Below are 72,089 nucleotides of genomic sequence, written 5' to 3'. Positions count from 1 at the left end.
AGAGCCTCCTGGAATGGACTGGAACATTCAGCTCTTCTATGAGGATTGCTGGACAAGCTGACTTATGAGCCGGTGGAACAGGGAAGTATTAACATCTCTGTTTCCTTTTCTGGATGTTTCTCTTAGAGTATAAAAGGCAATAAAGTAATATATAGCAGCTTACATGGGGCTATCATAGAGACCTGCTATTTTAAATTGAGTTTGTTGCCTTTGTTAGAGCTGGGAAGCGTAGGAAGTTTAAAGATGGAAGGAAAGGCACGTCATTGGTACTTCATTCTATGTATCTTTAGGTAACAGCAGGCTCTTGAAATGGAAATATCTGATATAAAGGATATAAGGAACACTGATTAAGAGAGAGTATAGGCAAATCCTCCATGTGCACACAAGTTGTGCTGGAATGAGAGCTAACATTGCTGTGATGTGATGAACAAGAACCTGTTTCTAGAAAGCTCCTTCCTTTGTCTTATAATCTTGCCAAGAGTCACATTCTCTAAATGAGTGAAGTTTTTTTTCTATCAAATGGTTAAGTAAACCCTCAGAAGACAACCATATCAGAGCAGAAAATCTTCCTATTATGTAAAAAAAGAAATCAATAAAGCAAGTCCTTTGAATGTAGGGCTTAAGCTTGAAAATTCTGCTAAAGCACAGTGCTGTTTTCGTCTGAAAGCTTCTCTGACCTCAGCTTTAGAAATTACTTGTTCCTCATTAGAACTTTGTCTCTAATTAATTGTTTAATGTCTGGAGTCTTGTTTAAGGAGAGCAGGGTTCCTTGCCCATGGCTCAATCTATAGATATCAGGAGCTCATGCCACACCAAGCATAAGCAGCTCGGGGGTGGCCGTGCAGGCTGCAGGGGTATCCCTCTGGGCCCTGGGCTCAGCGAGGCTTTGGGAAAGCACTGGCCCAGTCTCAGGCCACTGTGTCCAGAGCTCACTGCAGCTGGGCCTGCAGCGGGTGGGCAGACACACCCAGATGAAGGCTCAGCACTCAGTTCCCTGCAGCCCAGCTCGGTGTCCAGCTGTGACCGGAGAAGTCTGGCGCTGGACCCTGACCCGGGGCAGGCTTTCAGCGGGGGTCCAGGGTGTGCTCAGCCTCCAGGGCCACAATCTGTAGAGGGCCCACAGGTGGTGCATTTAGGTTACGTTTCCTTGACTTATCTAATAAAGACCCAGTTTTATTTAACAGGGAAAAATGCCTCCCATAACTCCACCTGTGTCTTCTAGCTCATTTTAACCTCTCCAGGAACTCTTAAAAGGGGCTGTACATCCTGGGTGCTGGCACAGATCCAAGCACAGTAATTGCACAGGGGCTACAAGACCCCGGCTTTCTTTGATAAGCTGCCTCCTGGGAGAGGAGAGCCTGGGCCCTCAGGATGCCCCTCAGCTGGGCACCTGCACTCTCGATTCACCTGCTGCCTTGGTCAGAAACACTGACCACCCTGTTCACAGCAAAGTCTTAGGGGTATAAGGTGCTTGCTATGCTTGTAAAGACCTTCCTATTTTAAGAGAAAATAATTTTCTATCCTGGAGAAGGGGATTAGTTAAAAATATGTTCTATGTGTACAATGGAATCTATGTAAGCAATGAAATAGAGGAGGCAGCTGTACGTTCGATGACCATGGAATCACCTGCGAGAAATGTTAACCTGTAACAGGAGCACCTGCGAATCAGCACGGAAAGGACAAAAAGGCCCTTTTAGGCCCTCCTTACCGGCGCTAGCTACCTCTGTCTCTTCCCTTGAGTCTGTCAGGCATTATTAGCGGCTGTTTCTCTGAGCCCCTACTCTCAGGACTGGAGAGATGACCAGAAGCATCCCCCATGGAAGTGTTTTAAAACTTACACAAACGGGACATGCCAGACCTGAGCACCTGGACCCTGAACCCAAAGAAGACAGCAGAGCAAACTGAAGCTGGCACGGTCAGCCTGAAGCCTCGTGGTTTACAACTAATTACCACGACTGCCCAGCCGCACCCCGCACCCACTTATCACCCAGTAAAAACTCACAGCCCCACTTTCTGCTGCTGGTGTACCTCTCCACACCGGCCCCTTCCCCTGCTCAGGAAGTGAATAAAACTTTGCTCTCTGCACTTTCTTCTCTTTGTGACCTTTCACAGCCTTTGTCACCAGCCACCCTAACAAGCACTGCAGTCTCTTATACGTCCTGCACCATATGAGCAGATATACTCTGTGGACACAGAGTAGGCAGAAAGGAGAATGTTGAACGTTCCGGGCAGAGGGAAGAGCATCTTCAGGGTGAGATGTGTGATGAAGGCCTGGCATACTGGGAAGAGGAGGAAACTGGGTGCAGAAGGAGGTTAGGAAACAGACATTGAAGAGAGGTGTGGAGTGTCACTGTGAGGGCTGGCAGGAGCTGGGTTAAAGCATGTCTGTCCCTGTGGGAGCCTGACTATTGAAGAAGCTCTCTGCCACTCCCACTGAGGGGAGCAGTGGGCTCAGCTTCTGGAAGAGAGTCCAGGAAGTCACAGACTACAGGCAACTCAGATTCCAGGCATCTGGGCAAGGGCCATGTGTTTGCTTAAAGCTGAAATACAATTAAGAGGATCAGCCAATTGTGAGCTCTAACTCTGTCCAAGCCCTGAAGAACGCATTCATGGAGGAAGACGCTGCTCCAGCCCTCCCAGCCTCACAGGTCCACAGTACAGCTAACACTTATGTAGCGCCAACTATATGGCAGGACCTGCTTTAATGATGCTATTAATTTATTATATAAAAACTCCTTAAATCCTCACAATAACCTCATAAATAGGTATAAGTATTATTTTGCTGATGAAATAAATGAAACACAGAGAGGTTGAGTAATTTGCTCAAGGTCACACAGCTAGTAAGTGCCAGCCCAGGATTAAAATTCGGGCAGCCTGGCACCAGACCAGAGGCCAGAATCTGTTTCACTGCTATGCAATTCTGTCTTCAAACTAATAACTAGATTTTGAAGTGGAAGAGAGCCAATGTCAGGGGAAAATTAAGTACTATGAGATGTAAAGAAGGGGAGAGATTATATCCAATGAAATGAGGTAAGAAGAAGGAGAAGAAGGAGGAGGAGGAGGAGAAGGAAGAGAAGAAGAAGAGGCGGCATTTGAGATGGTCCCTAAAGGACAGAAAGCCTTCCCCCAGGCCAGGTGGTGGGAGGATATTACAGACAAAGAGAATAATGTAAAAAAATAAATCTTCATTGCTACCCTCAGATGTTACCAGGCACTTCTTGTTTGTCATGAGAGTACTGATTTTTTCTATTCCAATTTTACGACATCCATTCATTTACTCATTCATTGGTACAATATTTTTGAGCATTTACTGTGTGTCAAGCACTCTGCTGGACTAGATGTCAGCCACGTGAGCCTAGCCTTTACTTCCGTTTCTCCCAGTGAACAAACAGATACTCCAGTGACCCCTCCCAATGTGATGTGCATTAACGGTGCTTTCCTGAGCCCTCAGACTTAGCAAGGAGGACGTCAAAGTCAAGAAGGAGAAAGAAGAAGGTGAATTTAGGAGTGAAATAAGAAGGCCAAGCCCTGGCTGGTGTGGCTCAGTGGATTGAGTGCTGGCATGTGAACCAAAAGGTTGCCAGTTATTTCTAGTCAGGCACATGCCTGGGTTGTGGGCCAGGTTCTGAGCTAGGGGTGTGCGAGAGGCAAGCTATTGATGTATCTATCACACACTGATGTTTCTCTCCCTCTCTCCCTCCCTTCCCTTCTCTCTAAAAGTAAATAAATAAAATATTTTTTTTAAAAAAGAGGAAGGCCAAAAAGTAGCTCTAGCATGGCTGAGTCAGTTGGTTGTTAATTCTCTCCAGGCTTCAAGAGATGGAAGACCAGGTCTGAGTCCCCAGGGACCCTACCCTCATCACTGAGGAGCTGGGAGAGGATGTCCACGTTGTTTTTAATGCAATGATCTGAAATGACTGTGTGGCTCTGCCTTTCCTTATGGCAAGCACGACGCCCCTGCATGCCTCAGTTGCCTCTTCTGTGAAATGGGATAAAAAACACGCCTGTCCATAGCACTGTTTGGAGAGCCAGATAAGATGATCCAGGGAAGGGCTCTGCAGGGTGCCTGGCACGAATGCCGCGAGCCCTTAATGTGTGTGATCTGACAGAAAGGCAAGAGGAGGGGTTTTATTAAAGGGAGAGAGGGAGGGAACCGAGTTCAACCTTCTCTTAATCATGTGCTTTGCCTCACCCGCGCCCTGCCTTGCCTGTGCCTGCCTCATACGTGCCCTGCGCTGAAGCAAGGAGAAGCTGTGAGAGAGCACCGGCCACTGGGCCCCTGAAGCCCTGCCTGATTTTCTGCTCCCCAGCTCCCTCTCATGCAGAAACAGGAAAATGATGCTCCTGCGACAGAATTATTGTAAGAATTAAATGAAGCAACATGGTTAGAGGCTTTAGCGCTGGGCCAGGCATAAATACGGAATTCAGTGCAAGCCAGTACTCTCCCTTCCTTGTCCTAGGTCATGGGCATGAAGAGGCTGGAAGCAGTTGCTGGCTCAGTCTTCTTTAGTGATCACAGCAGTCTGGACTTGAGATATGTGAGTCCTAATGTATGATTGTGCATTTGTTCAATGTCAGTCCACTTTTTTTTTTTTTTTTTTTTTTTTTGAGAGAGAGAGAGAGGGGAAGGGAGCAAGGAGGGGAGAGATAGAAACATCAATGTGATAGGGAAACATCGATTGGTTGCCCTGAACAAGGATTGTACACACCAGACCAGGGATTGAACCCACAGCCTAGGTATGTGCTCTGACCAGAAATCTAATTCACAACCCTTCTGTTAAGGGACGACACTCCATCCAACTGAGCCACACCTGCCAGGGCAAAGTTAGTGCACTTTCTGACCACCTGCTATGCCCCCAGAACTACATTTAGGTGCTTTGACAAAGTGACCTTTTTAAATTCAACAACCTACAAGGAAGAATCTTTACCCCTCTGTTATAGATGAAGACATCTGGGTTCAGAGAGGTTGCATACAGCTTACAAATGGCAGAGGGGAGATTGGATGTTGGGTCTTCTAATTTCCAACCCAGTATATTCTATCTTACACAAGAGCTGACTTTTCTATTATAAGATTCTGCTGCGAGTAAGGGAGGGACTCAAAAAATGGGATATAATCATTTTGAGAATCAGAAAAGGGTATCAGGAACTCAATGTCTGTACTACGCAGGGAGAGGCCAATATTTCCACTATAGAATCTGAGAAAGAAGATGGGTTCAAAAGACATTTTAAATAAAATACAAACAACTTGGAAGTTGGGTGAGAAAAGACCTTTTGGTTCAGAGTACCCATGAAAATATGGCCTGAAACAAACATTTCAGAAAGAATTAGAAATTCCCCTGGGGGAACTCATTGGAGCTAGATGTTAAAGAAAAATAAAGGACAGATAAAGAATAAATCTAAAATGTGTTTGAGTAATAGTATCATAAGAATGGGAGTTTAAATATTTTAAAGAAATTTAAAGAGCCACAGGAGAAAATGAGATGTTATAGAAAGCTGTGGGGAATAAAAGTGATACTAAACTTAAGGATATTATGACTGTATATTGACTAGTTCCCCCCCACCCCCAGAAAAACATGTAGACATAAATACTTATTTACCACTCCAAGCCTCCAGTTGTGGACTTTTTATAGGGTTTGAATCACCTTCCATGATATGAAGTATGAATAACCTTCAAATATTGTTTCTTCTGAATATAAATGTGCTCCACTAATTCCTATTTCAGGCTCAAAGCACTCAAAGGAGGAAGATTGATGCTGACAGAACAATTGAAATGTTGTCCAGTCTCTTCAGCGATAAAGGATTTTGTGTCAAATGAAGGTGATGAATACGGTCAGCCGAAGCTGAGAGCCGAGCTACTAATTTACAGGGTTCCCTAAGGTCAATAAAACCAGAATTTCCCAACATTTTTGGACTCACATAAAGATCCTCTACTTTATCCCTGAAATATAATTGACTGAACAAATAAATATTTATTGACTCTCTCGTCAATATGTTAGGTTTATATGGAACACATGAGGTTCCCATCAAGCTTCCAAGATTGGCAATTAGTGAGAAAGCCCCTAAGGCCAAGTAAATCTCAGGGGACAGGCACAGGGGTTCTGAAGGCTGGGCCCCACCTGCCCTCTGCATAGAGTTCCTCTGCATTTGCAATCTTGAAAAGTCAGGATTTGATTTTTATTAAGGAAGCTGGAGATTACCAAGGGTGCCTACACAATACCAACTAATATGATCAGCTAATATGATCATTGTGTTTGAAGAAATCAATACTGTATCCAACACTCTACCCATCCCCCCCAAAACCAATTAGTGTTCTAGTGTCTGCCACCTCTGGACTCCTCAGCTGTTAATGACTGATCCCCAGGCCCTTCCACAGTGTGTGCTTCCTGCCTCTACCTGAAAGGTACCAGTCCCACCAGCCCAGCCTGGGAAGGAAGATTCAGAGGACCAGCTTTGCAGCTCCTGTTTCTCCTGCAGCCCAGATTTGCTGTAATTCCTGACCTTATAAACTGAGCTAAGTTCCATTTCCATGGAACTTCCTTATCATGTGAATTATGAGATAATGTGAATGACTTAAAATCGAAGAAGCTAACTAGAATAGCCAGAAAGCTGAGGGAACCTTTATCCTGTGCTATCTCTTTTTTCTGAGGTGTGATAGGAGGCATGTTAAGTTCCTCTCCTGGAATTTAGGTGGCAGGGGAGAATGGGAGATGGGTTGACTCCCATTCAGTGGGTGTCTACCAGACACAGAGCATGTGCCAGGTGTTTATCATGTAACATCTGCTTTGATTGGGTCCTTATGGTATCCCTAGCTGATGAATTCAGAAAAGATAATACCCATCTCGGTCTTGTCTGCATTCCAACGTCGGCTGCTCAAAAAGGCTCTCAATAAATATTTGTTGAATGACAAGTGAGTAATAAATGCTGGAGAATGGTTTTCATCCCAGTACTTACAGACAATGAAACTGAGTTTCAGAGAATTTTGAGCAACTTACTAATAACAGCTTGCTAGCAGTGTGAGATCTAGGATTCAGCCCAGTTATCTGACTCCCAGGTCAGTGCACTAGCATCGCACCATGATATGTTTTTATGTCCCTTACCAGTGAAACGTCTGAGGCATATTTCCCATTGAATTAGCTTCTAAGAGTTGGGATAACCCCTCAGAGTACCAGAGCAGCAGTACTTCAGAGGAAAGTTGTAAGAGAAATGCAGTTATTATAAGGTAGGACCCCAGAAACCTAGATGAATTTAGAAAAAAAAAATCAGCATTTACTAAGAGCCCACTATACTTCAGATACTTAGAGGACTGTCTTACAGTGTAATTCTAACAACTACTGTATGAGATAGGAATTATCATTCCTATTTTGCCATGGAGAAAATGAAGGCAACTTGAAGTTAAGTAACTGGTCCAAGTTTTCCAAGCTGGTAAGTGACAAAGTTGAGATTTGAACTCTGGCTCTAAGAATTGTGCTGTTTCTAACCTAGCAAAGTGTCACAGCACTAAAACATCCTATCTAAACTTGGCCCATTCAACTCAGTCTAACAATTCATTACTAAGCACTCAATGACACTGGATTACATAGTGAAAATATGAAGATGAACTTGTCTGTGAGTGTTCAATAAATATTTGTTGGAATAAAGACTAAATGACATAGCTGACTATAATAGAAGTCCTATTAGAGAATTGCAGATTGAAATTTATGAGAAGAAATGCACTGTTGCTCTAAGCTAATGCATTCAGAATGGATATTAAAGACCACTTAGTCCCCAAGGTCACATAGTCAGTAAACAATCAAGGATGGGCTAAAGTTTTCTAACAAGTTCTTTGATTGTGATTTTTCACTTACCACCTTTCTTTTCACAAAGTCAAAATCTTATTTCTGTCTGCTCTCTGCATTTAACCATGAAAAAGGTATTCTAATGTCTTCCTCAGAGAGAAGCGCTTTATCTTCTCAGACCATGGGGACATGAATGCATTAGCTGACAGGAATTGACTACCTGTCAGTCGTGAAAAGAAGATTCTTTTGGAAGAAATGAGTCACTTCAGAGGATTAAATTTTAAATACATAAAGCTCATTGATTTGCTATTAAAATTCTCTTGCTAACTCTGAACACATGTGGTACACACACACACACACACACACACACACACACACTACCTAACATTGCATCTGTACTGAGCTCAGCAGTACTGATGATCAGAAGTATTGGAGATGCAGGATTATACACACCAATGAGAATGTTCAGGCAAACAGCTGACTCATTCAAGGAATCATTATAAGTCTACGGTCTTTCCTTCCTTTTTTCTCTCCTATCTTTCCTCCTCCTTTATTACCCTCTCCACTTCAGTCACTTCTCATCCCCCCTAATCAGGCTGCTGTTACTTGAGGTGATTAGGGGCAGCATTTCAGTAACATCACAATCTGCGCTACTCTTTGTTTCCACAATTGACAGCACTGAGACACTCAGTGTAATAATCTTATTTTTTACTAAGTATCCACACTAAATCTTTTATTCAGGGAAGCTATGGATATTTTAGTGACTTCCTCCCTTTTTATCATATGATCTATAAAACTGGCTGTTATGATGGAGAGCCTCAAGGCCAAGTGCAGTCAAACCATTTATTAAAGTCCTAGACCTTCTGGATGAGATAGCTGTAATGACCCAAGCAAAAGAGCCAGGAAAAAAAAAAGAAAGAAAGAAAGAAAGGAAGAAAGAAAGGAAGAAAGGAAGAAAGAAAGAAAGAAAGAAAGAAGAAAGAAAGAAAGAAAGAAAGAAAGAAAAGAAAAACCCTGCCAGACACAAAGCTATAAAATAATCACATTTTTATCCCAATTCTCTAGCAGTTAGTACTCTTCAAAAAAGTAGTTTCTAGATTATATCTATATACCATTTAGCATGTATTTACTGATAGATCCTTTTGTGGCTTCGTTCTTATGGATCTTATAGTCTAGTTAAGAGAAGACCTGTAAACACTTTTGGTACTGTGGGTTAGGTTATTGGATACCAACATACACAGCATGCTTATCCACTTAGTCAGAAGGCAGGAGTCTGCACAGCTATGATTCCTCCATGGAAAATGGCCCCTCCAGCAAATGCACAGAGAGAATGCTTCTGCTTGTCAAGTACGGGGAAGAGGGTTGTCCTTTCTACCCGTTAGGAGGGAGCCGGTGTTGCCCCATTTATTGACCAGGGGGCAGAAGACTCTGGCCCTGGTTCTGCTGTGTCACATTCTATGACTTGGATTCCTCATTCATAAAGCAGGACCAAAGTCCCTGTCTTATCTACCTCCATAAAAATAAAATGAGATATTCTCATGGCATTCAGGAAAGAGGTAACAAAAATTGCCTCTGTCAGGTGAGATCCTCTCAGCTTGGCCCTTCCTCTTAGCTCCTTATGTGATCACATTTACAGCATCCCATGCAGGTAACTTCAGTTTGTTTAAAAACCCCTAAGAAGGAAGACTCTGCAACCCTTCCACAGAGGGCGGGAGGCAGCTGTGTGTGGGGTTGCCCATCAGCCCCAGAGCGAGAGACCCAGTTCCCTGTTGTGTCCCTGGGCAAACATTTTAATATCTTTGCTCTGGTTTTTATTTCTGTAAAACAAAGGATCTACAATGGATGATCAGAAGGTTTCTTCCAACCCTTGACACCTACTGAATTTAAGATGTCATAGATCTAAAGGGAGAGAAATAGTAAGACCTAGGCTTCCATAGGGAAGTGATATAAGGATAAATCCAAGTGATTATGAAAGGAGAACTTAATTGGGAGTCAAGCAATGTGAGTTCTCAAAGGAGTTAAAAACCTATCTCCACACAAAAACTTGCACACAGGTGTTTATAGCAACTTTATTCATAATTGACAAAACTTGAAAGCAACCAAGATGCCCTTCAGCAGGTGAATGGAAAAATAAACTCTAGTACATCCAGACAGTTGAATCTTATTTAGTGCTAAATAGAAATGATCAATGGAGTCATGAAAAGACATGGAAGAAGTAATGCATATTGTTAAGTGAAAGAAGCCAATCTAACAAGGCTACATACTGTATGATTTCAATTATATTACATTCTGGAAAAGACAAAATTATGGAAACAGCAAAAGAACAGTGGTTGTCAGGAGGAGGGGGAGGAAAGGGTGACTAGGAAGAGCACAGAGGATACTCAGGGCATTGGAAACATTCTGTACAGTACTATAATGGTGGGTACATGTCATTATACATTTGTCCAAACCCATAGACTGTACAACGCTAAGAGTGAACCATAATGTAAAGTATGAACTTTGGGTGATAATCATGTGACTACATAGGTTCATCAAGTATAGCAAATATACGACTTTGGTGAGGGAAGGTATGCATGTGTGGGGCGGGTGGTATATGGGAAATCTCCACACTTCTCAATTTTGCTGCGAGTTCAAAATTGCTCTAAAAATAAAGCCTATTTAAAAAATATTGGTTCTAGCCCTTGACTGTGCCATTAGTCTTCGATTCACTGGTTGATCTAAAGCCAAACAACTGGGACTGTAAGATGCTGCTCCCTTACCTCTTCCCCTGTTCCATATCCTACCCTACCACCTTCTCTTTGGCTTATTAAGATTCTCCACTCTGATAAATGACTATATTACTATGATATTTCTCCTAAACCCTTTATACCCAAGGCTTCTAGGCAATGCAGAGTTACCTCATTATCTGAAAAGTGCTAGGAACTTCTGCCACTGCCTCCCGTGGATATTCCATCATGAGCACACTTTTTTTGGTTTGAGTGTTCCGCTAACTTCTACCTGCCATCCAGAAGCAGGCATTCAATGCATTAGGTGTAAAAAGCACAATGATATGAGTCGAGTTCACAGCATCAGGCACCATGGGAGTCCCCGATGTCCTCTTCTGGAAAGTCTTCAGAGCCACTGGTGAAGCAGGTGACTCAGCAGGAGAGGGCAGTGGGTGCTTCCCGCAGACCGAGCTTCCAGGAGAAGACCCCTACAAGTAAGTGGGTGAAGGCTGTGCTTTGGAATGCAGGGGTGAATCGATTTGTGCAAGGCCATCAGTCTGATTCTGCCTGAAGATATTGATGGCCTGAGAATGGCCTTCTCCCCTCTTCAGATTTTTAATTACCTTCACTGAACTTGGTCAGAAAGAGAAAAGAAAAATGTTAGTTCTACAGTAAGAAAACTCCTCTCTGGATCAGAGGCATTGTATACAGATGGTGGCCTGTGTTTAACTTGAACTAGCCTGAGCAAGAGAGGCAGCGGTTCATCTCATTAGGGGCTTTAATTTACAGTGTCCATAATAAAAAGTCTAGCGACTGCATAGAAAAAGCCAGCTTGATGGGTTTTTCCGGAAGGCTCCCTAACTTTATGGCCTCTAGGAGATGTCATGCCATAGTGTGTCTTCTGTTGGGGGGGTGCTGTACAAATCAAACTCTGTCTTCTTTCCTTTCTCCTCTACAAAGAAATAATTGAAGAGCCCATCTCCCATTAGGCCATTGTAACTGTTAATCAAATGTAGGGAGGTGACCAGTTGGCCTAGATGAACAAAATTACTCTTTAAATCATACATATTCAAAAGGCTCTCAGAAGCATCTGGCTATCTTTAAAAATTGTGAGATGATCAAATTAATACCAGCATAATAAATTAGCCTACAGCTGCCCATTTTTAAAGAGGGTTGTCTTCTTTAAAGACAATCTATATAAAAGATGGTACATAAATCCCATTAAACCTAAGGAAAAAACAAACAAACATTGTTTGGTGGAATTAATTGCCAAGAATGGAATATTTGCTGGAGAGTAGAGCCCCTTCCTGGGGTGGGACTTTCAGACTCAGCTGAGTGCAGAGGAAAACCATGTGCCTTTGTCAGTGGTAAATGTTTTAAAGGGCTTTTCTGCAGCATCACTGGAGGCAATGAATAAACCACAGGCAGACACGTCTGATCATTGAGTTTCCCAAGAAATTCAGTAGACTGTGTACTATGTATGTTTTTTAGGCGATTCATTGCTACTAATCAAATTGCCTAGATTCACTTGATTTCATGCTGTGTGCACCCAGGGTTATTGACACCCAAGGCTCTTTTTGTCAATTCTGCTTCCTAAGTATTGAAAATAAAAGGGAGTTGATTGATCACCAAGCTTAAGCTGGTCAGAATCCAAAGCAAAAGGCCAGATGCAGTCTGAGGCTGCACTCACTCCCAAGTGCTGTGAACTTGGTTCCTTTCATCTATCCTCATACCCGTACGCTTGAAACCAAGGGCAAGAAGAAATGGGTTCCTGACACTCACCCTTGTTTTAACTACTTCCTATCAGCTAAGAACCAGACACTGGGCACAGATGGTGACTTGTGCTTATGTGATTAGCTAATAGCTCCCGTGATTCATCATCTTCTCTAAGCCAAAGTCAATTCCTCTGAATAAATTGAAACTTCAACATGGCTACTGCTGCGTGTGGGACCCGGCCTGCAGGATATCGGACACTGGATGTTAATGACGTGCAGCAAAGCACTGCAGTGAGCAGGAGTTGTTGGGGGAGACAAGGAGAATCCTCTGCTTGGGACGGCGGCCTTTGTGCAGCACGTCATGCAGCGGAGCCCCACTCAGATGCGATCTCACTGAACACACAGGGGTTCATTTCTCATTAAATAGCACTTTCCTCAGGCTGCTATTTCCAGAGGATTCTTAAGTCTAGGAGAAACAGATAAATAAAGCACAGTCCCACTCATCCTTATATACATGATGGCTGTGTGTTTTAAGTATGTCACATATGGGTACTGAGTTCTAAGTGCCTTTTACCTGCCTGGAAAATGTCACTTTTAAGAGGATCAACCTTGAATATACGGATCTCAAACTGGAAGAGTGGACAGGGGAGAGAGAGACTGAGACAACCCATTTAAATTACAGAGAGGAGGGAACTGAGGCCAGATTGGTTAAGTGATTGACCTACAGTTACACAGCAGATTGTCCCTTGTGTCCCAGTCTCCCAGCACAGCAAGTCTCCCTGGCTTTAAGACTTAAACCAGCGTGTTGAGTAATATGTGCTCACACACACAGGGGTAAAAGAATTTACACCAAATGAGGTGTTGTCTCTAGGTGCAAGTGATTTTTAAATTTTCATGATGCTATTCTGTACCCAAGATTTTGATAACAAAGATATCATTTTGAGGAACTCTAAAGAAAACATAAAATCACATTAAAATCTCAGGCACCCTTCTTCTGGGCAGTCCTGCCTTGCCCCTTAGCTGGGTCTGCCCGGCAGCTGCCCTGATACCCTGTGTGTGGCCCGTGCACCCACCAGCATTTGAGAGCCCCCTCTCTAGTGTCTGTCTCACAGGTTGTGGGCTCACAGAGAACAGGGGCCATGTCTCCTTATGCTTCTTGGCGTCCTCACAGGAGAATGCATCTTCCTATAGGACAGGTGGCCAGGGAAGCAGGTTTGTTGAGTGAGCTAGTGAAAGGAGTCATGAGTAAATGTCACTGACAATACTGTGTGTCCTCACCTGCCACTGCTACTGCTGCTCTGGCAGCTCTTGCCCTGATTCTCAGAGCTCCTGTTGCAGCCAGGCCGCTTTGTGTCCATAGTGACCTCTACAGGGGATGAAGACCAGACTCCTTGAAGATGCTCCAAAGAGAAGAGTTTTTCTTTGAAAACCATTATCACTCATTCTTGCTTTCCTGGAAGGGACAAAAGTTCCTGGACTCCTATTAGGCTAAGGTGGCCCCTTTGCCTTGCCCTGCTTTTAGCTGGGAATAGTCCCCATGGCACGTGATCTTCCCTAAGAGGACCCTAAGTGAATCCAGCTTCAGGAGCTAAGGAAAACATTTGTTATTATAGGTTCTTATATGCAGATATTCGAAACCCCAGTCATCCATAATATGCTCTTTATTTTCCTGAAATCTGCTAGACATTTTTAGTCCCATTGTGCACTCTTAACTCTCATTTGGCCTGGTGGGTGACACACAGGTGAGGGGACTGGTTCCTAGAAACAGTAAGGATTAGCCTGGAAGGCAGAGCCTCTGTGAACAGCAGGAGGCTCCTTTCGGGGAGGAGCCCTACACAGGGCATTCCTTGCTCTGATGCCACTCAGAGCATCATTTTATTTCTTGCAGCGACAGAAGAGTTAAGCTGTCAGGTAGTTTGGACACCTATTCCTGGGCTGTGGTCTGGTCACTTTAAAAGGAAATACCAGAAGTCGGTAGGCCAATTTGTGGTTTTGAATTAAGTACCAGGGTAAAGAGACCTTTCTGTCTCGCCCTTCTCTGCTGACGCCTTTTATTATCTGCACTGTTTTGTAAAGAAAATTGCTAATTCATTCCATTCTCCTTCTCACTGTCTCCAGGTGGAGAGCTATACACATAATTTACAATAAAATACTGAGACAAACAGTTTTGAATCTGTTGCATTTCTGACCTGAATTGCTTTTATGACACTAAATTATAGTGAAAAGGCCACTGATGACTGGTGGAAGCTTTTAATAGCCAAAACTAGCCAATTTGCTGCAAAGTCCTAGCCTGAAGGTTAAATAAATATGTCCTAGTGCCTCTAGTTGGATGTGTGGAGCACAGACATTTTCAAGGACGAGACCGGAATTTAAGTGGAGATTCTGGACTGGCGTTGAATAAAAAGCCCAGGTCAGCCTAAGGGGCTGCACATATGGTTAAATTGATGGTTTATCTGTCACCTATGAAAATACCAGTTTTCAACACTTAAGATTGAAGCAGATTTTAGTCACTGACTAGAGGATTTCTCTTCTTCATTTCATCCTCTTGTGACTTTGATGTCATCTGAGACTTAGGGAGTTCTCACAGATCACTGGAAGATGGTCCAGCATGTCTTAAGGACCCCTGCTGCAAAGTCCAGACAGAGAACAGAAAAGGAGGAGAGAGGAGAAGGCTAGAGGAAGAAAAAAGTGGGAAGAGAACAGAGACCTGTCTTCCTGCTTCCCTTTCATTTCTGCCTTGTGTTGATCTGTCTGCCCCCTTCTCTCACTCCTGTGTCTTTCTCTCTGCCCTGCCCTCCCCTAGCTCCCTCTGCTCTCTGAGTTCCACTTATGGACTCTCTGTTACTCATTTACTGCTCTCTATCATGACACTGCTTTGCATTTCTAGCACAGGGTTTACCCTCACAACCCAACTTAATGTGTAGAAAAATAAAGAGAAAATTTAAAGTGTCGCAGTTTTCGTGAATCTGCTATTGTGAGAGAGAATCATTCAGTAGGAAAATAGAAGATGAGAAGCATCACATCCCTCTATACTGCCCAAGTCAAAAGGTGTTCATCAAATGGTACCCTTCCTGACAATCCTCAGGATCTTTCTTAACCCTGCACACTTAGCAGCCACAACCAATTTATCAGAGTGGGCACATGAGATGAAGCCAGTTTATTAACCTTAATTTAATAATTTCAGTGGAACAGCATGGGTTGGTTTCAAGTGTCAGCTTTTACACCCCTGAGAGCTTTAATCGGGGTAGTGGCAACACAAAACAATAAATTGCACTAGAGAAGCATGGGCTCATATTGTGACTTGCTAATTGTCCTGACTGCTTGCTCTTTCTACTAAACTTGTTTCACAGAGACGATCACAGTACTTATTTCCCAAATTCCTTAACTTACTTTGTAAACAGCTAAGCAGTACTTGTTCACTTTTTATCATTCGGGTTATTGTCCTTCAGCAGATACCTAACGCCAGGTGTCCAGCTTATGGTCCCAGATGGCCAAGGTGTTCTTATGTCTCTCTCCTATGCACTCTGAGTTCCTTCAGGTCAGGAACTGTGTCTGGCATCATTACCAATAATGTAGCACCCCCTTACACACACACACACTCACACACACACACATGCATACACACACATGCGTACACACACTACTAACAGCAACAGCACCACCACCAACTATTAACGACTGACTGAATGGATAGGACAGGTTGGTGGGGGCTGTTGGGGTGACAGTAATGGGAAGAAGGCAGAGTCTCAGAAGCAAACATGGGCGGATGTTTCCGGCTATGAGAGTGAGGGGATAACAAGGGCATCCGCTCCGTACCAGTGCCACAGAAGCCCTGGGCTGCTCCAGTTGAAAACAAACCCACGGGCTCTTTAGTTAGGGGCCCGATTGCCCGCCGCCAGAATTATAACTCTCAATACCAGAGTTTAGTGAAAAGAAAAAGAATTGTTTATTTAACAGTTATGTAGATTTAGATTATTTGCGGATTTCTGCCGTTAAGTCTTATGTTCCTTCAAACACCCACAAACACATATTTCTGCCTCCCCCCTACCAAACCAGGCTAGTTTTAGAAAAGTTAGAGAAACCGTTTCCCTACTTCCTAGACACAGTCCAGCTTTACCAGTAGCTGCCAATCATTCAATTCTGATTGGGGAGGTCTTTCTGCGTTGTGGTGTCCACCAGCTTTTAATCCAGAACCGCGTGGATTTCCTTCCTTTCCAAAACCACAAAGGTATTCCCCCTTCTTCAAGCCGCAAGGTGTGTGTGTAGTTAAAATGTCTGCTGCTTATTTTTAAATCCCTAACTGCATCCTGTGACACAGTGGGCATGGTACCCAGTTCTGACCATTCACAGAACCTCACGCAGGCTCTGTGTGCTCTTTCCATACCATCCACCAGTCCAAGATCCCTCCCATCTCCTTGGGGCCTTGGATGCATCAAAGCCATTTGCATAACAAAGGCACTAGGCACCAGACTCAGGCATGTGAAGGCATCCTGAAAGCTGCTTCCTCTTCCCCATCCCCCAGCCTGCAGGCTCTGGGGACCCCCGGACACCCCCAGACACCCCCTTCCTGTAACACCGGGAGCCATCTCTGCCATCGAGCCACCTCAGCATTATCACCTTTTTTCTGATTATAATTTGGTAGCCGTGTGGATTTGTTATTGGAGAAAAAGTACTCCTGTGCATGTTTTTGTGCAAATGAATCCATTAACAGTCTAGTTTTTATATACACATTTCTTGTGATTCTGATGATTATTATCTAGAACTGTGGCATTCCAGAGCCTCTGGCATACTGAACATCAAATTTGGCCAGCATAAGGAGCTGGGAACTTGATCCTGGGCTGGATGACTGAGCTCACCCTTCACGAGGCTCTCAGGGTGCCTGCCGGACAATTTCCTGGACTCTGCCTCTGCAATAGAAACCCCTCACGACTTAGAAATCCCTCATGACTTGGAAACCCCTCTGGTATTGAAGAGTAAGGTTCTCCATGCTTGTAGCAGTTTCCTTCTGTGACCAACCACTAGTTTAAATGGATGGCATTAATAAAGGGAGAAAGTTTGAAATCCATTTCTAGCATGACTACCAGCTAAGAAATCTTGGTGGGCTATCTCCACTTCATCTTGTGAAGAGGAACTGAAAAGGAATGTCACCTGGAATAAGAAACCCCATCCCCATCTGGACATCCACCCACTGGACAGGGTCAGGAGACTGGTCTCTTTCTGCTAAGACTTGAGTTGGTGACTGGCATTGGGGTGCATAATTCTGTGGCTGGTGAGGGCAGCAGACAGGTTTCTTGGGTTCAAGGCAGCAGACCTTCAACCTAAGTGAGAAGGTAGAGGGTAGGTAGAGAAACAAGCAAAAAGCCAAGTGAAAGTGGGCCCAACAGCAGTGCCGTTGAGAAGAAAGTTGCAACGAGGTGGGTATGAGCACTGACATGGAGCAGAGCGAAAGCCCCCTGCAGGCCACTGGGTGCAGCCTGTTAGTAAATGCCTGCCCTGGTCTCGGACACTCCAGGAACTATAAGATAGAAGTATATGCTCAAGTAAGGGCCCAAGCTCTAAAGGCTGAGGGAAGCTTAGGTGATGGCATTATAAGTCCAGGAAGTCAGAGAATTGTGTTCAGAAAGACCAACTGTAGCACCGAAGAGTAGGCAACTAATATAGGTCGAAGGTTCCAGATCCCAGGAAGTATAAAGTCAGCAAGTGTGTCACTGAGTGGCAGAAGCACCGATTTGGTGCTGATGTCAGCATCTTTATAGCCACCTAGTTGTGTCTCATGGACTAGCCAGGCTTTCCAGTACTGTCCAAGGATAACACACCTCTGGTTAATTTAACCAAGACATGTCTGGTCAGAGACTGGGGTTAGCCAGAAAGGACAAGACATAGTGTGCCTGAAGTAAAAGGTAACAGGAATGCACAAGCAGTTAGAGAAATTGCTCCATGTGGCCTCTTCTGGCTCTGATAATGATAACAAGAATGATAAAATTACGATAATCATAACAGTGACAGCTACCATTTATAATTTGCTTATGGGCCAAAGCATTGTACAAAGTGTTTCACAAATATGTTAATCCCTTAAACAAATAGGAATAGTAGGTAGTATTACACTGCTTTATAGATGAGGAAATTAAGGTATCTTGGTCAAGGTCATGTAACTAGTAACTGGCAGGTCATATGATATGTATTTGTAAATAGTTTTATTGGGACACAGTCGTAGCCATCTGTTTATGCGTCGTCCGTGGCTGCTTTCATTCTCCCTTGGCAGAGTTGAATAGCTGTGATAAAGACCATATGGTCCACATACTGAAATACTTCCAATTCTGTGCAGACAGAAAGTTTGCTGGTCTCTGATGTAGACCAACAAAAACATATGTGCTTAATGATGCTGGCTGTAGACTTCCAGGATCCCTGCACCCCAACATATGTGCCCAGCTCTGGACTATGTTCAATGGCTGTTCCGGCCAGGCTTTTCATGTCAGCTTCCACCCCAGAATGGGACCTCTCAGGACTCTAAATTATTTTTTTCTGGGGCTGGACCAAGGCTCAGACATCAGTGGATACTACAGCTGATGCTGATTCAAGGTGGGGTGGTATATAAAAAAGAAACTGATTCTTGGGGTGAGGTAGCATTGGGATGCTGAAGTCAACAGATATAAAGGTACAGGCTAATATGAGAGCTGGTATAAGTCTTGGAAAGGAACTGAGAGAGGTTCCCAGAAGAGCTTAACTGAAAAGAGCAGAAAATGGGAAATGTGTTCTGGGATGCAGTCAAGACCTTTTGCTTAGTTCAGTCAGATGTCAAGAATGCAAAGACCAGTTCCACGGCGACAGGTCTCAGGATCCAGAATTGATGGCTGCTCTGATGAAGTGAAGATTATTAGCTTTCTCCTCACCTCTACGCTCACCCCCAGAGGCAGAGGAACTTGGTCACAGTTGCAACAGGCAGCTCATCTTCCTTCCTCTCATGTGGATTCTTAGAGGAGGTCCCCCATGGTGGCACACAGACATGTGAGACCAGCAGCTCTCACACCCTTCATCCACTGGGCTAGCTCTGCCAGCTCAGGAGAACCTTGCATCCCAGCACACCTAACATTCCAGAATGGTCTTCCCTGATCACATCATACCCTTTGTACCTGTGTCAGGCCTATTTTCATTCTCCACAAATCACAATACTGTTCTAGGATTCTGCTTGACCTCTTTTCTTTTATTCATAATTGCATTGTAGCAAAACTTCTATGAATCAACTCTTCGCTTCCCCTTCCAATGTCCTCTTCAGTACATTATTTCCAATGGAAACAGAAATGTCAAGAGCACCTCATCAAGAAAACAGAACCCTGGAAGCCAACTCAATAAAAGTAAACATTTCTTACAGCCCACACTCAGCCCAGGACAAGGAGCTATGAGACATGTTTTTTATTTGTTTAGGCTGTATTGCATGTACAGTGATGGCAATATTAATACATAATGTATTTCATAGCAATAGCATCTGAGTCCATGATATACAATAATGGCCCTGGGTTGCAATCAGCTGTCCCATGTGGTTGTAATAGAGAACTTCTCTAATGCAAGCAGGAGGAAGGGCTCCAAGGTCTGCAGTTTGGCTTGAAAGAGAGATATGTCAAGCCTTTAATAATCTTATTGAAAACAAAGAAAATTCCCAGGAGTATGGCTTAGGTAGTGAGGGTCTGTATAGATCCACACCAATTATGAGTCATGATCGATGTCAGGATGCCATTCTAGGGGGCAAAAACTAGTACATCCTTGAGGCCTGCAAGTCATGGAGCTCACTCCCAGTGCTTCTGGGAGGTGCTGAATCAGCGGGTGACTCACTGCTCCCTGAACTCCATCATTCTCCAGGGGAAGCCAGCTCATGGGAAGGAGGACCCTGTGGAGTGAGAATCAATCAGGTCATGGCTTTATATATTGTAAAACAGACCTAAGTTTTAATCTCCCTTCCTTTTCATCCAAACCTTAACTGCACCCTGAAAAGAAATAGAAAATCTGAATTCTCCTAGATCTGTTAAAGAAAATAATATAATTAAAAACTTCACAGAGAAACTCTCAGCTTCACTGTCTTTACTGTAAATCTAAATGTACTGTCTCTATAGTAAATGTCTTTACAGATAAATTATTTTTAAAAATTTAATAATGAGATACCCTCAATCTTAAATTATTTCGGAAGATAGAGAAAGAGGAAATATTTCCAATCCATTTAACACGGCCAGTATAATTTTGATATTAAAATTTGACAAGGACATTATAGGAAAATTATAGACCAATATTCCTCATGGGTATAGATTAAAATTTATCAACCATTATTAGCAATTTAAATCCAACAATAATATAAAAAAGCAAATACATAATGGTCAGATGAGGTTTATCTCAGGAACATCAACTGGTTTAACATTTATAAATCAATCAATGTAATTGCCACATTAACAGAATAAAGGAAAAGACACATGATCTTAATACAGGCATTCGGTGAAATTCAACAGCTGGTCACTTTTTTAAATTCTTACCAAAATGTGAATAGAAGGGAGCTCCCTCAATCTGATAAAGAATATCTATGAAAAACCTTCAGTTAACATCTTAACGGTGAAATATTGAATGCTTTCCCTCTAAGACCTTGAAAAAAAGAAATGATCCCCATTGTCATGACTTCTAGTCAACACTGTGCTGGAAGACCTAGCCAGGGGAGAAGTCTGCTGAAAGAAGGGGCCGATGGGGAAAAGGAAGAAGTAAAATTACCATATTTTTCACACTATAAGACGCACCTGACCATAAGACACACCTCGGTTTAGAGGAGGAAAACAAACAAACAAAAATATTCTGAACCAAATGGTGTACTAAAATATTTAATAAAATATAACAGAATAACATTTCAACCATGTAAGGTGAACAGCAGTCAACAGCAGTATTAAGAACCAGCATCACTGTCATTAACAAATGAGGAGAGACTTTAAGGTTCAAGTACTCTTCTAGTTTTCTGGGAACCCCAAGAACTCATCATCGCTAGTGTCAGAATTTATGAAGCTCATTTGCTCACAATCACTGATATCACTTTCTTCACTATCTTCATACTGAAAAGACACCCTGAGATTCAGCAGTAAAGTGCAACATTTAAGGGCCCCCAGGGGTCTCACATGGGCCCACTGCTTCCTCTTCTAATAGCTGTCGCCATCACTGACAGGTCAGGTAATACACATCACGGTCTGTGACACAATATTTGCTCCATGAGACGCACAGACATCTTCCCCCGCACTTTTGGTGGAAAAAAAGGTACGTCTTATGGAGCGAAAAATATGATACCTCAAATAAGAGCTGACATGATTGCATGTTAGAAAATCGCCAGGAACCTATAAGCTACTATGAACTAATATGTATATTTAGCAAAGCTGGGGCTACACATCAATGTCTAAAAAATCTCTTATTATTTTTATATATTAGCAACAAAAATTGATATATGATTATTTAAAGAAACAATACCACTTATAATAGCATTAAAAAAACCCACCCTTCGCTAATATTGGGATAAATTTAACAAAAGACAGGCAAGACCTTTATACTAAAAAGTGCAAAACACTGTTGAGAGATACTAAAGAAGATGGAATAAGTGGAGAGATATATCATAATCATTGACTGAAAGACTCAATTTGTTAAGATGTCAATTCTTAGCAAAGTGATTTATAGATACATACTATTTAAATTAGAATTCCAGCAGACTTCTGTTTTTGTAGAAGTTGATGAGCTGAATTCAAGATGCAGATCGAAATGCAAAGGACATAGAATTTCCAGGACAATCTTGAAGAAAAACACAGTTGGAGGACTTATGTATCAGATTTCAAGGACTACTACTGTCAGTTAAATTTTGTCAGAGCGTAAGAAACTTAAAAGAGAAATAAAGGTATTCTCAATAAATGGCCCTGGAACTGCATAACCATCTGAATTACCTTGATCCATACCTCACTCCACACATAAAAATTAGTTTAACCTGCATCCTACACCTAGAAGAAAAATTTTAAATGATAACATTTTTAGAAGAGAACTTAGAAGAATATATTCATGATCTTTGGTTAGCAATTTAGAACACAAGAAAACACTAACCATGTAAGAATGAAAATGACCAACTGGACTTCATCAAACTAAGAAAACTTCTGCTTATTAAACAAAAATGTCAGGAAAGTAAAATGGCAAGCCACAGACTGGGGGAAAATTTAAATACATATATCTGACACAGGACTTATATTGAAAATACATAAAAAATTCTTACAAATCAAAAGATAATTAATTTGGTATAAAAATGGGAAAAGGACTTGAAAAAATGCTCAATGAATGATACCTGAAGGCTTCATGGATATACACATACATGTTCATTATTAAACATCAGGTCAATGTGAATAAAATCCATAAGGACATGCTTCTAATACTTTCAAAATGGCTAAAATTAAAAAGGTTGACAATAAAAAGTTGGTGAAGATGATGAGGAATTGCAATACTTATATTTTCCTGGTTGGAGTACATAATGGGACAGCCAGTTTGGAAAACTCTTTGATAGCATGTAATAAAGTTATATAGATATATACATACAAGCCTATGATCTAGCAATTCCAAACCAAAATACTTATTCAAGGGGTTTGGTGTGTATGTCCATAAAATGACTTGCACAAAAATACTCAAAGCGAAAACTGGCAACACCAAAATGTCCATCAGTAGGGAAATAAACAAATCATAAAATGGAATACTATGCAGCAGTAACAAAGAGCAAACTATTGGTACATACAACAATATGGGCAAATCACAAAAACATTATGCTGAGTGAGAGACACCAAAAACAAAAAAGAATACATACGATAAGATTCCATTTCAATAATATGAGTCTGTTTATATGAATTTAACAACAGCCAAAAATAAATTGATGGTGACTGAAATCAGAACTTGGTTGTCTTAGGTGGGGGAAGGATTACACTGGAGAGGGGCAGGAGGGAACTTATTAGGATGATACACATGTTCTTCGTTTTCATCAGAATAATGAGGATACCTTTGTTAACATATATTAAGTTATACACATAAAAGAAGAATGACTCAACAGGAAGGATGGATGAATAAACCTTCAAAGAGTAGGTGGAAAAGGAGCTGAACCTGTAGGATGGCTGGTACTCATAGGGGAAGGGATGAAATGATTGTAGTGGGTGGATCCACGTAGACCAGCCCACGCAAAACCCTCGTTGCTCACGTTGACACGGTGGCTCTTCATGAGTCAGAATCACTAGCGTATACTTCAAAGAAGTATCTCTATTTTGCAACTTACGTAAGAATGCAAGACTGGTAAAGCATACTAAAAACTTCAGGCTGACCAAGTAATTTTGGTATTTGCCACAGTCATATTCAACATTTTATGAAGTTCCGAGCTTATTTTGATATTATTTTTCTCTTTGGTTGAACCATACTTAAAGTAATGAGATGGGCACCTCAAAAGCTTTTTGGAAGTAAATGAAATATAAAATTCAGATTAATAAAAACCAAAATAAAACATTCATCAAGAGTTTTAATTTTCTCATTTTAGAATGTGATAGTCAACACCACTGGTAAGGCCTCTTCCACTGCCAATAATGTAACAGTAAAGCTATAATTAGAAGGTTCTTTATACCCTGCCTCCAAGGCTCCTTACCATTTATATCCTGTTTTTTCTCCAAATAACCATCTCCTCTCTGAAACCTCAGTTTATCTGAGCCCTCCCTGTACACCGTTTTCTCTGACTAAGAATTTGTTTCTATCTAGAATGCTTTAGCTACCTTCTCTGTTCCTTGAATCCTACCCAGCCCTCCAGGTCCCTTTACTCAATAAAGTTTCCCTTTTCTGGGCTGTCTCAGTCCCCTGTACTCCTGTAGCGTTTAAGATTACTATAATTTGTTTGGCAAGCATCACTGTTGCCTTGTGTTATCAGTCATTATTTAATGTATGCGTGTTTTCTCCTGCAGCTAGAATGTAAGCAGAATTAAAGCAAAACTTACAATGCATACCTCTCCCCCTAAATTTCCCAGAGCATTTAGATGTGTTATTTCTAATAGATGTCCCACAAATACTGGATAGTTAACTGATTGGTTCACCAAGGTTAGGAAGGATCCCTCAAGCACTACCCATATCTCAGAATTATATCATTTTGAAAAAAGAAGAATCAAATATGCACAAATGCAATTCCCCTAAGGATGGCATATTTGCTGGAAGGCACTGTTTCCATGTGAAGTCAGCGAAGCAGAAGCACGAATCTCGGACCCAGATTTCCACTGGTGTGGAGGGATTGGAACATGTTATCAGCAAAGGCAGGCCAGCTGAATCACAACCAGAGAGGCATAAGAAGCTCCAGCTTCTACAATGCTTGGCTAAATGAAAGTTTCAAAAGGAAGACATGAATAAGTAAAATAGCTAGTTGAAGTCCAGCCTATTAAATAAAAATAAATCTATGAAAGCTTCAGAACACACCAGAAGCCACTTTGGATACCACTTAATCAGGAAACTAAAACTATCCTCCAAGCTCTCAGCTCACTTGTGAGTTTATGGAGCATTCATTAGAAGATAAGGGAGAAAAGAACTAGTACCTGGTTGCAAAGAAAATTTGAAGCTCTTTAAAAATTCTAAATGGGTAACAGTTAATCAGTACTACGTAGGCAGAGGCTACATAATCTTGGGCATTTTGATGATGTCAATCCTCTGATTATAACATTTTAATGACTTTTCATAGTCCTTGATATAAAATTCAAAATTTTTTACACTCCTCAAAGCTCTGCAGCACAGTAGAGCTTAATGTACCTCATAACAAAATTCCACAGGCTGGGTGACTAATAAGTAGCAGAAATTTATAACTCACAGTTCTGGAAGCTGTGAGGTCAAGACCAAGGAGTCAATATGGTTGAATGAGAGCCTCATAGCTGTCAAGATGGCACCTTCTTGCTGGGTCCTTACACAGTGGAGGGGGCTTGGGTGCTCTCTGGAGCCCTTTTTATAAAAGCACAAATTCTATTTGTAAGAGGGACACCCTCATGGTCTAAGCACCTCCCAAAGGCCCCACTTGCTGATACCATCACTGTCGGCGGTTAGGATTTCCACACATGAATTTTGAAAGGATGCAAACATTCTGATCATAGCAAGCCTCTTCTAACCATTTTCCTCTTTCCCTATACTATTTGGTTCCCCAAACACTACATATTACTTCATGTCTCAGGGCTGTAGCACATGCATTTCCCTTCTGCCTGGAACACTCTCCTCCGTTTTGCCTAGAACCTTCATATTACTTCCTTTGGGAAGATTTGGGAAGTTTTCCTGTTTTACACTCCTATAGCACACTATGCTCCTGCTTCACAGAGGAAATCAAAATCAGAATAAATTAAATGCACATATAACCTTTTTTGTCTAATATCTTTCACACTAGATCACGTTCGGAGGCAATTCCATCCCTCGCTTCATGTTTTCACCCAGAGTTACTTCTGTGGGGTTATCGTCATGCTTCTTTCTCTTTCCCTCCTCAGATAGCGACTTGTCAGCTTGGAGAATCAGGAAGGAAGAACTGAGTGTGTGCAGCCTAGTCCTTTGTGACTTTCTCTTTTCTGTTGCTGGTGTGCTGGCAGAAACAGCGTCCTGGAACTGCTTTGTGCTCTGGGTGAGAGGCACGTCCCTGACGGAAGGCAGGCCTGCGCTTGTCCAGAGGGGCCAGTGACCAGCAGACAGAAGATCCAACAGGAGGAATCAATAACGTTGCTGACATTTTGATTTTTCTCTATGGTGAAAAAGATGTTAAAAATCCCATTAGATTCTAAACTGGTCTTATTCGTCACATGTAACCCTGGCACCCATCTCAGTTCCTGTAAACAGTGAATGTTCCATAAATAGTTATTAAACATATGAATTATTGAACTTCTCTGAGCCAGTTTTCTCAAGTGTAAAATGATGATAAAACTTACCAGTCTGGCAAGGTTATATGGGCATTCAAGATTCTATATTGAAACAATAAGCAGAGTACCTGGTGTGTGGTTAAATTGGTTAAACAGATAAATATACTGTAGCTATTATTATGTGCTGCACCAACTGAGAATAATTTCTGTTTACAGCTACTCATTCCAAGCAGGTGTCAGGATAATAACCACATGCCATTTCTGTCTACCTGAATGGTTCTATGGCCTTTTGAGAAAATAATATGAAGTGTTCAAAACCTGATACTATATAGAACAGAAAGAGAATCTGCATTATAAGTGAAATATAAATAATTTATCTGATGATATGTGTGTTCAATTATACTATGATTCTGTTTTTCCTTACTAATCTTTTGATACTAAATTATTGGGAAAGCACTTTCAGAAGCATAGTTAGAGTAAAACATCTTCTGCACCCAACTTGAACCCACCTCCTGTGTTATTCTGCGTGAGCCGCATTATCCACAGCACTCTGCCCCGGCCTTTGCCACGCCAGTCATTCCTGGACGCAGGACTGATGTGCTAGCTGCCTTCCACTGTTCCTCCTTCTGCCTGTAACTTCCTGCGCCCAGTGCCCGAGTGCAGACAGGCAGCTAATGAGGTACAGATCATACAGCATGAAAGATTCACTAACACTGAGGGGTGGTGAGATAAGGAAAAATACTTTTTAAATCTGGGTATCTGTTGGAAGTCTCGATTTAATACTTGTGGACTACCTCCAGTTTCTTCCATGACATAGTGATAATTTTATCTGAATAAAGATCAAAGCGAGGTTTGCTTTCAGTTATGATGAAGGAGGTTGTGAAATATCTTCACCTTCAAGGTAAGTATGTTAGTGAAGTGAAGGGTTTTGTTTGCCTGGATGCATCAAAGCCCAATGAAACATGAACAGGTTTGCTGCCAAGAAAGTAAAAGTTTATTTAAGGAACTGGCACCGAGCCCAGACACACAGGTGAGCTATTGCTCTAAAATTTGGCTCCTCGATGGCCCCTAAGGGTCAATTATGCAGGTGAAAAATCATTAGTCATGTGGATTAAGGGAGTTGGGGTCATGGGCTCTGCTGATTGGCTGGGGCTAATGTAGGGACAGTTAATCCTTGTATTAGGTTCTGATTCAGCCTTGGCCTCATTGTGTCTCATTACATGAGGGTGTGGTGCACTCTGCTTTCATGGACCTAAGCCTGAAACACAACTGAGGTCAAGGTACTATTTTTAGTTTTGCAGAACTCGGTTTCCTTGACCAACAGATCTGAGGCTTTATTCTTAAGGCAATTTGACTCTGACCAGAACCTGATGTCCTAAGGGCTTGATGATTAAGGGGATGGACATGCAGTAAGTCATGGTGCTATTAGACTTGACAAAGCTAGTTTGAATTAAGAAAATATCATATTAGATAAATGTAGTTCCTTTGTTGTTACAGGTACAGAAAGAAAAAAAGCAGACAAAAGAAAAAACATTGTTTTCTATGGAAATAGTAAAGAGGGTGGGTGCCAGGGTGCCTCAGTGAGCTGATGTGCAGAGGAAACCCACTCCCTTTTCAGCACAGAGAGACGAGGGCACTTGCAGGCTTGGTATAGATGCCTGGTCCGGTGAAGGTGAAAATAAGTCAGCCATGGATGGAGAGTCTTCACGTGGAGGAGGAGAAGGTACCCAAGCCTTGGTAATAGTGAGGGCTCACTGGATGAGCTGGACTTTGGATGAGCCCCAAACACAAAATCAAATTGCTTGATACAAAAATATCCCCTTGCCCCTCTCTTTCCTTCATACTTTCAACCTAAATTTTGCAGAAAAAGCAACAGTGGTGAAAGAATGAGAAGCGGGGAGATCACATTTTCAGAATTTTGTTTGTATTGTTAAAGAACAAAGTTCAACCAAGTAAATTTGAAGATATAATCGGCTTTATTAAGTAGTTCATGAATCAGTAAGCATCCCATCCAGCAACTAGAAAGACATTCCAGGGGATGTAAAAAATGAAAGGTTTCTACAGGCAGAACGATGTGGTGGGGGGACTTATTAGCAAAAGAAAATAAAGCATTATTTCTAGGCCAGATCATCTTCTTTTGGGGGGCAGGGAATGGCAGGGGTTTTACCATGAAGAGTGCCTCACTAGTAGTAATCAGGAAATACCAAACTGACTGGTTTAAAACTCTACTCCAAGGAGAGGCCAAAACTGCAATTAGGCTAATTATCAAGTTTTGGTTTGGTGACTCGATTAAGCAAAAGTGACTCCATTTTGACCTGTTGCTTTTTCACACACTATTCTAGCACCTTGTTGGAATTGAATTCAAAGAGCAACCCAAACTATCTGAAATTGAAGGCCAGTCCACTCCCGGTTCAAGTACTGAAGTAGTAAGATCCAAAGTGGTCAGCTTCTGGGCAGTGGTTGTGGCGCTGGAGGTTGGGATAATCTGAGATTGACTCAGTCTAGTTAAGAGGACACTCCAGCTTCATCGCAAGATGTCGATTCAACACGGGAGGAGACAGATACCGTGTCACTCCCGAGTCGGACTGCACAACCATTCTCGGCGGTGCAGATAGACTCTTGAGAAGCTACACCATCGTCTCTCGAGACGGACGGCTGCCGACGACGACGACGAGTTAAGACTATGGTCCAGCTCCAGGTCAGTTTGGGCCTAGGAGGAATCTGAATTATTAGTGTGCCCTCTTTCTTCCCTAACCTTAGCAGCAGACAAACAAAAAGATTCTAATACTAATATTAATACTAATATTATAGTACTATAACAAAATACTATAGTCTCTCTTTTTTGAAAAAACATACAACAGGAGTAGAAAATAAGTTGAGATACACAGAGAAGCAAGAAAATGTAAACTTTCACAAAGAGAAGAGAAGTCACTAGAAGCAAATCCAATCATCAGAATTAACAATGACTTTAAACATTCAAATATTTATTTAAAATGTTAAAGAATTTACAGGAAAAACAGATATAATAGGTAAAGAGATAGGTGAATTTCAGGAGAGAAATTTTTTAAGAGAACCAAATGGATACTGTAGAATTGAAAAATACAGAATCTGAAATTAAAATAAGTTTTGGATGTGTTGAAGAGCACACTATGTGCTGCAGCAAAACAAATCAGTAAATCTGAAGAAAAGTCCATAGGAATTATTCCAACTGAAGTAGTAATAGAAAAAAAGGATTGAAAAAATGAACAGAATGTTAGTTACTTGTAATATAATACCATGTGGTCCAAACACATGCAATTTGAATCTTGGAGAAAAAGAAATAATGGAACCAGAAAAATCATTTGAAAGCATGAGGACCAACATGTTTTCCAAATTTAATGAAAAATATCAACCTACAGGTTCATGAAGCTTGGCAAACCCCAAACAAAGTAAATAGGAAGATATCTACACCTGGGCATATTTAAATTATGGTCCAGTCCAGCTCTACTTAGCTCTAGAAGAAGCCTGAATAAATAGCAACCCTCAGCCCATCTTTACCAGTAGAGATAGAAAAGAACTTTCACTCCCTCAGAAATAAACAAAACAAAAATATCATATTCAGTTATAATCTTCATTTTTAAACTGCTGATAATCAATGAGAATATCTTAAAATAGCCCTATAGGGGGAAGAACTGGGAGAATTGTTATTCTGGACCTAAGTCCAACAAAAATAAAATTGTTTTATGAAGTAGTAGTGATGGGTAGTTTACATAATAATCCAATTGAACAACCAATGTTCATTAGGGAAAGAGAAACTGTTGTGTGTCCATTGTTTTTAGACAGTAGCATTGAAAATGGAAGGTAAGCATGATTCTCTGGCACTAAACTCCGAACATGAAGCTAACAGGAAATCTCACGTGTGTAATGCTGAATGTGGACTCAGGAGAAATTTCAGAGAGCAAAGCTGTATTTTTATGGGAGAACTGAAGTCCATGATAGATGAAAGAGCATCTAGTTAAAGTCCAAGTCTTTTTTGTTGTTGTTGCCAAAGCATTATTTCCTAGAGTACTGACATGACTTGCAAAAAAATGCATTCCTGCAAGAATATATGTGCACTTCCAGAGTTTTTATTAGTCCTGGAATCAGAGGAGATACCAGAATACTAGAGATGAACAAAATTTGTTCTGCTTTTCAAAAGGTAAAGAAGGTGTGTTGTTAAAATGCTAGGCTGGTAGTCTTGACATGGACCCCACGTGATCCGGCCTGTGGAATTACGTATACAACGATTTGTTCTTGTCGGGAGGCTGAGTGCTTACATAGAACCACAATGCTAGGTTCGCATTTCTTCTTCTGAATAGAGGGAAAGAACTGGGCAGTGGGAGCCAAGCTGTGGTGGGGCATCTGGAACTCAGCCAAGTGTTTAATAGTCTTTCACAAGGTCTTTGTGGGAAAGTGAGAGAAGTGGAGGATAAACGTGAGAACTAAAAGGTAGGCCAATCACTGGTCACAGCGCTGTTTTCCAAAAGGGCTGATATCTGAACAGGTGTCAATGAGCATATACATATGTCTCAGCCACTCCCCTTTCTCGGCTCTCAGCGCCTCCTTAGCCATCTGTGAGCCAGATTCTTCCCGCACTGTTCAAATGAAACAAAACCTGTCAAGGCCTCCAATGGCAGTAGTTTCTAAACCTAATGGACATTTATTTCCTTTGCTTTTTCTGGGGCATTGGGCACTCTCAAACTCACAGTTCTTGAACTCTTCCAAATTTGACTTCGAAGGCACTATGCTCACTTGGTTTTCTTCCTGTGTTTTGCCCACTTCCATTTTGTGAGGGTCTGACACCTGGAAACCCTTCAGTGCTGGTGTTCTCACTGCTTTGTGTCTTTTTTGTTCACATGGATTCAACCTGACGTGCTCACTGACTGTGCTCAGGTTTGGGTTGCCAGCCCTGAACTGTCTGTGAAGAGCCAGACATGTGCATGTAGCTGCCTTTGGACAGCCCCACCCGGAAGTCCCACAAATGGTTCACATTCAGTGTGTTCCAGACTGAACTTGTTGTTCCCATCGAAACCAGCCATTGTCTTTCTTCTTGTGTTCTCTGTATCAGTCAATAGCACCTGTCCGCCTAGGTACCCAGGCCAGAGAACTAGGAGCCATCCTTTATTCCTCCTTGTCATCTTCTATGGATTGAATTGGGTCCCTCCACCCCCAGTTTATATGTTAAAGTCCCAAACTCCAATGTGACTGTATTTGGACATAGGGCTTTTAGGAGGTAATTAAGGTTAAATGAAGTCAGAAGAATGAGGTCCTAATCTGAGAGGATTAATCACCTCCTTGAAGAGGACTAAAGAGAGAAAGTCCACATGAGGACACAGCCAGAAGGCTGCTGTCTATGAGCCAGTAGGAGCTCTCATCAGCTCCTCGCCACACTGGCACCCTCATCTGGGACTTCCAGACTCTGGAACTGTGAGAAAATAAACTTCTGTTGTTTGAGGTACCCAACCTCTTGTGTTTTGTTATGGGAGATTCAGCAGACCAAGGCACCATCAAAAAAGTAATAAAGTAATAAAGTCCTAGCTCTTCTGCCTCCCTCAAACACATAGAATACTTTTGTTTCCAATTTCACTTTAGGGTCTAATCATTTCTTGCCTTAATGACCTCTGTAATTTCTTGATGTCTTTATTCTCCACCCCAACTCCATTCCTTTCTCCCTTTAGTGTCAGAACCACCCTTCTAAAAATACGAGCATGACTATGTCATTTCCCCGTTTAAAAAGTGTCACTTGATCTCAATTATTTTCAGAATAAACTCCAAATTTCTTAGCAAGATATATAGGAGACTTCCTGTTTATTTCTTCATCTTTATCTCCTATTATTGCCTCCTTTATAACTTAGGTTTCTGTCATACAAAACTTTCCATTTTCCCCATACTTTAATTTCATAGAAACATTTAGTATATTTTGCCATGCTTTAATCTCTGTGGTGCCCCTGCTTCTTTGCTGAAATGGCAGGTTCCGATGGCAGCTTCACTGTGTGAGTTAGATAGGCTTCTTACCCTTCTTATAAGGGAGACGAGTAAACAATTACAACGATACGATAGGGTCATGTTCATAGTAGATCTTTGTTCAAAGAGTCATGGAGCACAAAGGAAGGAAATAAGCTGAACAAAATATTATATCCAGCCCTCTGTCTGAGGCCCTAAGAGGCATTCTTTAAAGAGCAGCTGTTCCTTCTGCAGGATGGAAAGTCACCAGGATCTTCAAGAATGAGTAGAATTGTCTTCTGCTTGTTCTGTGTTCCTCGCTGCACTTAAAACAGAGCTGGCACTGGCGGCTGCCTCCTCCGCACTCAGTGCTCGATATTCATAACAGTCTGTCCACTCTCATACAACAAGGCCCTGAAACACCCACAAGTTCAGAACATGCTTCCTCTTGGCGAATAAACCATTGCATTTTATGAAAAAATACTCTATGTGTGTCACTATATAATAGGAGTCATTATGGTTCCAGTCACTGAAACAGCAGAAACGGGAAGGATATCCATATTCATACAACGCAATTTAAAATGACTGATCCCTACACCATGCCAATGTCCTAAAGGGGTTCCTAAGGCCTATGCTGTGATTTGTCAGTGACAATGTGGAGAGATCAAAGACGCCAGTGACCATATCTGTTTGGGATCTTTGGGGCAATAGGTCTAATCTTTATCTGTGTGGTTCTCTGTTTATATCCTCCTGCAGTTATGATTTTAATAAATATTCTTTATGATAAGGGCTGCACTGATGATGCTGAGGATAATCTCATGTAAGAAACATCACACAGCACTCCACATGGGTCTTGATAAATACTTCATGATAGTGAGAGACAGTAATTTTTATACAAACATCCTATTAATTTAATACAGAGCAGTGCTATATTTTGGTGTAGAACGTCTGTGCTAAATGTTTGGGCATGTTATAAGGAACTGCAATCAGATAGAGGATACATGCCCATGCAATTTCTACTACTGTCCTACAGAGAAAAAATACATAAGTAGCATGGTGTCACCCTTTTCTTTCAAAACCGAAAAACAATAGAGGACAGGAAGTTACAAAGAAAGAGGGAGAAGGGAAACCAACATTTATCATCTATGTGTCAAATAATTTTTAAAAATTTGTTAAGATTTTATTTATTTATTTTTGGAGAGAAGAGAAGGGAGAAAGAGAGGGAAAGAAACATCAGTTGGTTGCCTCTCGCATGCCCCCAGCTAAAGACCTGGCTCACAACCCAGGCAGGGTGCCCTGACAGGGACTCGAACTTGCGACCTCTTAGTTCGCAGGCCGATGCTCAATTCACTGAGCCACACCAGTTAGCCATGTCAGATAATTTTTACCCAAATTATTTTTTAAATCTTTGGAATAATTCTGGGTTGTGAGGAAATTCTAGGTTCAAAAATTGAGATTCAGAAGGGGAATTGGCCAAAGTCACAAAGCAGGAAAAAGGACAGACTTGGCTTGGCTGTGACCCCAGGTCTGTGTCTTCCCCAAGTCCCTGTACAGCCCTTCTGTCTACCTGCTGCAGCCTGGTACACGCTGTACACATCGTCGCCCTGTCAGGTTTGGCAGCTCCCCTCTCTTCCACCCTTCTGTACTTCTGTGCTCTGGCCGCTCTCTGAACTTCATCTGCAGGCACCACCTGTAAAGGAAGGAGCCGTGAGAGAGGTCCGAACCGGCTGGTGGCTCCCGCCCAGGCCCTGCCAGCAGCCGGCAGTGGGCTCTGGACCACCGAAATCACACGCTCTCTCTGGGTCTCTGTTTTGTCAGCAGCGAAGTGAGTACATTGGGCTTGGATTCCAGGACTCCCACCAGCTCAAACACTTGCTAATTATTTCGGCACCTTGTAAATTACCCTAATGAGGAGGGTTATTTACGTAATCAGGGAGGCGGTCCGCTCCTGCGGAGCTAACGGTTTGCCTGATGGCCTGTGTATCTTAACCATCAGCCACTAGCCCAGCCCCCAGCACTGCTTCTGAGGACGGCAGCGGACACAGCCAGGAGCACGGAGTGCCACCGGGGCTCCCGAGTCACTCCCGCAGGGCCCAGCGGCCGAGGCCCGCAGAAGACAAAGCAGCCTCCAGGCTGATGGCACAGAGATGCCCGCTCCTACTGCGTTTCTGATCCCTAAATAAACCAGGTCCTGTTTCTCCTACTCATAGAAAGTCAGTAGAGAAATTATTATTATTATTTCTTTTTTGGTTGGGGGAAAAATCCTACTTGTGGAATAAGTGGGGGAGAAAGTTTGAGGCTCATAGATTCACAGGATGCTGGAATGGAATGTGATTTTCTGCTGACTCCCTCATGTAACGATAAGAAGGCTGAGGGCGCAAGGAGAGTCCTGTAGCCCACACGAGCAACCAATCTGAGATACTGGAAGCCAGTCTGATGCCTCCTTTGCAAAACATCAGTAAACTGGACTAAGTCTGGAGGTTCCTTCCACTCTCCCCAGCTGCCCCACCCACGCCCAACCTAGCAAAGAAAAGTCCTTTGTAGTGGAGGTGGGAGAGGGAAGAGAAAAATCAGACAACCAAGACTTTGGACTTTTCTCTCCTTCTTTCTTTTTTGCTTAGGAACTAAAGTGTTAAGAGTTGCTGTCTACAAAAGAATATATAAACAGTTATGCTGCACTGCCTGCAGAGTCCAAGAGAGAAATCTTTGGTCTCTTCTCTAAATTCTCCTTTTATCAATTTGCAAACCATAATGGATGACGGCAGCTGAGGTATTCTTGGTCCTAAACACTATTACATGGCTCCCTTATTTAGAAACCATAGACTATTTATTAGTTGCATGGAGAAGGTCTGCCTTTAATGTAATGCTCTCAGAGTATGGGCTGAGTGTTGATGTATAATTCTGCTCTTCTCAGAAACACAATCTAGCTTTTCATCTGGAATTACCACCCTCCCCTCAATTTTGGTAAATGCATACTCACTTATAAGATTCTTTCAAAGAGGGTACAAGAATTATTAAAGACACCTGTCCCCATCATAAAGCAGTGATATAAATGCAGTCATTGCCCAAAGGAACACTGGAAGAATATTATGCTCTGTTTTTCTTGCTCACTAAGTGACTGAATAAAAAGACAGGGGTGGGGATTAACCCATTGGAGTCTGCTATGGAGCAGCTCAGTGCTTAGGAGCAATGGTAGATGACAACCCACCACCAGCAACAGCCCCATGTTATTGGGGAGGGGGTGCGCTGGTTCTGCTATGTGAAGGGCCTTTTCATTTCTGTTTGACTCCCGAAGAGCCGTGAATTAGAAGATATCTTCTCTAAGAGCTTGAAAGGTAACCCAGAAGTTGCTGACCTTCACCTGTGCTGTGGTCTTCTCTCCTGACTGAAGAAGTACTCATCCACCCTTCCCCTCCCGTCCTCTATTCACGGAACTGGGTGGAAGAACAGCAATGCCCACCTCTGAACCAGAGACCTTTGCTTCAGTCTGGGGCCCAGGCTTCCTTTTGGTCAAGTCTTTGGTAGACACCCAGCACCTGTTTCTGGGTTTAACATGCTGGGGCATTGTGTTGGGGTCCATGTTTTGGTCACACTTCCAGTAGCTGGATAATGACTCCAGGAGATGATGGAGAGAATCACCACCTGCTGCAGCTGACACATGCCAATGACACACACATGGGCACAATCTGCTGGCAAACCTGCCGCACCCCAGGCAAAGGGGGTGGGCTACGAACTGTCCACTGGCACCTGCTCTTTTGTGATTTGTCTCCCCCTGTTCATAAAGACTTGACCTCTTCTGGACAAATAAGAACAGAGTGAGGATAGAGAAGGTAGGGGGAGGAGGGCGGTCAGCCTGGTGGGCTACAGGAACTAGATGATCTTCTCTTTCTTTGTTCTCCACTGCAACCTGGGAGCCTCTGCCTCCTGAATTCTGTACTGCCTGCTGCGCTCAGCTTTGGTGCCCCTTCTCTTTCATCACCCACTCACCACTTACAGGTTCTGTCCCACCTTGAGTTTCTGGAACAAACCTGAACTAATGGAAAGCCCAGCGATTTCAGCAGCTCCTGTTGCACGTCCAGGGCTCACATCTGGTGGGCTGGAGTCTTGGACCCCACGAGAGGTGAATGATCTCTGCTGTCACTCCTGCCCTGGCATTTCCAATGGAGCAGTCTGCTGGACCAGTGCTCGCCTCCGAGGAGGGGTCCTGCGTTGCTGCTACTGTTCCCTTTCTCAGCCTGGTGGGTGATGCACTGAACGTATCTCACCTTAGCCCACTGGTTCTCAACAGGAGGCAGTGTTTGGAAATGCATATTGGTGGTGGGGGACATGGGAAAGGGGGCACTTTTGGTTGTCACAATGAAGGAAGGGCACTGCTCACATTTAGGGGGCGAGGGGTAGGGATGCTAACCAATTTGTCCCGCTGACAATGCCAATGGTATTGAGGTTGAGGAGTGCTGATCCTGCCCCAGAGGATGCATGGTGGCCCTATCAGAGGCACATTAACACCCTCCGCCCCAATCAGAACCTGCGTCTCAGTCTTCTCTCTCAGGGCAGAGCTTCTCTTCCTCCAGGTTGGCTTGGTAAATAGGAAATGCAGTCAACTTCTTTATTTGCTGCTGAAGGATCCGCCTTTCTAAGACTTGGGCCTGAGAAAGGCCCAAATTTTTCTAGCCTTGCCCATTAAACCATATTTTTCCAACTTGTTATACTAGCCTAAAGCCTATTTACTTTTCAATTGCTAATTTTGGTTTCATCTTCTGATGACATTCTGCTTGCTCACTTTTGTTCTAAGCTACTTCTTCAGATGAGACAGGTGTAACCTCACAGGTGTCTGATTGATACCAACTCTTGAACCTCATCTGTCTTATATTCTCACTTCCTTGGAAACTCTGGCTTCAGTGCTCTTACAATCTAGTCAGGGAGAAACACAACAAAAGAGGAAATATATAGCATATATAGTATATGCATTAGTTTGCTCAGGTTGCCAGCCCAAACTACCACCGACTTGGTGGTTTAAACAACAGAAATTTATTGTCTCATAGTTATGGAGGCTGGAAGCTTGGCATGAAGGTGTGGGAAGGTTAGCTCCTGCTGAAAGCTATGAAAGAAGAACCTGTCCCACGCTTCTCTGCCAGCCTCCGGTGCTTTGCTGTCAATCTTTGGTGTTTCTTGGCTTATAGAAGCATCACCCCACTCTCTGCCTTCATCTTCATGTGCATTTTCCTTGTGTGCATGTCTCTCTGCTCACATTTCCCTTTTTATAAGGATGACAGCCATATTGGATTAGAAGCCCACCCTGTCCCATTATGACATCATCTTAACTGATTACACCTTCAAATAAGCTCACATTTTGAGATGGTGGGGTTAGGACTTCAACATACGAATTTGGAGAGGTCATAATTCAACTCATAACAGTATGGTAGATGTGATAAGTACTAAGGAGAAAAATAAAGAAGGGGAAAGGCTGGAGGGAGCATAGAGGTTGTGGGGGGGCTGCTGTTTTCAAAGGATGGTCAGGGAGGAAATCCCAGATTGGATCTGAAGGCAATGCAAGAGCCAGTCACATACATATACAAGAGAAGAACATTCCAGGCAGAAGGAATAGCAAGTACAGAGGCCTCATGGGGGAACAAGTTTGAGGAGCAGCAAGGTGCCATGTGGACTGAGTGGAGACAGCAGTGAGATGGACATGAGAAGTGGGGCCAGAGGCAGCTGGGGCAGCCGGAGCACTGGCCACTTGTCTGATAGTTTGTGCTGAATGTAATAATAAGAGCTACCAATTACCGAACATCTACAAGTTAAAAGCACCATGAGGTGCTTATTTAATTTTTTTGGCACAGCATTTTTTCTTTTCCCGCCATTTTGTCTTATTTTATGGGAGAGGACAGTAAGGCTCAGAGAGATTTAGTGATTTTCCCTGTATCACCTGTTCAAGTGATGGAGGAAGGTTAGACCCCTTGGCTATTTGGCTTCAAAGTCCACATGCATAACTGCCATGTTAAACAACTGTTACAGGCACATACTTGGACACAGACACACAAACTCTTTTCTGAGACTCAGTCATCTCACTGCGTCATTTGATGCCAATGGACTCTGAAAGTCTTCCAGCTCACCCTGACAGATTCTTTCATTGGCCCATCTACAAACCTAAACTGACCACATAACTTCTCACCCCTTTTTCCTTTTGACGTCATGATGGGTTGAAAATTAAGCCAATTTGCTGTTGGTATACTTTGGGGATTTTCTACCCTTGTCAGAATTCAGGTTCCATCCAAAAGGAAAGAGACCCAATCTCTCCCTCACTGATAGAATGCGACCTAAACAGGAAAGTTTAGAGACGGGAGCAAGCTTTTGTCAAGAGTGGAGCCAATGAGATTTCCAGATGGCACGTTTGGTTGGAGGAAGAAAGCTAAAGTTTTGCTGCTTCATAGTTGGGTTCAAGTTCAGATCAAGACATAACCTATCAGGCAGGTTTTCCATTCCTTCTAAACAAACTTTAGTTCTAACAGACCCATAACTTAGCAATTAAAAATAGTGTGTGTTCCTTTCCTAAGGGAGAATTAACCCGATGTCCCAGGCAGGTTCCCTTTATCGTCTTGTTAATTACCTAAGAGGCAGAGAGCTCCTTTAATCCAGGCTACCTTAGATACTGCAGGGCTTGCTAAGTAAATAGATTCCATTTTGCATCAGATACATTCTTTCATTTAAAATCCAAAGCAAGACAGAAAGAAGCCTAAAAGCAGTAGGAACAGACTGTGCTGGCCTTGTTTGCCATAGCATAATTAGTTTTGCCCCAGCATTAAACAGTAGCTAGCAATAAAGAAAACCTCAGGAATACAATATTCTTCGGATTGCATCAGGGCGGAAGATGAAACCCCTAAACCATTGGAGAGGTCTCTGCTTTGTCCTTCAACCAGGAGGCTCTCTCTGCTAGCCGTGCTGTGCCACAGCGAAGTGTGTTTCTGCAGTGGTAGGGAGGCTTTATGAGTAGCTCAAGGCTTCATGTGTGAAGATACTTTTTATCAGGAAGAGGCAGAGGAAAGAGACAAAAACCAGTCCTGGAAAACAAAGTAGACTTGCTTCATGTGACTTAATGGAAGAAAATCTGGTACCTGTGTAAACCCAGGCTTCCTGTGCAGTGGCTAAACAAGAAAAAGGAAACCAGAATTTTTCTGTAAAATTCCCAGTGATGCAAAACTAACCTAGAATTGAAGTTTAATCTTTCTTTCTGAAGTGATGAGTCATTGAAATTTGGGTGTCATTGTTACAGAACCCCTGGGCTACTCCAATTGGAAACAAACCCACGGGCTCTTTAGTTGGGGGCCAGATTGCCCGCCGCCAAAATTATAACTCTCAATACCAGAGTTTAGTGAAAAGAAAAAAAATTGTTTATTTAACAGTTATATAGATTTAGTTATTTGCGGATTTCTGTTGTTAAGTCTTATGCTCTTTAAAACACCCATAAACTCATATCCTTGTCTCCCCCCTACCAAACCTGGCTAGTTTTAGAAAAGTTAGAGAAACCGTTTCCCTACTTTCCAAACACAGTTCAGCTTTACCAGCAGCTGCCAATCACTCGAATCTGATTGGGGAGGTCCTTTCTGTGCTGTGGTGCCCTCCAGCTCTCAATGCACAACCGCCTGGATTCTCAGCCTCCTTGCAAACTGCATAGTTGGTCCTTTTGTAATCCACATGGTCAGCCTTAGCCTCAGTCAAATCCGCACAGTCAGCCTGGCTAAAATGTCTGCCGCTTAATTTTAAATCCCTGACTGCGTCCTCTGATGCAGTGGGCATTGCAAACAGTTCTGACCATTCACAGAACCTCACGCAGGCTCTGTGTGCTTTCCATACCATCCCCTGGTTCAAGACACCTCCCATCTACCTGAGGCTTTGGATGCATTGAAGCCATTTTGCATAAGAAAGACACTAGCCACCAGCCTCAGGCATGTGGAGGCATTCTGGAAGCTGCTCCCTTCTCCCCATCCCCCAGCCGCAAACTCTTGGGATTTTTGGAACACCCCTGTTTCCTGTAACATCATGAGTCATTTTTGAGTGTAACTAGAACATTGGAACAATATTAAACACTCCAGCCTCATTTTGACCACAAAAGTCAATTCCCATCAATCAGTTCCCAGCTCAAAATAACCCATCAAGTTGGGTAAAGAAACTTGCAAATCAGTTTTTCTCCGCTTTGATCTAAATGTAAAAACGAGGCTTTCTGGTTTCACATGAGAGATAATATTTTGGAAAGCTGGAAAGTAAGTGCAGTATTCCAGGATGCTCCTAGGAATAGGAAGAATTTGGAACTGGAACGGAAGAGGGGTTGCTGTGGGCAGGGGAGGGAAGGCAATGATATTAAGTGAGCTATTTTAGGAGCTATTTCAGCAGCTACAGGCGACGGCAGTTCCCCAGAAAGTGCGCTGAAGGAAAAAGAGGAAGCGGGCAAGCGGAAAAGCTTTCAAGTTCCACACACCGGTCAACTATTACTCGTGTACACACACCAAGAAACGACTGCAGCTGACGCTTCCCAAATCAAGGGACATGGTTCCCTCGTGGAGCCCCAGGTTCCCTGATTCCAGAATCTATGAGCACAGCTGGCTCATAAAGAGGCAGCCATCTACCCCATGTGCCAGAAGTGCCCAAAGGCCTTCCTGTCCCCAGTGTTTCCCCCACTGCTGACCTCTGCACTCTCCCTAGAGTGTTGAAATTATCTGCATTTGAATTACACATAGTTAAAAACAAAAACTCAAGGCAGCTGGTGTCTGGCTGTAAGATCAATCATAAGGCTATTGATAATTTTCTAGCTCTTACAGTACTGGTTCTGACTTTTGAGGTTGTTAAAGACCCCTTTAAAAAACTTTATGCAATCTGTGGCTCTTCTTCCAGAACAATGCACAAATACACAAAGTTTGTATGTAAGTCAGGAGTTTCACAAATCTTTCGAAGTCCACCTGTGAAGCTTACCATCTTCCTGCCTCTCAACTTTCAATGTCTTTCCTTCCACTCACTCTCCACTCTGCTTAATCGCACCTCCTCCATGAAGTATTCTATGGTTTCTCCCATCTGAAAACCTATAGCTCTCACCACCTACACTGCTCTTTCATTTTGTCCAAGAAGGTGTATTTTCTTTTCATTCATGTGAGTCTTGCCATCCTGAATTATTATAAGCTCCTTGAGAGCAGGTATATCATTCTTCAATTTTGTATCTACAGAGCCCTGGGTAGGAAGGAGGAACTCTGCTAAGCCTCTTACCTAACACAAAAATTTCCACATTTCTTGTAAAGGCAACCTCTTCCCTTATCACTAGAAAGCAACTGACATGTGTTTTTTGCCTCCTCTGGACAGAATTCTTTACCAAAAGGAACGTGAAGTGCGCAGAGGATACTGAGTCAGTGGAAGCTGACCCTTTCCAACCGAACAATCAGTGCGAGCTGCAACCTGGAAAGTTTGCACTGCTAACTGCAGCACCATCTTGAAGGCTCAGTTCATGATTCAAAGAGCTGGTGTTATGCATGACAAAAGGTGCAGCCAACAAAACTCTTCTAGGTTGAGCCCCTGCAGACTCTTCTAATCAGGGCAATTTCACTGTAATCTCTCTTTCCCCCCTCTTCTAACAGGCCCCCAGTGGATTTAACTTAAATTTCTTTTTTTTAAAAAAAAAAGATTTTATTTATTTTCAGAGAGAGGGGAAAAAGGAGGAAGGGGAGAGAAACATTGATTGGATGCCTCTTGCACACCCTTAACTGGGGACCTAGCCTGCAACCCAGGAATGTGCCTTGACTGATAATCGAACTGGTGACCCTTTTGGTTTGCAGGCTGGTGCTCAATCCAGAGCCCCACCAGGAGGTAAGTGTCTTCTAAAGATAGAGCTGCTGCCTCACATTTGCAGGGTCATCTCCCCAAAACCTTCCCAAGAATGGATCCACAATAAGACGATGTCAGTACATGTTTACTGCTAATATTAAAAGACAATGCATGCTGGGGATAAAGAGCAAAACTAATACAAGTAACTTTCAGAAATCTACAAACTGTTCATTTAATTTTTCCAAGGATGGTTTTATAATTTAGTGGTATCAGACCAACATAGATTTTAATATGACTAGCAGTAGCCTGAGCATGTTAACTTCTCAAAACTCCAGTTTCTCCATTTGTAAAGTAGGAATAATTATACCAACTTCATAGGTTTGTGGTATGGATTAAAATAAAATCATGTATACACAGTCTATGTTAAAATGAAATTATGTACAGTATACCAGAACATGTAGCATGTAGTAAGTGCTCCATGAATGAGTAATACATTATACACCCTAAAGCTTTTGCTAAATGACATCTAGATGATTTTAGAAGCCATGGGCATCATGTTGAAGTCATTTAGGCTCAAGTAAATATGAAGCAGACTTGGACTGGAACCAAAGGACTCAAGCAAAATTCTGACAGGACCTGTTTCTAAGTCCCTCAATGGTGGACCACCTCTGTAAAGGATAGTCATTTCTACCATGAGCACTGATGTTGATAGGAAAGTGTCCAGCCTGCAACCTGGCACTTTGGAGGCACTCAATAAAAACTAATGCTCCACCTTTGGCACCGTCACCAGCCAGGTCCCAGGGACAGACAATAATCACCTGTAAGAAGGTTTTTATGAGAATGCCGTGACCTGGACTTTCTTTTCCATTTACCTATTTACTTACCATTTCCAGAGTCTTTATTCCTTCTGAAGGATTTTCTGTCTAGTATCATCTGCCCTTGACCCTTAGTCCTTTATAGTTTCTTAGAGTGCAGGTCTGCTGGCAACAAATCCTCCCAGTTTTTATTTGTCCAAACGTGTCTTTATTTCATTCCCTGTTTTTCTAAAAGTATATTTTATTAATTATGTTGTTACAGTAGTCCTAATTTTTTCCTTTTGCCCTCCTCTGCCCAGCACTCCCTTTTCCTCTAGCAATCCCTCCCCTCTTAGTTTATGTTAATGGGTCATGCATGTAAGTTCCTTGGTTTCACCCTTTCCTATATTATTCTTAACTTCCCCCTGTCTATTTTGTACCAACCAATTAAGCTTCTTAATCACTGAACTATTTCCCCATTTCTCCCCCTTCCCCCTCTCAGCTGATAACCCTCCAAGTGATCCCCATACCCATGACCCTGTTCCTATTCCGGTTTGCTTAGTTGGATTTTGTTCTTATTTTTTAGATTCAATTGTTGATAGTTGTGAGATTGTATGTTTTAGTGCTCATAGTTTTGATCTTTTTCTTAAATAAGTCCCTTTAACATTTCATATAATAATGGCTTGGTGACGATGAACTCTTTTAGCTTTACCTTGTCTGGGAAGCATTTTATCTGCCCTTCCATTCTAAATGATAGCTTTGCTGGATAAAGTAGTCTTGGTTGTAGGTCCTTGCTTTTCATCACATTGAATACTTCTTGCCAGTCCCTTCTTGCCTGCAAAGTTTTTTTTGAGAAATCAGCTGACAATCCCATAGGCACCCCTTTGTAAGCAACTCTGCTTTTCACTTGCTGCTTTTAAGATTCTCTCTCTATCTTGAACCCTTGGCATTTTAATGATGATGTATCTTGGTGTGGTCCTATTTGGGTCTAACTTGTTTGGGACTCTCTGTGCTTCCTGGGCTTGTATGTCTATTTCCTTTGTCATTTGGAAAGTTTTCCTTCATCATTTTTTCACATAAGCTTTCAATTTCTTGCTTTTCCTCTTCTCTTTCTGGCATCCCTATGATTCAGATATTCGCACGTTTAAAGTTATCCCAGAGGTTCCTAAGCCTCTCCTCATTTTTTTCAATTCTTGTTTCCTCATTCTATACTGGTTGACTGTTTTTTTCTTCCTTATGTTCCAAATTATTGATTTGAATTCCAGTTTCCTTCCTTTCACCATTGGTTTTGTGTGAATTTTCCTTCATTTCACTTAGCATAGCCTTCGCTTATTTCCTTATGTGTTTGCTGTACTCAAGCATACCTGTCAAGCCTGTGAGCATCTTTATCGCCACTGTTTTGAACTCTGCATCTGTTAGGTTGGCTATCTCCTCATTGCTTAGTTCTCTCACTGGAACCTTGATTTGTTCCCTCTTTTGGGCCATACTTCTCTGTCTCCTCATCTTGACAGGCTCCTGTTTTTGTTTGCCTCTGTGTTTTAGGTAAGCTGTTGCTCTTGTTATGTTGTAAGGGCGGAGCCTTAGGTATTCATCAGTACGGGGTGACCGATTTCACCATGCTGTGGCACTGTGTGTGGGAGAGGGGTCCGAGAGGGAACAATGCTACCTGCTTAGGACTCGACCCTCTTCCAGGCACTACTCCCACTTCCATATGGGCCTGGTGCCTCTCTAGCTATTGCCCTGGCTGTAATTCCCAGAGTGGGTGGGTCTGTGGACATTGTAGGACCATGGGGGCCCTTTAAACAAGGGGACTCTGCTGAGAGACCAGCAGTTTCTTCCTCCACCCCAACCCCCACTGTATTGCGCAGTCAGAAGCAATGAGGCTCTTATTTTCCACAGCTCTGGGACCGTGAGTGGCATGGCCTGGTCTAGGGGTGGGAGCACTCCCCAGGTGTCCCTCCCAACTTTTTAAAATGTGTGACCACTTTTCACTGGCCTGCCACTGCCACCACCACACCACGTCCTCTCTGCCCCAGCTCTGCCCTTCCTACCTGTCTAGATGAATACTTCTTCTTTATATCTTTGTTTGTTGGACTTCCATGGAGATCGATTTTCTGGAACTTTTGGTTGTCTCTAGTTTTGAGGTAGTTGTAGACCTTCTTAATTGTTGAGGGAGATGCAGCATGTTTGTCCCGCCCTTTGTTTTTAAAGGAATTTTTCACTGGATATAGAATTATAACTTGAGTTCTTTTTTTTTTTTAGTGTTGGAAAGATGGCTTTCTATTGTCTTCTGACCTCTGTTTCTGATAAGAAATCAGTGGTCATCCTTATCTTTGTATATATATATGATGTCTTTTTTTCCTACCTGTTTCAAGACTTTCCTTCTGACTTTATTTTTTAAAAATATTTATTTACTTACTTATTTTTAGAGAAAGGGGAAGGGAGGAAGAAAGAGAGGGAGAGAAACATCGATGTGGGAAAGAAACATCGATATGAGAGAGAAACATTGATCGTTCACCTCTTGAACGGGTTCGGATGAGGGACTGAGCCCACAACCCAGACATGTGCCCTGACTAGGAATCAAACCTGCAACCTTTCACTTTGTGGGAGGACACCCAACCAACTAAGCCAGGGCAAGACTTTTTCTTTACCTTTAATTTTCAGCAACTTTACTATGATATACCTGTGTGTGGCTTTAAAAAATATTTGGGATTTACCAGGCTTTTTGGATCTATCATGTTTTTCATCAATTTTGAGAAGTTTTGTCATTATTTCTTTAAAATATTATTTCTGCTCACTCACTCTCTTTTCTATCTGAAGTTCCAATTATATGTATGTTAGACTATTTGATATTTTCCCACAGGTCCTTGCATTTCTGTTCATTTTTCTTTAATCTTTTTTCTCTTATTTCTTCAGACTGAATAATTTCAGTTAATCCATTTTCAAATTTAGTGATTCTCTTTTCTTGTCACCTCTAACAAGTAATTAAGCTCATCAGTGAAATTTTCATTTTTGTTGTACTTTTTAGTCATAGAATTTTGATATAGTCATTAAAAAAATTTTATTTCTCTGCTAAGACTCTTTAATCTCGTCATTCATTAGGCCATATTTTTCCTTTAATTCTTTGATAAAACGTTCAATTCTTTGAACACATTTATCATAGTTGATTTAAAACTGTTGTGTTGTTTGTCCAACATCTGAGCCACCTCATGTTTATGACTATTGACTGTTCTTTTTCTTGGTTATGAACCACATTTTGCCACTTCTTTGTTTATCTAGTGATTTTTTATTGAATACTGACTATTTTGTGTAGTATATTGTAAAAATTCTGAGTTCCGTTATCTTCCTCTAAAGAGTGTTAATTCTTGTTTTAGCAGCCAATTTAATTATAGGTTGATCACCTCGTACTTGTGTAAACTTAATTTGCTACTTTGTTACAGGATCTGTGGGAAGGCCACCACAGTCCCCAAACTCCTCTACTTCCATGGAGCTCAGTCTTCAAATTCTGCCTTCTCTGAGATTTTGTTAGGGCTTAGTCTTATGCTTTGTTAAGATAGGTCTGGAATAGAGCAGGTGTTGATTCTCAGGCCAATCCTACCTACCCCCTGTTTTTGAACATGACGTTTTATTGGAACAGTCATGCTGTTGTTCATTTACATATTGTCTATGGCTGCCATCTGGTGAGCCCCAGGTAGTCTCTTCCTGTTCATTTACAGCTCCATTCGTGGTCATGGTCTCATGAGAGACCCCCACAGAGACTACTGGGAAGCACTCTCTACAGAGTTCCTTCCTTCCTGATGCCCTGCTCTGCAGACTCCAGCTGCTTAAGCTGTGCTACACACTGCTCTCTGCCTCTCCATCTCAACTTCGAAGTGCTGCCTGAACTTCAATGCTGTAGTTAGAAAATTATCTCCTGGCAGAGAGCTGGATGACTGTGGGTTTACCTTCCCGTGTTTCTCTCTCAGGGAGAGCAGTCTGTGGGCTGCTTGTTGTCCACTGCTTGCAAACAATTGCCTTGAATACTTTCACCCAGTTTTATAGTTGTTTACAGCTGGAGACGAGGCCGGTACCAGTTACTCCATCATGGCAGGAAGTATAAATCCCTCCAATTCTTTTTAAAGCCTCATCACCCTCTTGGCAGATGATATCTTGCAGACTCTGTGGCTCAATTTCTTCTTTCTCTCTCAACTCCCAGTTTAATGCATCTTCTCTTCTTCAAAAAGAGGCCAAGTTCTCTGAGGGACCTGCTACTAATTTTCTAGTTTCTCTCTCAGGGACACCTACAGTTCAAAGCCCATGGCAAAATGAATGAATGCTCCCCAAATGCAATGACTGATACAACCTTTTTGGACTCTGGTTACTGGCTCCACCCATTACCTTTTGTTTCTCAGGCTCATTCATGTCCACTCACCCTACATGGTTATGGGGTTTTAGAATTAGACTTTGCAACAAAACATTGTGTTAACATTAATATGAGTTCACCTTTCCATGTATGGGAGAGGAGCAATTGGCTGCAGGCTCACGTGCAAAGTCATCGATAGATAACCTAGTCAGTTCTCATCTTGACGAACAAAAGAGGGAAAGTAAACCTTTATTTATGGAGAGACAATGATGAGTTAGGTGCTCTGAGATGCCCTTTCAGTTACATGATATCATTTCATTCTTACTGCAACATTGAAGAGATGGTATTTTTGTCCTCACTTGAAAAAATGAAAAATGGGAGGTTTTGAGAGATTAAATAATGTGTGCCAGTCCTAGATTTGTAAAGTCCCAAAGCCAGGTAGATCTGCATGACTTTGGACTTTTCCAGACTCCAGATGGCCTCACGGAAGAGCAGACCTGGGCTTCCCTTCTTATAAGCACAATTCATAAGTTACATGTTTTGTGACTTCATTCTTAAATCTGTCCTTGGTTTAAATTGATTTTACTCGCACATGAATGTTGAATAGTACATGGTATGATTTTCTCTAGACTGAAATTAGTATCCAAGAGGAGAAGCTAAGAATGGAAATAGTTGAAGTGTTGTTAGTTTAGGAAGCCAAATTGTCACTAGCCCCTCTTTAATCTTAATATTTATAAGAGCTAACATTGATTAAGCACCTTCTATCTGCCCTTGTGCTAAGCATTTCAAACACATCTAACTTAACCCCCTCTGCGAAGCTGTGAAATGTGTGTTATTGTTAGGCCCCATCTTCAGACTAAAACAGTAAATAAAGTTTGGGGAGGTTAAGTAGTTTACACTAAATGATGATCAGCAGAGTCAGAGTCTGACACAGACTCAGATTTCAGTCTGTGCTTCTAACCACTATGTATGTTATTTCCAACGGACTCTTCCAAAAAGAAATCTGCAATCCTGGAATTCCTGGAATCATTAATAATTCCTAACAGTCTTGACCTCTTAGCCTCCATGACCAAACTTTTTCTAGGCAGTGGAATAGGTTTGAGTTTAAATGCATAACTTGGTACTTTCCATAAAACTGAGGAAGATCATTCCTCTTTTGCCAAGGCTGTGAGGGTTCAAAGCTGTGAGCATAGAGGAAGTGGTGAACTGTTCATTACTTGTAGAATTACACAAGTAAACAAGCACCCTACACATGAAAATATGATCCTCAGTCTTTTACATTTTATCTGCCGGTGGCTGACAGGGGCGGGTGATGCTGCTCTCAGTTAAAGCCTTCATATGAAACAAGGCTGCCTAATCTCTGAAGAACAAAAGGCGACCAATCACACAGCTGAGAGAGTGGCCTTCCTCTCACAACTCTGGAGTAAATAACACCACCTGCCTGCTGGGTGTGTGGTGTGGTGTGTGTGTTGGGAACATGAATGCAGAGACCAGTGCGTGTGTGTGCGCAGGTACATTGGGAACGTGGAGGCAGAGGCCAGCAGAATTCAGGCCAGTACCGAAGCCTTTTGCACAGAACAGCACACATTCCCCAGGGGGTTGTGGGTGACCACGCCTGAAAACAAGGACCTGAACCGCAGGGTGAAGAGAGTAACTGAGAATGGACAGGGGAATTCTCTACGGAGAAATCTCAGAAATAACTTTAACGATGCACAGGAAAGATGCTTCCGGCAAATGACGGATAAGGAGACAAACAAAAAGCCCAGAGAACATCTCCACGCTGAAATGCAAAGCAAGAGCGGCCAAGTTAGTGAGGAGGCCTGGGCCTTAGAGACACCCTTTCCTCCTCTGTAAAAGAAAGGGTGGCCCCGATTGGTAATTCCAAGTGCCCTTCTAAATCAAGAACGCCTTTAGAATGCAATGAAAGTTCTGTATTCCACCGAAACACGCGCCCGTGCGCGAGTACGCATCAAGTGGGGCGCATTCTCAGGGGCTTCCTGCACCGCCCCGCGCCTGCCTTTCAGGCGGGGAGGCAGGGCCCTGGCTGCTAGCGGGAGCGGGTGTGTGTGTGTGTGTGTGTGTGTGTGTGTCTCCTTTCCTCTCCTTCCTCGGCTTCCCAGAGGCAGAGGGTGCCGGTGCTGCGGAGGGGACAGAATGACTTAGCATCTTCCTGCTACAGGGAACAGGAGTGGGGTGGGGGGCGGGGTTGGTTGTCAGAGGGACTCCCACCGCCCTGAGCCCAAGCTCTCCTGAGTTTGGCAAGTGACAACCACCCCGACGTCTCCTTTGACCAGGGAAAATTCCCTTTTCTCTTTGGCCCCGCACGCCGCGGGCTTTGAGAGCAGTTTCCCGGGTCATCCTCGCCCGGCCTCTGGGCCAGGACAGGTAGGGACACCCTCCCGACCCCGCAGCTGGCTTGCTTCACCTGGCAGCAGCCGGAACCCCCGGATCACTAGAAGGCTGAAAATACAGTTGCCCCTCCTGTCCGCGGCACTCCCCTTCACCCCGCTGCGGTGCTTTCTGGCTTGCCCTCCCGGCCTCAGCTCTTCCCCAAGCCCTCACGCCCCACCCCACCCTCACCCCCCGGAAAAATTACAACAGTATTGAACTTGTGCCCGCGGGAATGCCGCAGCGGCCGCTCCGCAGAGCCCGCGCAGGCCCCACACCACGGGGAAGGGAAAGAGGATGTCAAACAAAGGCTTCCTGCACATATTTTACACCCAACAGCGCCATTCTGGCGACTCCAACTCTGCACAAGCTGAAGGCCACGCCCTAGGTGGCCTGTCCCGGCGGCCCTGGCGCTAGCTCTCCGGGCTCGGCGCCCAGCTCCATCTCACCTGCAGAGGCGCTGCTGGAGCGCGCACGAGCTGGTGGGCGCGCGCTGGGGCCCCAGAGGGGGGTCTTTGAGAAATGCGGCAGCGCACATCTGCTTGGGTTCAAGGAAGAGAGAACCCGAAAAGCTTCCCAGAAGAAAGGCCGTGGAGGCTTTCTCTTTGTCTCCCGTTGGTTGTCAGGTTGCGAGTTTAATAGTCAATCTAGTTAATAGAAGGGTCACTGCTTTCTTTCCAAGTTATGCCACTTCCTGACCCAACCTGATTAAACATTTATCCTCAGGGCCCGCTTTGGGTGCAGCCAAGAATTTATAGGAAAAAGTCTACTACCTCTTTTCCTATCCAGATTCACATCACCACCGATTCCTCTGATTTGTTCTCCATTTCTCTTAGGGTGGGGTCCCAGGCTTCCTGACAGCGCGCCCCCATCTCCCCAACTTGCCTTTTAACGCTTTGTGTTACCTCTGCTCCTATGCCCAGCCCAGAAAGCGCGATTCATTAATGCATTCATTCTTGCCGGGCCCAGGTACTCCTTTTGCAAACCACACTCTCAGGCCCCTTTTTAAATACAGATTTGGATCTTTCCTTTTATGTTACTTACTTGGACATTGTGTAGTTCTATTATTTTTTCCTTCCTTTCTGCCTTGACTTGGTCGCAACCTCTTCCTTTCCATGTCCCTACGAAAAGGCTGCGTAATGACATAGCAGAACTATAAACGAAATGGGTGACAGTGACAAAGCAGAATCCCAGTGCCTGTGAGACTCTTAATGAGACATAACTTCAGCCTCTGGCGAGAACTGCCAATGAGATAATGTCTCTGGAGGAAAAGACGAACTTGGCTGTAACCTGTTAATGGCCTGAACAATATCAGATCTCTTTGTGGACTCCCCCTGGCATGACTGGGAGGCACACAGCCGTCTGCTTTCTTCCGCAGCATTTCTGACCCAAAGGTGTGCCATTTGAGGACAGCACAGTCAGGCTGCAACTTCCATTCACCAGACTCCCTCCCTGAGCCCAAAATCTGTCTGAAAACTTTGGAGATGGATCCAATAGTCTCCTTTCCTGAATAGGAAACTGAGACCTAGGGAAGTTAGGGGGCTTGCCAACTTGATTATTTATTTGTTTATTAATTTATTGTTCAGATTTTATTTTTTTTATTTTTAGAGAGAGGGAGGGGGAGAGAAAGAGAGGGAGAGAAACATCAATGTGTGGTTGCTTCTCACATGCCCCCAACTGGGGGACCTGGCCCACAACCCAGGCATGTGCCCTGACTGGGAATCGAACTAGCGATGCTTTGGTTTGCAGGCTGGCTCTCAATCCACTGAGCCACACCAGCCAGGGCTGATTTACTTATTAATTAAAAATTTAATTGAGGTCTAATTGACATTAGAACATTATATCAGTTAGAGATGTAACAACATAATGATTAAATATTTATATCCCTTGTCAAGTTTTAGGGGCTAGCTAACTCTAGTACCCAAGACTCCGATTCTCTGCTGTGTCTTTTCAACTATTCAGTTTTTAATTTTCCAATTACGGCTTGAGATGTTATTTTATCTCTCTCTCACACATACATCCTTTTGGGAGGATTGATGCACTAATATTTTTCAATACTATCTTCTAATATTTTTCATAATAAATGAATATGAATTATTTTAGTGTTAGGGGTTAGAAAGTTAATCATAGAGAACTGTCTTTTGGGGGGTTAGTGCATTTAAAATGTACTTTTATTAAAGTATAGTTGACCTGAAATATTATACTAGCTTTAGATGTACAATGTAGTGTTTTGACATTATATACCTTATAATATGATCACCACGGCAAGTCTAGAAACCATTTGTCACCATGCTAAGTTATTGCAACGTTATTGACTTTTCTCTGTGCTGGACACTACATCCCGGGGAAGCGACTTGAAGGAAGGAATGAGTTGCACAGAGAAGTGGGTGGTGAAAATTGCTGCAGTGGATTGTTTTGGACATCCAGCTGGCACATGGGGGCGGTTGGGGCTCACAGGTGGGCTGAGAGGCCTGAAGGAAAGAGGATGTGGAAGACAGCATCCTGTATAATGTGCAGTCTGAATGAAGGCAGACACAGCAGTCCTGCCTGTCTGGGTGCCACTCAGACAATTGCTTTCGGCAGGCTGAGATGTATTGTTTATAATCCCTCAGCCACTTTGTCTCCTTCTGACTGCTGAGGAGTGTAGTTGGGGAATGGAGTGTCATTACGCAGCCAGGAGCTGTGCACTTAAGGAAAACACCCTTGGCTCTCACTTTAAACTGTCCAGGTGTCTGACATTTTAATCCATCTAAAAGCTTTCTTCATAAATGAGCTGGTGGTGGGCAGTTACTTGCAAGCGTTAAGGAGGTGAGCTCAGCTGAGAGGCACTGCCGGAATGAATGCAGTTGCATCTCGATTTGAAAGAGGCAGGGCACCTGTAGTAGCCCGATGGGAACAGAGCATCTGGGCTTCAAATTCTACATTTTCACACTGATTCTTTCCTCTTCAATTTGCCCACTCCTTTCTATAATCTTACATAGTTTTGATGAATCAGAGTTTTATGGACAATAATGCTATGTTTCTGTCAGCCACATGGCTTTATGGAATCAAAGAAGGACTAGGAGAGGCATGTACATAATTTAAGAAATATGGGCACCCTGACCACTCCTTATTTTTTCTTTATTTTTTGGTAATAAGCATAAAGATAGTACAGCAATAATTCAAAGATATTTATCCCATAGTCATCACTTCTGCAGTCCCTTTGGGCCTTGTAATCTCAACCTTCTGGCTAAAAGAATACATTTGCCCCTGAACGATGTCTTACATTTTACTATAATTTTGTGCTCTGAAATACAGAGGTTGCATTATAGGAGGAGGGGCAAACAGATAAAACAAGTTTAATGTATAATATGGCCACTGAGGTTGTTTAGATTTGATTTGTGCTAGATATGTGGTTAAATATAAAGGCCTTTTGATGATTTTGTGTTTTCAGAGAGAATGAGGTCTTAATATACTGAATTGTGATAATCTCCAGAAAGAACGTTAAGAAATAGAAATTATGCGGGATCAGTAGCAACACAAACAAGAGGCAGAATTCAAATAACAAGATCCTTTTCCTACATATTTTCACCTTAGTAAAAACACCACAAATCAACAAAAGCTTTTAATTAAGAAGTTTAATTTAAAAGTTTGAATATCCTATATTAAGAGGGAAAAAAAGCTATTTAAGTAAGGAAGAAATAAGTTTTCTCTATTCTTATACAGCAAATTGCAAATTTAGTTTTAACAACTAAAAACATTTGCTTTGTTCTATTCAGGGCAGTTCCAAGCAAGCTTGTGGTATCTTCACATTTTATCTTTATTTTTGGACTTCCCTGACTCTTCCAGTCTGCCCTTCTTCTGTCCTTTTTCCCCTCAGACTGTCTTCCTCTCACTTAGCCAAACCTTTTCTCGGGAAAGAATCTGACATCAGTCCCTTACACTTTCATGGGAACACACATTAAAATAGAAACTAACAGGGCCAGTAATGTTTTAAGATATATCTGAGTCTGAAATAAAAAGATCTGAATTCCAGAATATAAAATATTCTAAATTGTAAGAGGAAATGGATAAAGTATTTGGGAGGTAGAAATTCCTTCTGGAATGTCATTTAAGTAATCCCTCTGAGGATCAGTTCATAGATGGCAAGTAAGGGAGGCATGGTCTTGTCTGATGACAAGTTATTACGGCTCACATATTCCTTCAGGATGCACATCTGTGTTTGTATAGCTCTCAAGAGACTGGATACTAATGTCAGACCTACAAAGAGTCCCTCTTCTATCACTTGCTAGTTGTTTGCATTTGTGCAAGACTTTGTCTTCTCACTTGTAGTATGGTGTTCATAACCAGGCTGACCTTGTACAGGCTGGTGGTAGGATAGGTAGGAAATACCCTGTGTACTTAGCACAATGTTCAGTACAGGGTTAGCCTCTTATGGTCTTTACTTTTAAAAAAATGTTCAGTTATAGTTGACATACAATATTATATTAGTTTCAGGTGTACATCATAGTGATTAGATGTTTATATAACTTACACAGTGATCTCTCCATATGCCTAGTACCCATCTGACACCACACATAGTTATTACAATATTACTGACTGTTTTCCCTGTGCTGTACTTTACATTCCCATGACTATTCTGTAACTACCAATCTATACTTCTTAATCCCTTCACCCTTTTCACCAACTTCCCCAACTCCCTTCCCATCTGACAACCATCCAAATGTTCTCCATAGCCCTCGAAAAATCTTAAATCTATTTTTCTGTGACAAGAGAATGGAAGTTTAGGAGTTAGGAGACCAGGCTTCCTATTTACATCCTGATTTTTCCTGGTCCTTATTCCTCTAAGAATTTTTTTCTTCAGAAGTTTAATAGTCATTTGGCAAACATATCATTCCAGTATCCCCAGTTCTTGTGCCAGTAAATTATACTCTGGGCCAGGACCTTACAGACTCAGGAAAGAACAAAGGGCCTCAGTCTTGCCAGGCTACAATTTAAAGCGTTGTAGCTGCCATTGCTTGTATTCACCCTCCCTTAAGCTCAAATTCAGTGCACATTTATTGGGTGCCTATTTACTGAGGCCCTGAGCTAGGAACATTATTGCCTTTGACCATCACAGCTATAATGTAAAGCAGGGTTTATTGTCTGGAGGAAAATAAAGCTTAAAAAGGTGAATAAATCACACAGTAGTATTTGGTTAAGAGAGATAATTTAGGTACAGTTTTATTGGCATGATATCTGGGTGTTAATCTTTTTAGGCTTCCCTTGGAAGGCCAATTTTGAGCTTTCCTTAATCTCTTAGTTCCCAAGAAAATAAAAAATGATACCTCCTCCTGTTCTATCTCACACTAGCAGAGGAGAGAACGGCCGGCAGAATGCAGCATCACATTAGGTTAGCCCCAGATGATATAATAGTAATAGAATAACAGGCCTGCAGCCGGCGCACACTTAACAGTGGGGAAGGGATTCTAGGTGCAGGCACGAGTGCGTGCAAGCGCATTCGGATGGCTGGACTAAGCCCAACGCGGTAGGGTAAAGAAGACAAGATCAGGGCTTTGTTTAGGGTGGGGAAACTGAGTCTTCACTCATTTGAAAAACAAAACAAAACAAGAACAACTTCTAAATATTAAAGAGCAAAGCAGGCATTAATACAAAAGGATTGGATTCATTTAATTCAGGCAGTGCGTGCGTGTGTGAGTGCGTATTTTAATCACCTATTAAAAGATGAGATGTATCTTGACTCAGCTTGAGGCAAGATTTCCTGCATGTAAAAGCGATAAAATGAATTACCAGAGGAAATATTTGTCTATTTATAAGTTAGTTGTTTGCCTCACATATAGGAGACACATTTGATTAAAAATTGTTAAGATGTAAACGAATAGCCCCAAAGAGAAGAAGGAAAATAACATAAACGCACCATTTCCAGAAAAAAAGGTACAATGGCCAACAAATTAAACAAAACAAAACAAAACAAAAAGCAACTATTTAACTCCCCAGTAATCAGACGACTACAAGTTAAGCAGTGACATTATGTACTTTGTCTATCAAATAACAAAGACTTTAATAATTATTATGATAAATCTTAGTGAGAATCTGGAGAATTGGGTGTTTTATAATGCAGAGGGTCCATGAGCTTAAAAATCATTCATATACACGGAACAACTATGGTCTAGGGACATATCCTAAGTATAGTACAATATGGGGAAAAAAATTCAGGTTGTTAAAAGCAAACGTAACTACAAGCTGAAGTTCCTCCACAGACCTTTGCTCTGGCAAAGAGGACATCTTTAGGAAAAAAGTGGTCCTTTGCTGACAAAGTTAATAATACTCACCTAGGGCAAAACCAGGGTGTAAAGTACATTCAGAGGAGACCCCAAGCCTTCTTTTCCAAAACATCTCATTCTCTCATCTGCTGAGAAGTATGCACGACTAAGTAAACACCAAGGAAAGAGTGACTTATTCATGAATAGAAAATTAAAACATAAAAAAAAAATGGCTAGAAATGAAAGAGGACACCCTGGAGGTGCTTGTCTCAAGAAGAAACATGGAGGCCAAGTCACCTGAATCCTTGATGCTATTCTAGTTCAATCACAGGCAACAACCTTCCTGGTCAGAAGGAACCATCGGCATCACCTAGCTTGGATTCACTTTAATGTGTTTCCTGGCTGATAAAAACACTAGTACCTAAGACTCTAACTTTTACTTTTAATTAAATAATTTTATTGGAATGTTATTTAAATATGTACAAACATAAACCTGGGTATGAATTCCTTATGTTCATACATCTATAAACTTGCAGAATCAATATAATTAAAATTAACCCTGTTTATTCAATGTGACCAATGATGTTACTTTGCAGAAATAAACCACTCTAAAAAATAATTAAAAAAAAAAAAGCAAACGGAGACCAGCTTTAAAGGTTCACTGAGCAGCCAGAACCCCTTTAGTCATTAATTTGCCAATTATGGTGATGACACTGCTTCCTACTACTGTATATAATATATAAACCATCTGTGAGGGTACACCCTTGAGCCTCATTCCATGTTTTGGCTTGAATGCTCCCAATTTGCAAACTTTCGGTGTGACACAATAAATTTCTACCAATTACTACTTCATTGATTCATCAGTTTTACTTTAGTTATTCCTGAACCTTTGACAATGTCTAGGGATATTTATTGCTATGTTATTAATATTAATAAGGAAACTGGAATCTATTCGCATGTCCAACAAGACAAAATAAATTAAACACATTATAATTCATACATGTAGAAGAATATTAGGAAGTCTCTCAAATGAATCATGGATATTTAATAACTTGGAAATATATTTTTAAATATATAATATAAAATTTTATGTATTTTGTATACTATTATGGAGAGCATAATCCGAAAGTGGATAAACTTTCATTTAAACATGTACATAGGATAGAAAGGTCTGGAAGGGAATATGCCAAGATATAAACAGCAATTTTCTTTAAGCAGTAAGATTTTTATTTGTATATGTTTTAAAATTTCTACAGTAGGCATATATGAATGTTAAGCCCCATTCCCTCCTCACTCACTCCCACCTCCCACCCACAGTAAATTTAAAAGAGGCTGGAAGCATCACCATGATCATTCACAGAGTATTTACTAAGCACGTGTATGCATGTGGCACCAAAAGCAGCTTCTGACTCCAGGGCCTTATTTCTGTATCAGAGAGGTGGCTGCCTGTTTTTGTTTGTTTGTTTGTATGTTTGTTTGTTTTTGTTGTTCTTAGTTTTGTGCCTCAGTGGAGCATTTGTGTGCTCCAGATGTTTAATATTGGGCTTTCTAGACAAGAGGCCCAATGAAGTCTTCATTTAGTGGGCTTGTCTGGGGGCTATTTCCTTTGTCCAGAGTCTCAGCTGACAGAGAGGAAGTAAAACTTAATCTACAGCACACTCAACTGATGGTCTGCTGCTGCTGAAGTCTTCACTAATATCACCCTTGATTCAGGGTGTTGTGGTTTTCTTGCTTGCCTTCACCTCTGTGTGTTCTGTGTATACTTTGCTGCATTGGCTGTGGATTTAAAGTAAGGCATGTGACAGCACAGAATGTCAGAAACTGGTGAAGTGTATGTGATGGGACACAGTCCATACAAAGCACATCTGTATAAAAGATAGAAAAATCTCAGGTTATACCCTTTGCTGAGAACAACTCTCAGTCTAGAAAAACACTATCTCTGATGGAAAACTAAGGATACAACATCTAATTTCTCCTTCTTCCCTCACCCTCAGTATCGGTATCATCTGGATGGATGGGAACAGCAGGGGCTCAAATATAATTGTTTTATAAATGATTAATAAGGTACTATTATTATTACTTTAAAAATCCCATTTTAGAATGAGTCTCTTGATAGTATTCAAAGTTTAATTTAGCTAAATAACTGTTCTGTGTTCGCTAATGTGGCCCATTATTTTTAGGCTCAGAAGATATTTCCAGATGTACTGAGACAGTGGCAATCTATCACTCTTTTGGGAGGCCACTGTCTTGCTATGCCAGTGACGTATCTGGGTTTATTACCTTCCAATGGTAACAGTGGTAAAATTAGTTAAATATTGTATTGTCCAAGTATCCATAAAAGAGCCTCCGTAATTCATTTCAATGCTATCTTCTCTTTGTAGAGCTCAAGTTCTAAATAATTTGTTTTTAATACTTTTGATATGAAATTAAGTGAAAACACCACACAGATATATATTCTTAGTATAGAACTGTGTTAATGACCCTAGTTGATTATACTGTATATGCATTTAAAGAAAAGCTACAGAAATTAACTGTGATTATTTGAATGAAGATCTATTAACCATAATATTAATTTTCTTCCCTATACATTTCCATAATGTCTATGATAGTCATTTTTTATAACCAGAAAAAAAATTGGTTACAAAAAAAAATGTCCTTTTGAGGCCTTTGCCCTGTTCTCTCAGAGGGCATTATGAGACAGTCCCACTGTACCCAGAGGGCTTTCAATTTGATGACCTGGCTCCTAGCATATTATCAAATATAATTGATGTAAAATGCAGCCCTTGGAGCTTTATTACCTCTATCCTGGCATCTGTGGTTCACAGCAGGAAAACTAATCCTTAGATAACTAGAGAGCACCTGATCCTCTGATCCCAGGTGCTCTGTAAGCCTCATTACACTGTGAGCAAGAGCCTGCGTCACATCAACCCTGACAGAAGATGCAGAATTCACTTGAGTCTAAATAAATAACACCAAAATTTTCAGTTTTTCTCAGAAGCATTTTCAGCATTTACTCTGCAGATACTATAGTAAGCTTTCGGCTGAGAAACCCCAAGGCTCTGCTTTCATATTACCCAACGATTCAAAGCCAGAAGCTCTAGAAGTGGACCCCACCACCCTTAGTGTGGTTTGCAGACACAAAACAGTAACATGGTTTAGATGAAAATGCCACCCGTCCCTTAGCTCAGATTGTTCCTGGACACTTGTGATATGAGCACTCTTAGATGCCAAAAGCCTTCAGGACCAGGAGCAAATCCTAGTAGGGTTCCTGAAGTTTCACTGAACAAAGATTTGCAACACATGTTATAGATAAAAAGTTACTTAGCGTATTTTTGAAAACAAAATGCATAAAGAATTTTAACATATCAATAAGATAAAATAAAATTAAAAATAGAAAATAACAAAGGACATTGTATTAGCTAGTGAACAAATTCTGCTGCATGTGGCAGAAATCCAAATTACAGTGACAAATAAGATAAGGATTTAATTTTCTCTTGTAGTGAAAAGTCCGATGGGTGATGGTTGCTGACTCTTTTTTACCAGCTGAAGATATTAGATCTGAGTTTTCTGCAGCTACCTCAGCCTTTCACTCATGGCCACAAGATGGCTGCTTCATCCTCAACATTCTGTCTATATTGCAAGCTGGAAAAGGAGGAAAGACAAAGGAGTATAGCTAGCTGAGCTTCCTCCCCATCTTTAAGGTGCTTTCTCAGAAGCCTCACTTAGCCTACAAATTCCAAGTACATCTCTTTTTTTTTGACTTTGTCATCTGAGCATCCCTATTTACAAAGAAGGCTTTGTAATGTTATTTTTAGCTGAGTACACACCACCTCCATCAGAATTGTAGTTGTTAATAAACAAGAAGGGAAGAATGTTCAGTAGCAAAATAGCAATACATGTGGCAGTCAAACCAAATCATTGATTTAATAGAAGAATATTGCTAGTAAGTAAATAAATGAATATATATAACTTAAAGGTGAAATTGAAAAAAAGAAGAACCACATGTAGGCTTAATAAGAATATGATGAAACTGACATTTTATCACTAATTTTGATTGTATAAATTGACCGCACACCCTTAAAAAGTGGTTTGGCAATAGTTTCCAAAACTATGAAACATTCCTCTACCTTTTATTTAAAAATTTTTTATCTCTATAAACATATTTTAAGTGAATAATTGTGGAAGCGTATAAAGAATAATGATGAAGATGATCATCCTTTTATTATTATTCATTCATTTTGTTATTCACCTGTAATGCTTAAACAGCTGTAACTTCACTAGTCCAAGGGTGGCATTTTAGCATTTAAAAGGAGCAGTCTACAGAGGAGTATGGTAAGTAGTTTGGTACATGATTTAGCCTCCTGTCATCCTTTCTTCCTTCTTAATGAAACTTCAAAGAGTGAACCTGATTTGGGTAAGGGTCTCTTTCCCTTTGTAAGACATTGATTGATTCAGCTTTGACAATAACAATCATAATAATTAATGGAAACTTGCTCAGTGCACAACACATAGTAAATGCTAAATATCAACTTATGAAATGTATATTAACTAATTTTACTGTCATAACAACCCTACAACATAGGTACTATTTCTATCCCTATTTTACAGATGGAGAAACTAAGGCACAGATTTGTTAGGTGATTTGTCCAAGATCTCAAATAATAGAACTTTGGCCTTATGCTCTTAATTTCTAGGCTACAGTAGGCAGGCCGCCCAACTTTGACAAGTGAGATAAGAAGAGAAGTCTGTTGGGAAACAGCTGGGACAATTTGCTCTTTCCTAAAAGAGAGCTGCAGGAAGAGACAGTCTTATTATTTTCTTTGGAGGTTTTGTTTCTCCTCTCATGCTGCCAGTGAAGGATGAGGTTAACACTGAGAATGGCAGAGCAGAGAAATGGAGTAATTCAGTGTCTCTAAGACATTGTTGAACTGCTAAAATCAGCAACCAAAAGAGCAAAAATTCTAAATGAACTACTTCTGGAGATGGTACCATCTGTGTGATTCCTGTTATGTGAGATAATTTCTTGTTTATCAGGCTTAGTTTGGGGATTTTTAAAAAACTTGAAAATGGTCCAAACAGGGTTGCTTTCCATACACAGACCAGGGATTGAACCTGCACCCTTTGGTGTATGGAGCAATGCTCCAACCAACTGAGCCACCTGGCCAGGGCTGGTTTTTTCTTTAATCCTCACAGATGTAGAGGAGAGAAGGCAAAGTAAGCAGCACCTGATTATGGTGTTGGTTAGTTGGGACAAGGAGTCTGTGAACCCTCAAACATTAATATTTTTGGTCTCATTACATATCAAAACTTCTTGAGCATCTATTATGAAGATAATCATCCATTTATTTGTTCACTTGTAATGCTTATACTTCTGTAACTTTACTAGTCCAAGGGTGGCATCCTCGTCTTAAAAAGCAGTCTCCAGAGGATGAGGGTAAGTAGTCTAGGAAGACTAGATTGAGTAGACCCTAAGCCAGGGAGTACATATCAATGATGAACCAATTGCCATGCTCCCTACCCTCCTGAAGTGTAAAAATAGAAATGGACAAAGCATATCATTATAAATTTCACCCCATTGACTGAGTGGCCATGGGGATTCTCTCCAGGTAAGTGTACACATAGCTTAGAAGTGCTCAGGAGCAGAGGGAAGGGATGATTCCAAAGGTGAGAGGAGTGCGGATGCTCACAGGTTTCTCACATGAGAAGGAATGGGTGGGTGGGGGTCACACACCAGGTGTGGGAGAACAGGATGGGGAAGAGGGTTAGGGCAGGGTGAGGGGATCAGGACTTAAACTTTAAAGTGTAAATTTTGAGGAAGTTCAATTATAGATTAAACTAATCTTGCACTTAGAAGAGAAGTATAACAGGGGACGCAGGTTTTGGATTTATTGTGCATACATGATGTTTTTATGTCATGGAGGGGTGAGATCTATGCAGCCAGTATTATGAGAAAAGAGAAGCATGCTTCTTAAGAGGCACAAGGAAAACCAGGAGAGCATTTCAGGAGGTAGTGAACTCAGTGACCAGGAAAGGAATAAGCTTTGCGACAGTGGAATTGGGTCTTGAAGGAAGGGAGAAAGAGATTCTAGAAAAAAAGGAACAGTTTGGCAAGACATATAACAGAAAAATCAGGGCACACCACTGAGTTTGGTTGAGGCCTAAGGGGAGTTTGGGGCATTTCATAAAAGATGTTGAATAGCAACTGATAAACAGGCCATGAAGAAGTGATGAATAATTTTGAGCAGGGTCTCAAATAACTTGCTCTGTCATTGCACTTAGGTTTCTGCTTGAATATAATCTCCCAGAAAAGGTCTTCCATGAGCACCTTTCTCCCTTTCCATTGGCTCACAACTCTGCTTCAGTTTTCTTTTCTGTAGTTGACACAATCTATTATTATTATATATTATATACAGATTTGTTTGTGGTCTGTCTCTTTAAATTCTAGAAAGGAAGTGTGAAGAGGGCAGGGCCTTTATTTTGTTCACTGCAGTATTTCCAGTGACTGAACAGTACCTGATAGGTGCTTAATAAATAAATTGTTCATTAATAAATGAATCCATACAATGTAAGTGCGAGGAAAAACAGGTAGCATATGACTGGAAAGTTTGAGGATTAAACTAAAATTACGACATTTTCATCAATGGAGAATGTGAGACCAAGTTTACCGAAGAACCATGTTGGGATGTCTGGGCAGTGTTGAGTGCTCATCTGAGAACAGTAACTGTGTCTTATTCTGTGGTTGTCTTCAGTAACAGCCACATGAATAAGTTCTTGGGACAGAAATGTCAGATATGAGGGTTTCTCTGGGCTGGTGTTTTGCCATGTTCAAGCAGCAGAGGAAGAGATGGACAGAGTTGAGTGCAGCAGGTTGTGGAATCTATACTGAATGAAGTAGACAATCAAGGCAGGAGGGTGGGTCGATGGGAGAGAGAAAAGGGAGCAGTCAATGGAGCCATGGTGTAGATGAAGTTAAAGAATTAGAAGTTATATAGCAAGTGAACTGGAGTGAGAGGATGTTGTCATAGAGAGGGAGATGTTTGAATTTGTGATTTTGGACTAATGTATTTTTCCAACTATAATTGATGAAACAAACGATTACATATGAACATATATGTATATCTTTATAATGGGAGGTTATAGAGCCATTAAATATGATTTGTAAAAATAATTACGTGGAAACATAGTCATGCTATATAAGTGTTAAAAAGAAAACTACAAAATGGAAGATGCCATTTTAAAAATGCTTGAATGGAGTAAAGACTGAAGGAGTGCATGCGAAATGTTGACAATAATTATCTCTCAAGGGTAGAATTATGTGTAACTGCAATTTTTTATAGTTCCTAAACACTATAAATATTTTAATTTTATATTCAAAATAAGTCTTCTTTTCCATTTTTAAAATTTTGTATTCAAAATAAATATTTATGCATTATAAAATAAATATCTTAAAAGATTGCTGGTCATCAGAATTCTCTTGAGAAATTCATATTTTCTACAAAATGGGCAAGATGTGGTACTTAACAGTGGTTCTTGTATGTACCCAAAAGAACTAAAAACAGGGACTCAAGTAGGTATTTGTGCCAATATTCCTGGCAACATTATTCACAGTAGCCAAAAGATAGAAACAAACAAATGTCCATTGACAGATGAATGCATAAAAAAGTGGTATATTCATACAATGGAATATTATCCCACCTCAAGAAGGAATGAAATTCTGACACATGAAAGAGTGTGGATGAACCCTGAAGACATTATGCTGAATGAAATAAGCCAGGCACAAGAGGACAAGTATTGTATGGTTCTACTTACATGAGATGCCCAGAATAGGCAAATGTGTAGAGATGGGAGTGAAATGGTGGCTTCTAGGGACTGGGGAAGGGGGAACAGGGAGTGGCTGTTTCATGGGTGTGGACTTTCAGTTGGGAAGGTGAAAAAGTTCTGGAGATGGTAACCATCATAATGGTGACAGCTGTGCAACCATGTGAATGTAGTTAATACCACTAAACTATACACTTAGAACGGTTAAAGTGGTAGATTTTGTTATGTGTATTTTATCAAATTAGAAAAAGAGGAACTTGAGATATACAAAATTAAGTCAAAATAGTTTCTCAGGGGTTCCCAATCATTCTGCATCGGTAGTTGTCCCATGTCATTTTACAGGCTGCTGTCACCTCTGTAGCCAGTGTCTGATGTTTTTCAAGTAATATTAGGGTGTTTGTTTAGTAATGCTGTTTTAGTCTTTAAGACACACAAATTTATCAAGCACATTCTTAAGAATGACATAGGAAAATGTTAAACATGTCATTTTGCTGGTTGAAATCTGTTTTCTTAATCATGCAAGGGCAGGTGACTGTGCCCTGGGAGAGTCCTCACGGTAGCTCTCCCTCTCCTCCCACTGTATTTGATTATTGGATGTTGGTGTTCTTATTAATGCAAGAGTTCTAGGTGATGCATTGGAAGAACCAGTGGCAGAAGGCAGGAAGCTGATTCCATACATGAGTACAAACTACTTTTAGAGACATGGGCACCCATGGTCCTCTTGAGGCAGAGCAGTTTCCCAGTGGTCTTTCTGCCTAAGTTCCCCTCCCAACAATTTCAGTCCAGCCCAACTGTTGGTGGCCAAGGACTCTTCCTGGAGCTCAGCTCGGATGCCTACTGAGAAGTACTCCTTGGCTCTTCCGTAGGCTTCCATGAGCTGCTCCAACCCTTCATGTGTCTCAAACTGCACTGTGTTCTGGAGTTTTCAGTTTAGGGCCTCCATACATTATTTCCTGTCCCTGAACAGCCCTCCTTCCAGTCTTCAAAGCCTAACCAAATACTAGTTCTTTCAGGGTAATTTTTTAGATTTCCCAACCAGAAATAATCTCTTTTGCAGTCCTCAGAACTTCTTAAGTTGTTCATTATATCTCTCCTGAAGCATGCGCTGTTTCCTTTTTTGACTTCAGGTAATTTATTTATATGCCTTAATTCTTCTATAGATGATGTGGGTGGTGGGTGATGTGGATTTCTGCCATAGACTGAATGGTCCTGTCCTCCTCTAATTCTTATGTGATGGTATTTGGAGATGGACCTTTTGGGGGCATCAGGTTATGAGGGTGGAGCCCCTCTGAATGGGATTAGTGCCCTTTTAAGAACAGACATGAGACGCCAGTGGGAGATGCTGGAGTCACTATTAGCTCTTGGCGGCTTGGTGCTGCTTCGGGACTCTGTGGAGTGGGAGGGCCGCAGCCTCTTGAAGGCGTTAATCAAGAAATCTGCGCTGTGTGGAGAGCAAGTCCACATCCTGGGCTGTGAAGTGAGCGAGGAAGAGTTTCGTCAAGGTTTTGACTCCAGCATCAACAGCCAGCTAGTTTACCATGACCTCTTCAGCGACCCTCTCAACTGGTCAAAGACTGCGGAGGCTGTTCCTGGGGGGCCCCTGGGAGTCTTGAGAGCCATGTGCAGACGGACAGGTCCTGGTCCTGTCACCATTGCTCTTGATTCACTTAGCTGGCTGCTGCTTCACCTTCCCTGCACCACACTCTGCCAGACCCTGCATGCTCTGAGCCATCAGGACTCCCGCCCTGGTAACAGCTACTCAGGCGAACACATGCGTGTGCTGGGCCTGCTACATGAAGAGCTTCATGGCCCAGGCCCCGTGGCAACACTGAGCACCCTTGCTCAGGTTGAGGTGACCCTGAGCGGTACAGGGGGCCAGGCCTCAGCTCATATTCTCTATAGGAGGCCGCAACAGCACCCAACACATGAGGTTAGAAGCATGGGAGGACTAGAGGTTGGAGTCACACAGAGGGGAAGAGCACTAACAGCTGATGTCATCATTTCATTATTTCCCTCATTTAATCTTCTAGCTAACCTGTGAGAGTTTTATTATCCCCTTTTGCAGTCTGGGAAATTCAGATCCTGTCAGCTTAACCAGTGAAAGATACTGCCCTCTAGGAAATGGAAAAGGAGAAAAGACTGGGAGTGGTTACTAGGGGGATAAAGAATAAATCCATATGGAGAGGTTTGAAGGAGGGGTGAGAAGTGGAGAGCAAGAGCTGAAAGCAGCCATTTACCTACCTGATTGGGGCCAGAGGTATTAGAGAGCTATAGATCTCTCTGGTTTCTTCAGCAAAATGGGAAAAAAAAACTACTACTCTCTTTCTCTCCTTTCTTTCACCAGACTCAATGGTTCTCCATCCTGCCTGACTTCAGCCTGGATCTCCAAAGGGTGTCTCCCCTAAAGTTCCAGCCCCTCCCAGATCCTCCTACACCCTCGGTATCTATAAAAGTGCCAGGGCCAGAACAAGAGAATGGAGATTGGGGTCTGGCGAGAATAAAAACTGCAGAGGTTGGGGGTGGAGTCAGACATTAGCGGGAAGGGGCAGAGTGGCAGCATCCTTTGTATCTACAGGTGGATCCCACTACTCACTTGACCTTCAACCTTCACCTGTCCGAGAAAGAGAAGGAAGCCAAAGATAGCCTGATTCTGCCCTTCCAGTTCAGCTCTGAAAAGTAAGGTTGGGACCTATGTGCCTGGGTCCCTGAGTTGAGCCCAGTACCTGGGCCTGAGAGGTGGGGCAACAACAGGTTATTGATTAACCTATCAGACTTTATAGGGGTTGAAGTCCATCTCCATAGTCAAGTCTGGGGAGTGGTTCTCTACCCACCCATAACAACAATGGCAAAGAGCCTTTGTCTCTTTTTCTCCCCATTACAGCCTTGGGTCCCAGCTCCACAGTTGTCCATAGAGCAATCTGGGTCAAGGCTGATTGAGACAAGACCCTCAGGAAATGGCCCTATCTCCAGGCAACGGTGCTAGGACAGGAAACAAGATAAGGAGGGCAAAGGCAGGTTTATACAGGCTTAGTAGATGCCTCTTTTTCTGTACCCAGTGTGTGGGTGGATGAAACAAGACTGGCAGGATCCTTGCCCTCAGGCTACTAGGAATAAGAACTTAAGAGGTATTATTAGGAGAGCAGTGTAAAAGTATTCCACTACCAAACGGTACCTCAGTACTAACTAAACCAGGAGGTCAGAGAAGGAGACTTGGACCAAGAAAACATGGAGGACAAAGAGAGTCATAGTCCCCAAGTATAAGGTATTCAGATAGGACCCCTGTTACCTATCCTTACCAGCACCAATTCTCTTATCTCTCAAGACAGCAGGCTCTACTGTGTCGTGGTCAAGGCCAGGCTACCAGCCACATCTTCTATGAGCCAGATGCTTATGATGACCTGGACCAAGAGGACCCAGATGACGACCTAGATATTTAACTGGCCATGAGATTTGACTAGACTAATTGGGGCGGGGCGGGGGGAGATCTTGGGCCCACAACCATCCTTGTACTGTTCAAGTTGACCTTCACCCTGTCACTGTCCCTGTCCCATCTTTGTTTCCTATGTCTGTGGAGGCCCTTCCCTGTGACTCATGAGCCAGAGAGCAGCATCCAGTGGGTGGGAACAGAGCAGGTGAAAGACCAGGAAATCTGTCCCTGAAGCCTAATAAAGTTGTTTTCAATTAAAAAACAAAAAAAAAAAAAAAAAGAACAGACATGAGTAAAAACAGTCTATTCAATAAATAGTGTTGGGAAAATTGGACAGATACATGCAAAAAAAAAAAAGAAACCAGACAACCTCCTTATACCACACACAAGAATAAACTAAAAATGGATTAAAGGCTTAACAGTAAAACTTAAAACCATAAAAATCCTAGAAGAAAACATAGGCAGTAAAATCTTGGGCATTTCTCATGGCAATATTTTTTCTTATATATCTCCTTGGGCAAGGGAAACAAACAAAAAAAAATAAACAAATGGGGCTACATCAAACTAAAATGTTTTTGCACAGCAAAGGAAACCACCAGCAAAACAAAAAGATAACCCACTAAATGGGAGACCATATTTTCCAATGATAAATTTGATAAGGGGCTAATATCCAAAATTTATAAAGAACTTATAAAACTCAACACCAAAAAGAAAATTCCATTAAAAAATGGGCAAAGGATCTGAATAGATGCTTCTTCAAAGAGGACATACAAATGGCAAACAGATATATGAAAAGATGTTCAACATCACTTATACTTAGAGAAATGCACATTAAAACTACAGTGAGATATCACTACACCCTTCTCAAAATGGCTATCATCAAAAAATCCACAAGCAACAAGTGCTGGAGAGGTTGTAGAGAAAGAGGAGCCCTCATGCACTGCTGGTGGGAATGCAGACTGGTGCAGCCACTGTGGAAAACAATATGGAGTTTCTTTAACATTTAAAAAAATGAATCTATCTGATGACCCAGAGATTCCACATCTGGGAATATATCTGAATTAACCTGAAACATTGATTTGAAAAAAAAATGCACCCTCATATTCATTGCAGTGTTATTTACAATAGTCAAGATATGGAAGCAGCCCAAGCATCCATCAGTAGATGAGTGGATAAAAAAAACTGTGGTACAATTTACACAACGGAATACTACTTGGCTGTATAAAAGAAGGAAATCTTACCTTTTGTGACAGCATGGATGGACCTGGAGAGTATTATGCTTCATGAAATGAGTCAGTCAGAGATTTTAGTATATGTGCAATCCAATGAACAAAACAAACAAACAAAATAGAAACAGACTCATAAATACAGAGAACAGACTGACAACTGTCACAGGGGAGGGTAGTTGGGGGGGAGCTGGGTGAAATAGGTGAAGGTGTTAAGCAAACAAAACAAAACAACTCATAGACACTCACAGACAGACAACAGTATGGTGAGTACCAGAGGGCAATGGGGGGGGGGGGGGTAGAAGAGGGTAAATTGGGAACAAATAGTGTCGGAAGGAGACTTGATTTTGGGTCGTGAACATACAATACAATATATAAATGATGCATTATAGAATAGTATATTTGAAATCTACATAATTTTGTAACCAGTGCAACCCCAATAAATTTAATAAAAATGATGCTAGAAGAATGTGCTTGAAGAATTTCTTTTTAAAGAAATGTCATGAGAGATTCTCTCTCTCTCTCTCTCTCTCTCTCTCTCTCTCTCTCTCTCTCTCTCTCTCTCTCGACACAGCAACAAGACTGTCATCTGCAAACCTGCAAACCAACCAGGAAGTAAGCTGGGGGTGGGGCCGGGACACGGATGTTCTTCTCCCCAGAGAGGGGCTGGCGACACGGGTGCTGGAACGGGACCATTATTTGGACTCGTTCTCTACGGAGCTGACAGCTCCTGGTCATGGTGTGTTCTGTGGAGTTTGGGAATCCGGACTGTAACTGAGGCCTTGCAGTTTTATTATCATGATGTTTGTCATTAAACGAGGCCTCCAGGGCCTGTGCTCTGTGCTGGGCGTTCTGCGCGTGGCGCTCTCGCAGCCACCATGGCGGCTAACTCCAGTCACGGACCTGGAGGCCAAGGCTCACAGCAGGTGAGAGCCCTGGTGGGGATCGCAGCGAGGGCCGCAGGCGAGAAGGGCTGCCTCTGCAGCAGCCCGGGTTTCTTCCTCATCCTCATGCCACACTGCAGGCCACACGCAGCCCTGGACAGAGGGACAGGATGCTGGCGCCTCCCACCTTGGCTGAAGAGTGGAAAAATGCATTAGCAGAGAAACTTGTCAAAAGTTCTGTTCCCCAAACAAATCCTTCCGTAACCCAATATCTCATTTTATTACCATGCCTGCAATTTCACAAATTGTATGTTTGGCTTCAGTTGATATTTCACACCAGAATCTGTCCAAGTGGCTGCTTTAATGTTTGCAGGCACTGAAGGAGAGAAATATACCGGGAGGCCTGCTAATTCTCTTCCGGTCAGGAATCCCGGCACCTTTCTGAGAGCAAAATCTGTTGCCTTGTCTATCAAAAGTTCTAGAGGCATCTGCTTCATCTCATTTCTTTTTGAGAACCAGGGGCACTATAAACGGGGCACCAGAAAGGCAAAGGTTCACAGAGTCAAAGAGTAATCGATGAGGCTCCCACGGTCCGCGCACAGTGCGGCGTCCGCTTCGTCTCCCCTCCGCACCCTCCTCTCTATACTCTCCCGCGAGGATCCTCCAGCCCTCTCGCTTTCATCTCCGTGCTTCTGCATGTGCCGTTCCTTCTATCCAACAGAGCTTTTCTTTTCGGGCACTGACTATGAAGTACGAACTCGTGAAGGCTCCGGTCGCTCCTGGCTCCTAGAGAAAGGAGCAGATGCAGGAGCTGCAGGAGCTGCAGGAGCGTGGCGCCACACACCGTCCCTCAACCAGGGGAATGTGGCTCCTAATGCTGCAGTAGCTCCCTGTGGAGAGGAATGGGCACTCCATCAGGGCGACCACTGCCTAAGGTATATAGATGTCCAGTCCCAGGGTTGTGACCCTGAAACTAATATAATATTGTATATCAACCGTGATGTAAAAATAAACATAATACTAAAAAGGAAAAAAACTTGCCTCTGTGACCTTGGCCTCACTAAGCATCCACTTTCTCATCTGTTAAATTGGGACAGGAGGAGAACCTTCAACAGAGGGCAGCTGTTGGGATTAAATAATTCAGGTGCATCTTCACCATAATTAGCATCACACAGCAAAGGTCAACGCTGGATCTGACTGTTACAGGGGAGAGGCCTACCCTGCCTCCTCCTTCCCCACCCTCCCGCTGCAGAAGCTGCCCCTCATCTCTGATCCTGTTGCACAGTGCTACCTCTAGCATAGCAGGTTCTCTCCTGCTTATGGTCAGTATGTCTTCCTCTCTAGACTATAAACTCTTCAAGGACAGGACTGTGAACTTAAATCCTTCATTTCAAATATTTGCTGCAGTACCTACCATACAGTAGGCATTTAATAAATGCAGGATGATTAAACTTTCATAGTTCTTTTATTTATTTATTACCTTTTATTTACTGTGATCTCAATGGAACTCCCCATGAAATAAGCATGGCAGAAAACCATGTTTTGCAGCTGAGGACAGAACAAAATGAGCCATCTAAGCTCAACAGCAAATTAGTGGCAGAGTCCAGGCTAATTGTAGGTGCCCTGACTCTCTGTCCAGTGCTCCCTCAGGAAGGGCTGAGTCACACCCAGATGAAGAGTATGGGCTTTGGAAGAAGCCAGACCTGATTTCAGAACTTACCTCTCTTACACACCAGCTGTGACTGGGCCACATGATTTCATGTCCCAGACATCCATTTCCTAGTTCTTAAGTGCTGGTCAGCCCAGTGCCTATCTCACAGGACAGCCCAGAGCCAGGTCTGGGGTCAGAGCTCAGGCCAGGGAGCCGTTGCTGGGCAGTGACATTGCAGTCGCCTGTTACAGCACAGCTGCGAAGTCCTGCAGAATGCCTCATCATCCCCATTATGGAGAAGTCTGCAAGCAGTTGTCAGTCCTGTCCTCCATACCTGCATCTCAGGGTGCTTTTACTGAAGGGAAAGGAAAGGACAGTCTGTGACCCTCTGCACGGGCTCCCTGCTGTCTCTTCTGTCTCCCCCGCTGAGCTCACCCACATGAGAGGTGTTGTCCATCTGCACTGCAGTGGCTTCCACTGTCTCAGTGATTGACTTCGTGCCAGGTACACACTGTTTCTCCAATATATCTCAAGTTCAGCTCCTACTGCTACATTTGAACTTGGAGGGAGTTGGAGGGTAGGAATTGTTTGTCAAGGATATGGAAGAATGAGACATCATACTTTTTCCAATGAAAAGGGCAAGATACTGTTTTGCCTTCATACTGCAGCCAAGAACTCAAAGTGTATATATGCTGTGTAAGAGGCTCCAAAATTAGAGTCACTGGACCTCTGCACTTTATAAAAGATGTTCTGTTCACGGATTCAACATTTGTTCATCTCCTAAGAAGTACCAGTCTTGCCGAGGAAGTCAGAAGTGAAAAAGACAAACTATTTAACCCCAAGCAAACAGCTATATAAAAGGAAAGTGAGCTGTGTAGAGAACTTGTTCTAAGACACAGTAGAAGGCTACTGCAGCTCACAGGAGCAGGCATTTGAATTTAGTCCTGAAGGGTGGGGAAGAGGCAGGCAGGGACAGGGATGGTGTGGGTGACGGCACTGGACAGAGAGCTGGAGCACAGAGCTCAGTCCGGTGGGCCAATGGGGGTTTGGGGATGAGAGCAGACGATGAAGAGCCAAGGACTGCTGATCAGGGCCTGGTGACAATGTCAGATCTATGCTCCACAGAGCCCTGCAACAACAGTGGGTGGGGGAACTGAGGCTGAGGAGAGACTGAGGCATAGAGACCTTTAGATAAGTGTTTTTGCTTCTGGAATCAAGGACCATGCATGCCCGTTCTCTCGTAAGTGGCTTATACTCAGTTATGGAGCCAGGTCCATAACTTTACCAACAGTTCTTTTGCTGGAACACCCTGCTTTCTGGTGCTAATTTTAACATCAAAATCCAAATACAACAGGCCCTCAAATAATGTCGTTTCAATCAACATTGCTTTGTTATAATATTGATGAGATGGTATAAGAACGTAGGTCTTGTTTATATCAACTAGCCTATGGTAAACTGGTTTCACTACACATTA

At 42.3% G+C, this 72,089-nt stretch overlaps 1 protein-coding gene and 1 long non-coding RNA gene across 3 annotated transcripts; one reads left to right on the top strand and one right to left on the bottom strand.

Moving 5' to 3' along the window:
* Positions 1 to 19,623: 19,623 nt before the first annotated feature.
* LOC150000242 (uncharacterized) lies at positions 19,624 to 50,482 on the bottom strand. The gene is made up of 3 exons (XR_016513559.1): positions 50,412 to 50,482; positions 33,607 to 33,729; positions 19,624 to 20,077 (listed from the first exon to the last, which is right to left on the bottom strand). It is a non-coding gene; the product is annotated as an uncharacterized LOC150000242 (long non-coding RNA).
* Positions 50,483 to 64,758: 14,276 nt separating this feature from the next.
* Positions 64,759 to 67,119, top strand: LOC150000241 (elongator complex protein 5-like). Of its 2 annotated transcripts, none has more exons than XM_090288984.1 (4): positions 64,759 to 65,357; positions 65,772 to 65,867; positions 66,003 to 66,103; positions 66,754 to 67,119. In XM_090288984.1, exons 1-4 carry the CDS (start codon positions 64,767 to 64,769, stop codon positions 66,854 to 66,856), a joined length of 891 nt encoding a protein of 296 aa, XP_090145110.1. In that variant the 5' UTR covers positions 64,759 to 64,766; the 3' UTR covers positions 66,857 to 67,119. The 2 variants fall into 2 exon arrangements, with proteins under 2 accessions (XP_090145110.1, XP_090145109.1); XM_090288983.1 differs by having other exon boundaries at positions 66,750 to 67,117.
* Positions 67,120 to 72,089: the final 4,970 nt, after the last annotated feature.

This window comes from Furipterus horrens, unplaced genomic scaffold (assembly GCF_987537825.1).
Source record: "Furipterus horrens unplaced genomic scaffold, mFurHor1.1.pri manual_scaffold_10, whole genome shotgun sequence".
Taxonomy (NCBI): domain Eukaryota; kingdom Metazoa; phylum Chordata; class Mammalia; order Chiroptera; family Furipteridae; genus Furipterus; species Furipterus horrens.
The sequence above is the reverse complement of the archived record's forward strand: the minus strand, read 5'-3'. Positions and strand labels throughout refer to the sequence as shown.

What these genes read in the sequence shown, in the direction of transcription:
- LOC150000241 (XM_090288983.1), top strand. Translation starts at nt 64,767, where the DNA reads ATGCTGGAGTCACTATTAGCTCTTGGCGGCTTGGTGCTGCTTCGGGAC. An exon ending in AACAGCACCCAACACATGAG is followed by an intron (nt 65,358 to 65,771) that starts GTTAGAAGCATG and finishes TTCTTTCACCAG; the next exon opens with ACTCAATGGTTCTCCATCCT. An exon ending in TTCCAGTTCAGCTCTGAAAA is followed by an intron (nt 66,104 to 66,749) that starts GTAAGGTTGGGA and finishes TTATCTCTCAAG; the next exon opens with ACAGCAGGCTCTACTGTGTC.